The 72,089-nt window shown below is 34.8% G+C and overlaps 4 protein-coding genes and 3 pseudogenes across 11 annotated transcripts; 4 read left to right on the forward strand and 3 right to left on the reverse strand.

Moving 5' to 3' along the window:
• The first annotated feature begins 3,830 nt into the window (after positions 1–3,830).
• On the forward strand, positions 3,831–7,428 carry LOC107615022 (putative disease resistance RPP13-like protein 1; annotated as a pseudogene).
• Positions 7,429–9,674: 2,246 nt separating this feature from the next.
• LOC107636814 (uncharacterized) lies at positions 9,675–20,406 on the forward strand. Of its 8 annotated transcripts, XM_088497877.1 has the most exons (12): positions 9,675–9,701; positions 9,853–9,969; positions 10,065–10,174; positions 10,494–10,689; positions 12,933–13,004; positions 14,054–14,365; positions 15,015–15,159; positions 15,469–15,841; positions 16,011–17,558; positions 17,936–18,099; positions 18,512–18,577; positions 20,213–20,406. In XM_088497877.1, the coding sequence occupies exons 6-7, from the start codon at positions 14,072–14,074 to the stop codon at positions 15,108–15,110; spliced, it is 390 nt and encodes a 129-aa protein (XP_088354003.1). In that variant the 5' UTR covers positions 9,675–9,701; positions 9,853–9,969; positions 10,065–10,174; positions 10,494–10,689; positions 12,933–13,004; positions 14,054–14,071; the 3' UTR covers positions 15,111–15,159; positions 15,469–15,841; positions 16,011–17,558; positions 17,936–18,099; positions 18,512–18,577; positions 20,213–20,406. The 8 variants fall into 8 exon arrangements, with proteins under 8 accessions (XP_088354003.1, XP_088354000.1, XP_088354002.1 ...); XM_088497874.1 differs by lacking the exon at positions 9,675–9,701 and adding an exon at positions 9,715–9,811 and having other exon boundaries at positions 9,926–10,174; XM_088497876.1 differs by lacking the exon at positions 9,675–9,701 and having other exon boundaries at positions 9,720–10,174; positions 16,011–16,467; positions 17,472–17,558.
• A 15,589-nt stretch (positions 20,407–35,995) lies between these two features.
• Positions 35,996–37,697, forward strand: LOC107618500 (mitotic-spindle organizing protein 1A-like). The gene is made up of 3 exons (XM_021111543.2): positions 35,996–36,131; positions 36,254–36,503; positions 37,262–37,697. Exons 2-3 carry the CDS (start codon positions 36,256–36,258, stop codon positions 37,275–37,277), a joined length of 264 nt encoding a protein of 87 aa, XP_020967202.2. The 5' UTR covers positions 35,996–36,131; positions 36,254–36,255; the 3' UTR covers positions 37,278–37,697.
• A 3,336-nt stretch (positions 37,698–41,033) lies between these two features.
• Positions 41,034–42,982, reverse strand: LOC107618739 (protein MOS2). Its single transcript, XM_016320878.2, has one exon. The coding sequence runs from the start codon at positions 42,643–42,645 to the stop codon at positions 41,206–41,208; it is 1,440 nt and encodes a 479-aa protein (XP_016176364.1). The 5' UTR covers positions 42,646–42,982; the 3' UTR covers positions 41,034–41,205.
• Positions 42,983–44,951: 1,969 nt separating this feature from the next.
• LOC107615021 (putative F-box protein At5g55150) lies at positions 44,952–46,037 on the forward strand (annotated as a pseudogene).
• Positions 46,038–48,571: 2,534 nt separating this feature from the next.
• On the reverse strand, positions 48,572–49,648 carry LOC148543792 (protein FAR1-RELATED SEQUENCE 5-like; annotated as a pseudogene).
• A 447-nt stretch (positions 49,649–50,095) lies between these two features.
• On the reverse strand, positions 50,096–51,513 carry LOC148543793 (protein FAR1-RELATED SEQUENCE 5-like). Its single transcript, XM_088498716.1, has 3 exons — positions 51,496–51,513; positions 50,716–50,863; positions 50,096–50,445 (listed from the first exon to the last, which is right to left on the reverse strand). Exons 1-3 carry the CDS (start codon positions 51,511–51,513, stop codon positions 50,096–50,098), a joined length of 516 nt encoding a protein of 171 aa, XP_088354842.1.
• Positions 51,514–72,089: the final 20,576 nt, after the last annotated feature.

Here is a 72,089-nt window from a genome sequence, read left to right on the forward strand (position 1 = left end):
TCGTCATCCTTTTTCTTTATTAGTTATTGTTAGAATTGTTGCTTTTTTCTTTCTGTCGACGTTCTTGTGAAGGCATATTCTTTATAAATTGTTGAGTTGTATGCACTTTCTATTATGATGTTTGTTCCATCTTTGCATGTATGTTTTTTTCCCAAGATGTGTCTTGAATTTGTATGATTTTCTTTCTTCTTAATCTCTTGATGTAGTTTTCCAATGACATCTACAATAAAAAGAACAAAGATGTGTAATTTTTTTAATTAGTTATTTTTAATAAAAATAATTGAAATAATATAAAATAAAATTACCTGTTAGTATTTTTCTTGAGTAATTACCCAAATCAGTCCTTAAGGTTTTACTCTAATATTTTTCTGTAGCCTAAAGTCTAATACTTCAACTCTATTTTATTCGAAAGTGAAAAAAGGAACACTATTGTTGCACCTGAATATTATCTTTAAGATAAATACAGAAATATAGAAATTAAATTCCTTTTGTTGTGAATATAGAGATATACACAAAATTTTTATTTCCCAAAAAAAAAAAAAACTCATACGTTTTGTATTTATTAATAGTGGAGATTAAGTATATATAGCTATCTTGTACTTATGTTTGAGTATCCAAAAGCAACCTATATGAAATAATTCTCAATATAAAACATAAATAGCAGGAATGCACAAAAGCAAAGAACAAATTATATGATTTTCTTTTAATAAAGTTATTGCACAAAGAGTAGTGGTAGTCTTTATGAACACAGCACAAATGTGCATTTTGGGGTTGGATATGAATCACTAATGCTTTGTCAATGATCTGCAGGCATCATCAGAATGGAAGAGTTCTTGGAAACAAATATCCTTACCTTGGAACATACATACAGTATGTTAAAATCAACACAACTCAACAAAGGCTCAATTTGGTCACTCAAAGTTTCAAGCGTGCTTAAGTCTCTTAATTTTCAAATTTACTACTTAATCCCTAAAATTATATTTCCTTAGTCATTTTAGTCTTTGATCGGTTAACAACAACAGTTTTGTTGATGTGCCATACCAACTAACATGTTAGCATTCAATATAGCATCTCACATCATTGGCCAACCACCAAGTTGACTAATAGTTGACTGACTATAAAATAAAACCATTTACGAAATAATTTCAGGTCTTAAACGTTACTTTTAAAATTCTGAGGATTACAGAAGAAACACATTTGCAATTTCAAAAACCAAGTTCAACCAACCTCTAAAAGAAAAAATGGAAGTAACATTTTGTTAACAAATGCAGGCACCAGGCACACAAGAGGAAGCAGCACGAACCTATGACATAACAGCAATTGAGTACAGAGGAAAATGTTGTCACCAACTTTGATTTAAGTAATTACATAACATGGTTGAAGCCTTCACACCAATACTCCCAACATCCTAAACTTGAGACTCAAGTACTACTAAACACTCAAACACTTCTCCATCCAACTATTCTCCATTCATCTGTATTTCTGTAATAATATTTTTTTTCTCTCTCACATTTAGCATTTAAATTGATCCTACTTAAGCTTTTATTCTCAGCGAATACTTGTTTTTTTTTTTTTTAAAAAAAATTGCTTCTCTTTACCTTTTACAAGTTTTCCTGTTTTGGCATAAGCATGAGAGAGAATATGCAAAGGGAAATGGATTATTTAAGCAAAGAACACAATGTATGACTTTTCTTACATCAAAAATAGCAAAACAAAATAGATATATAACAGACTATATTTATCTTTTTCCCTTGCCTACTTTTATTTGGGTATACACATAGCAGACTCTTACATAAAAGGAACACAACAACTTCAAATGCAACACACAAAAATAAAAATAGTCTAAGATTACACACATGAAAAAACCAACATCTAGATTTGTGACTTAAAAGATACTCTTCAGCAACATAATAAACATCTCCAGCAAAAGCATTTCCCAGTGCTAACCCAGCAACAAAGGCGACCCCCATATCCAATTAGAATTACCTTCCAATTAAATTCAAAGAAAGATCCTAACTCAGAGTCTTGATCACCATCAAGTGTTGTTGGTAGTGGAAGCTTAGAACGATCTTCACATTTGTTCAGCAATTGAAACCCGCATAAACCTTTGTTTCCCTCAAATGAATTATCTTGAAAAGTGGAAAGTTGCCCATTTTCTGGTATTGGACCTGAGAGATTGTTGAAAGACACATTGAAGAATTCCAAAAATGTTAACTCTTTGAGTTGTTGGGACAGGCTATTGGCAGAAAGGTCCAACGCTTCAAGATTTGAAAGCTTTCCCAACGAAGATGGGATGCTGCTAGTAAACATGTTATTTGACAAATTAAGCAAGACAAGCCTATTCAGACTTCCCATAATATCGGGAATCTTACCATCAATGGCTACCAAGAAATGAAAGTATTGGCTCTCAAGATAATCCATGACCCTCCCTTTGTTAGTCATTGGAAATACAAACATACTAAGAGTAACTTGAGTGGACACAAGAAAAAAAGTTGAGCAGGTTTTTCCATCAGCAACTTGTCTTCATCAAGTGAACATTGGATGGTAAAATCTTGTGATAGTGAGCTGAAATTTTAACCGGAGATTCTTCACTCACAGTTCTTCAATTTGGAGTAATCTTTTGGGTGACCATTTTCTTATGTAGAATAGTTGTGCATGTGTGGTCAGTGCTTTCGAGTTCTGAAACTTCTCTATTCTGTTCCTTTGATTTGAATAATAACAAAACTTTCTTTATTTTTCTGCCTTCTCTTTAATATTTTGCTGCTATTATCTATTGCCATAGTGTGCCTATGTTATGCCTTGTGGAAAAAATAATTGTACAACGTTAATGTAAATTAAGCATCTTGCCTCTGGAGTTGGACCACAAATATATAACATTATCACAAGAAGGAATCTTTATGATCAAAACAGAATAATTTTTGGTGATTCAACAAAAATGAAGAATCACACACGCTATTGCCATGCATTATAAAGCTTCTACGAAAAAGTTTTAACTGTGCAACAGAATTTTCACAAAGATAACAGTTCCATTGGTCACACATCAAGCTAGTCTTGCAATCACACTGCATAGTAAAGAGTTAGGATTAAAGATAAAATCCAATTGTGCTGTACCTTCCAAAGAACAGTTTTAACAGTTAGCTTGTATATACCACTTTCTTTGGAAAATTCTCTTGGTTTTATCTGTATTTCTCTGACAAGAAGATAACGTTTACATCCAGCAATCCAATAAAAGAATCATCATGAGCGCCTAATTCTGTAATTACATATACTTGTATACATGATTAAATTTGGTCGTGCAACATTTAAAAGCTTCCTCAACTTTCAATTCTATATAAACTATCAGAAATAAAAATACAAAATTTATTAGTCCCAAAGCATCACATATTTAACAGTGTACAGAGTTATTTTTTAAAGCAACCTCATAGATAAGCTAGCTATCATCACGTGAAAGCGTGAAAGCCAATGTCTATTGCCAACAGATTTTAACCTTATATTATTACCATAATACCATGATTGATATGCAGATTCATACTCCTTAGTTTTATATAATTCCCACAAAGACTAGTGTCCATTGGTCACAGTGAAACCACACCACTAATATTTTTGCTATTTAACAATGTGTTGCTTCTTTCAAACAAGAATTTAACTAATGGAACCGAATTTTTTATAGTTACCTTGGAGACTGATACCACGTGATATCATGTAGGACGCCTTCTTTGAAAACTTGATTAAGAAAACCCCTCTATTGAGTTCACTACACCCTGCAACCATTGTTCTCTTACCTTTCTCTGCAAATCCGTTCACTTTTCTGTTGTTGTTGAGATCATATCATGGCTGGTGCACTTGTTGGTGGAGCTTTTCTTTCTGGCTTCATTAACGTTGTCTTTGACCGTTTCCTTACAATGGATGCTATCAACTTGGTCTTGGGCAAGAAACTTGGCTCTGACTTGGTTCAAAGGCTGAAGACTGCTCTGTTGGGTGCTGAAGCTCTTGTTGCTGATGCTGAGATGAAGCAGTTTGGTAATCCATCTGTGAGGAAGTGGCTTGATAGTCTCCGGGACGCTGTTTACTGTGCTGAGGACTTGCTCGACACTGTCCTCACCAAAGCCGTCACTCAAAAGGAGGAAAGTTCTTCCTGGTCCCTTAGCTTCTTCATCAACCGAGATAGAGATGACATGGTAGACAAGATAGAAGGGGTAGTTAGAGGAATTGAAGATCTTGGAAAACAAAAAGATTTCCTTGGTCTTGAAAAGATTCCCACTGGTAGCTCATCATGGAGGACTCCATCCAGTTCTCTCGTAAAAGGGAGTGTGTATGGCAGGGAGGATGACAAGAAGGCCTTAATCAAGATGCTGAATGACAACAATGATCATCACTTGTTTGTGTTTGCTATTGTTGGCATAGGTGGGATTGGTAAAACAACTTTAGCCCAATGGCTGTACAACAATGCAGAGTTGATGGAGGGATTTGATCTGAAAGCATGGGTTTGCGTTTCGGAGAAGTTTGAAGTTGTTGAGACTACAAGGAATGTCATAAAGCAGATCCATGGAGGTACTTGTAGTCTCGATGATTTCAATTCCCTTCACAATGCTTTGAAAGAAGAATTGTCCAATAAGAAGTTCTTTATTGTTCTTGATGATGTTTGGAGTGATGATGGTGACAAATGGAGTAATTTTATGACCCCTTTTCAACAAAATGGGAGAAAGGGAAGTATTGTTCTTCTGACTACTCGGGAGGAAAATGTTGCTTCCGCAGTTCAAAATTGTCAGCCTTATTTTCTCAGGAAGTTGTCGGAGGATTATTGTTGGTCAGTGTTTGCAGAAAATGCATCTTTTCCACAGTCAAATGGGAGAGCAGCACTCGAAGAAATAGGCAGAAAGATTGTCAAAAAGTGTGATGGCTTGCCATTAGCTGCAGAAACACTTGGTCGCTTGTTACGTACTAATCATGATGTTGAGGAATGGAACAAGATACTAATGAGTGATATTTGGGAATTTTCGGTGGAGAAGAGTAAGATTATTCCAGCATTACTGATAAGTTACTTCCATCTTTCTCCATATTTAAAGCGTTGTTTTGTTTATTGTGCTTTGTTTCCCAAGGATTTTGAATTTGTGAAACATGAATTAATATTTTTGTGGATGATAGAGGATCTTTTACCATCACCAAAGAGAGGAGAAAGTTTAGAAGAAGTTGGTTGTGAGTGTTTTGATGAACTAACTTCCAGATTATTTTTCACCAAGAGTGAAGGCTTTGATGATTATTTTGTGATGCATGATCTCTTGCATGACTTAGCAATATTCCTTGCTGGAGATTTCTATTGCAACTCAGAAGAACTTGGTAAAGAGGAGGAGATAAAGATTCAGACTCGGCATTTGTTTGTAGATCTAAGTCATTGTAGCTCAAAACTTTATAATTCTATTTCTAAAGTAGAATCTTTGAGAACGTTATTATTGTTTGGCAATTTCTCGTCTCCCAACTGCAACATTGAAGGGGCAACATGTGAGATATTATCAAAGTGTAAATACTTGAGAGTTTTATCCTTTAGAAAACTTGATGAGGTGCGTAATTTAATAGGAAAATTGATCCATCTGCGCTACTTAAATCTCTCTTGGACTGATGATATTAAGACCTTGCCAGAGTCTTTGTGTAACTTGTGTAATTTGCAAATATTGAAGTTATATCAATGTTCTGAGCTAACTACGCTGCCTAGTGGTTTGCATAACCTTGTGAATCTGCGGCATCTTGATATTAGAGGAACTTCTTTGAAAGAAATGCCCAGAAAAATGAGCAAATTGAATCAGTTGCACGTTTTAAGTTCCTTTGTCGTTGGCAAGCACAAAGACAATGGAGTTCAGGAGTTAGGAGGGATGGTAAATCTTCATGGATCCGTTGAGATTAAGAAGTTGGAGAATATTGTTGATGTGGAAGAGGCAAAGAGGGCAAAGATAATGGATAAGAAGCACATTGATGAATTATGTTTGAAATGGTCTTCAGGTGATGATTTGGTTTCAAGTACACAAAAAGAAAGAGACATCCTCGATAACTTGCAGCCGCAGAATGGGTTGAAAGAGTTGAAAATCAAGGGATACAAGGGTACAATATTTCCAGATTGGTTGGGGAACTGTTCCTACGAAAACATGACACGTGTATCTCTAAAGTCTTGCAACAATTGCTGCATGCTGCCTTCACTTGGACAGCTGCCATCTCTTAAGTCCCTGCGCATTGAAGGTTTCGATCAGCTGAGGAGTATTGGCGAGGAGTTTTACAAGAATGGAGGAGATCATCATTCTTCGCATATTGCACCGTTCCCCTCACTGGAGACTTTGGTATTTCATAACATGGCATGTTGGGAGGTGTGGCACGTATCTGAGTCGGAAAGATTTCCTCAACTTAGGAAGCTTGAAATAAGAAATTGCCCAATGTTGAAGGAAGAGATGCTTAATCAGGTATTCTTCAGAATAGTTTCTTCTTTGTCGGATGTTTCCAAAGTTCGCAAACTACGTATAGGCGATCTCTTTATAAACCGGCAAACCGAGGCCATGTTTCTTAATGGGGGTACTTTATCAATTAGCGGATGTGAATCTGTGATGGAGTCTGCATTGAAGGCAATGATCAGCATCAACCATCTACGTTGCCTCCAAGAAATACACATCTTGTGCTGTAGAAAACTAGAATTACCCCAGCTACGACAGCACAAGTATGATTTGGTAGAGCTAGTAATACATGACAGCTGTGATTCACTGACCTCCTTGTCGTTGGATGTCTTTCCCAATCTCAAGAATCTCCATGTAAAACGGTGTAGGAATCTGGAATCAGTGTTAATGTCAGAGGCACCACACGCTGCTCTTCAACGTCTCTCCATCGGTTTCTGCGACAAATTAGTGTCATTTGCAGGAGAAGGACTGGCTGCACCCAACTTGACTCATCTTGAAGTCACGTGGTGCTCAAAGTTGGAGGCATTACCATGTGACATGAAGAGTCTACTCCCAAGTCTACAGTCTCTCAACATACAACGCTGCCCAAACATTTGCAGGTTGGCAGAGGGTGGTTTGCCGCCTAACTTGAAATCACTTGAAGTGGGAATTTGCGAGGAACAAATGAGGGATCTATCATGGATGACCAACTTGCACGCCCTCACTCATCTTACAATTTCAGGTTATGGGTGTAAGAACATAAAGTCATACCCAGAGGTGGGTTCGCTGCCTTACCTTCCCTCCCTTACTACTCTCAAGATATGCTTCTTCGATAATCTGGAGACATTGGAGTGCAACGAGCTTCTCCGCCTCACCTCTCTCCAACAACTACACATTGATTGGTGTCCCAAGCTGGAGAATATGGAAGGAGAAAAGCTGCCTCCCTCTCTCTTACTACTTCAACTTAGATGGTGCGGTTTGCTGGGAGAACAATGCAAGAACAAGCATCAACTAATCTGGCCCAAAATTTCCAACATCCCAGGCTGTGTTTATTTTTAGAGATCCAAAATGTATAGTAACTAAAGAAAATCAGCCAAAAACAGCCATAACCTTATTTAGTATTCATTAATTGTTGTGACAATTAATTAATGCTAAATAAGGCAAATTTTTGCTGTTTTTTTTTTGTTTACCTAGTATTACCCTTTAGAGATAAGACACTGAGAATACTAATAATGGACACAACTTATTTTTTATTTTTTATTCTTATTAATTTTTTATAATTATATTTTTGTATTATTATATTTTTCGTTTCAAATATTTTGAATGAAAAAAAAATGAGAATAAATTAGATTTTTATAATTTGTTCTAATTTATTACCAAATAGAATACAAGAATACAAAAGTTTGTATCTCTATTCTTTTATGTCTTGTTTTCAATATATTTTCTTATCCTATTCTCAAAAACAAATGTTGCCTAAAGTCGTCTAAACAGAGATTTATGAACAAGTAATTCTCTAATCTTCGTGATTCAAACATGCACAAGTCACACTTATTAACACTCATATTTTTCAATAAAACTAGAATGAGAGTTATAAATTAATGATAGTATATAATAAATATTAAAAATAGTTATGTTTTGTAGAATTAAATTAAATATGTGTAAACTAAAGTTAAATTTAAAAGGTGTTTTGTTTAAAATAATTTATAATACAAAAGATTTGGATGTTGGAATTGTACAAAATGATATTTTTATTTTGTGGTTTAATTTTTGCATTTGTTTTGGTTGATGGACTTAGTCTTCTTATTATGTGGCGCTCGTCCTCCTTTTTCTTTATTGGTTATTGTTAGAGTTGTTGCTTTTTTCTTTATGTCGTAGATTCTTGTGAAGACATGTTCTTTATGAATTGTTGAGTTGTATGCATTTTCTATTGTATTGTTTGTTTCATCTTTGCATGTATGTACTTCTTTCGAAGATGTGTCTTGAATTTGTATGATTTTCTTTCTCTTTTATCTCTTGATGTGCATGCAGCTTTCCAATGACATCTACAATAAGAAGAACAAACATGTGTAGAAATTTTTTTTAAATAAATTATTTTTAATATGATTAATTGAAATAGTATAAAGTGAAATTACCTGTGAATATTTTTTCTTTGACCCACTCTATCAGAAAATGTCTCAAGTGATGCAAATTTAAAATAATGTTAAAAAATGTTCAAAATTGAATTTTTAATTTCTTTCACAACAGTTGTGAGTAAAAAGCTTGCTTTCATTGTACCTTTAATTGGTCTATACAAATCATTTGCATTTTCTATTTTTAAAGTTTTTATAGTATAGAATTTTTCTTCTTGTAACAAATGTTTGAATTTAATTTGTTCATCATATTTCTCCTCACAATTACATGAAGAGATGTTCCATACAGTGTTAGTAAATCATAGTTAATAATTAATTATAAAAAATTAATTATACTTTTTTTAAGTTATTAGAAAAGAAACAATGACTAGCATATTGAAAGAAGTATAATTTTAATGATATTATAAAGTATTATAAAATAACATAAAAAGTATAAAAAATAAAAATAATTAAAGTATTTTTTTCGTAAACTCAATTTAAAAATACAATAAATATGTTTGTTTTGTACATTTTCATTTAATATAATCATTTCTAAGCAAAGAGACTCTTCTTCATTTGTGGGTGTTAATAATTAATTTTAAAGTATTGTTGATTTTTTGTTTTTTTAATATGTTTTTGTTTTGTTGTTTTAATTATTTGAAACTATAAAATTAGGATTAATTGAATTCTAAAATTTGATTAATTTAAAAAGCTATTTTTGTCTAATCAAATAAAGGAAGGATGTTTAAGTCTTTTTATAAAATTAAATAAATAAATATTTTTTATTTTTATTTAATTCAAAGGGTGTTTTAATAAAAGTAGTGATATACTATATATTTAAAAAAGAAAAATTAAATGCTGACGTGGAAAATAAATTCCACATGTCTTATTATTATTTGTCTATATTTTAAACGTATCGGTACGTATGAATTTATCATTGTACCTTAGCAAACACCTAAAAAATAATATGATAAACTTATCCATCTACTTTTATATATTAAGAATAGATACATTGCATCTACAGAGGAACATAAGAATTAATTACCATGAAATAAAAACTGAAAGACAACTAATATCTTTTTTGCGTATCCTGCCCTTAAGAATTTCTTTAGATATATTAAACAATTGGATGAATCAAATGTACTGTTTTTACTATCCTCTGCAGGTAGCTTCTACCGAGGTACAAGTGTCCAAATGGCTAAGATTTCAGCACATAATCTTTATATAAAACAAACCATACTTACATTACCTTCATTCAATCAAAAGAACTGATTTCTGTTTTAGCTTCAGGTACGTATAGTTACTCTATTCCTCTCTGCAATTTACTTCAGGTTGCAGAATATGGCAGGAGAAAAGCTTTCTTTTTCTGTTACTATTTCAAATTCAACACTGTCCTTTGCCCAGCAAACGCTACAAGAAGAAGAGTTGCAGCTAAACTCTTTATGAAGGTAACATAAACTTGATGGATCTAGAGGCATTGATCTTTGAAGCTGCTCTATCTCGTAGCATTTCTTATGAATACCAACTCAAATAGATTTTCCAGGGGAATCAACAAATAGATAACTGCTATGGTCGAGGATCTACTTTTTTATGGATTCAACCTTTAAAATGTGCATTAGGCAGCTTCTGTGGCAATTGCAACTTGGTGAGCATGTAAGTACTTTTGTAAAATTTTGCATTGCGGTATTATTATTTTGTGTTGTCTCAATCTTTTCTCAAGCTGAAATTGTCCCTTTCGGTTCTGTTTTTGAAGCTTAAAAAGAATAAGAGGAATGCTAGGGGCCAGCAACTTTTGTGATTTGTAGCCATCAAATAGCCATCAATGATGGTTTTAATGGTGTGAGATTGGTGTGAGATTTCATCCAATGACTCACTTTTCTTTGTTGGTTACATGCTGGTCAGAATTTAACAAAGTTGCTGGCCCCCTAAACTTTTCCAAAGAATAATACATCATTGTGTATTTATCTAGCAGGTTATGATCATTTTCCTTTGTGTGAGGCCCAAGCCAACACTTTTTGGAGAGTCCCTCTACATCACAATTAGTGTATTAACCTGAACAAATGAATAATGATCGGATGGTTAAATTCTTTTCTGGTTTACTTGGAGTTCTTCACTCATAGTCCTTCAACTTTGAGGTGTGATTGCAATCCGAGCTCTCTAGCCAAAAAGTTCGTAAGCAACAGTCGCCTATTGTATCATTGATTTCACCATTTAGTTTATGCCTTTATGTTCTTGTACAAGAGTTCTGCATGTATGCTTAGGAGTGCTTGTAAGTTTTGAGACTTGTTTGTAGCTTTGATTTGGAAAATAGTGAAAATTTTTACCTTCCCGTGGTTTTTTTTTTTATCTCTCACATTGAGAGGTTTTTTCGCACGAAAATATGGTGTTCTGTTTTTCTGTCTTCTCTTCAATTATTTGCTGGTACTGGTGCTTCCATATTATGCCTTTGACAGGTTTAGTTGATTCCCACCATGAATGATCATTTTACAATGTTAAATATCTTGCCTATGAATTATATTGAGGTGCATTCTATATAACTAGCAGCTTAATGTTTCCAAATTCCAAATGTGCACGCAAGTAGGGGAAATAAAGCCTTGGAGTCTAGCTTGGTTAAATGTATCATGTACCTTTCATTTTGTCTGCATTCTCTCTCTCTCTCCTTTTTTTTTTATAAAAGAAAGAAAAGAATTAAAGAAAACTAAAAGCAATTCAATTTGACTGTACTAAACTCAAGAATATTGAAAATAATGCACCAACTATTAATTATCTTAAAAGGTTTTGATAGGTGTATACAAGAACTACTCTCTTCCTTGAATAAATGAAAGAGAAGAATCATCCTCTTCCAAAAGGAAATTCAGTTCATTAAGAAAAAATCTATTAGGATCATTTTTGTTACTTGTGCTGCATAAGTAATAAAAATGACAAAGCAAGCTAGAAAGACCAAAATAGGAGAAATGAATGGATAAGAGTTAGTCTTCCGAAGTTCCACAATTGATTAAAAAAATGTCAATATTCAACAGAGCTAAAAATATTATTGATAAAAATAAATCGATAGAATTACTCTACTTTGTATGTTAAAAAATATATTATTATAATGTGCTAATTACAGTCGTTTGTGATATTATTTACAAGGCACATTCTAAATTCTTTTATGAATTTGCTGCTATCTGTTTATGTCTCTACCTTTCTAGGAGATAACAAAAAAAATATTTCCTCAAACATTATGAGACATTTGAAGAGACTGGCAATTATGATTTTACTGAGCAAGAAAGTTTTTAAATGGTATTTGATTCAATCCCCTTCTCAATACCATCGATTGCTTTCTAACGCTTTTGTAATTTATCTTAAAGCATTTTTCAAAGAGAAATTATATTAAATGTTTGTTATTTGTGTTGAATGAATATTTTAACTTCCAACTCTTCATAAAAAAAAATAGACATTATGATATTTCTTACAAGGTATGTGTTTGGAAATCTCAGCTGTCAAAAAAGAATTTAGAGTAGGTAATAGGCCTCTAAAAAAAATTTAGAAGCAAGAATACTATCAAGCATCAGCAAGAATTTTAGCATTATTGAATCTGAAGCATTTCTAACATATCATTTTTTTTTCTGAATTGAACCACTAATACCATCAAAATAATATTTTTGCCCTCACAGTGAAGATGCAGCAGCAATGCACACAACAATATGTCGCTTAGAAAAAAGAGAAAGCTGTGATAACAATACGTTAAAAAATAGAATAGCACTTGATATACTATAGGCATTATTCTCTTAAGCATTTGACATTATGGAGGATTATATAAATTTCTACAAATAATTATGTGTTATTTTCCTATGAACTTGTCAAATACCTTTGTTTTGACAAAGCTATATTTATTGTTGCTATTACAACCTCAAGTCAATGTCAGGCCCCAACTTACATTGGAAGTTACAGATACACACATTCCTTGGCCTGCTTGTGGTAGAGATCAAGATATAAGAGCCTTTGAAGATGGCTGGATCAACTATTCAATTAAACTAACCTGACATTTTACCAATGGACCTCTAGACCTTAAGTAGTTATCAGAAATTGTAAAGAAAGTGGAACTGATCATAATAACTATTTAGTTGCTTAGTTGATACTCCTTAGCAGATAGCAACATAAGTAATTTAAAACAGAAAAAAGTAAGGAATCCGAACTCGAAAATATATAACATTGCAGAACTCTTGTCAAGTGAGAACATAATCAATTCAGTGGTATGGGGAAAATTTATTATTGAGGAATAGACTAACATGAATATTTTTTTGTTAATTGTCCTTCTGCCAAGAAATTATGAGAACTACAAAGCCTACAAAGTAAAAACATCTTTGTAAAAGATTATCAGGGATTGATGGCTTATTTATTTCTTCCTTTTCTTTTTTTTGACATGAAGATACGAAGGTGGCTGCCATGCTTGTGGATTCTGCTGGATTGTCAAGCTTCCCAGATCGACTTTGAATATCATGTGATTTCTTAAACTTCGCACCTAGTCTAATGACTTAGAAATATAGTGAGAAAAATATCTTATAAGAAAGATGAAACCTTCCTCAACTTACAACTTTTGTTACTTTTTTCAAGGAATCAAAAACACTATTATGAGTGCCAAACAAATTAGCATTAAGCATCCATTGCCAACATTTTAATCACCAATAATTAACTCCATTACAAAATTCATTTCATTGCATACATTATTTTATTTTATTAAAAATAATAATTTTATGCGTATTTTGTTATTTTATGTTTCTAGCATCCTTGTATGTTATCTACTAAAAAAATTGAAAATTTGTGTCTTTGTTTATGTATATAATAGAGGAAAAAAAGAAAGAAAACTCTGCCACCAAATACATGACTCTGCTTAATAACTACTTGTAATAATTCGAATACCGTAACTCTTCATATAATACTGAGTAGTAACTAATATGTTATATACCATAACTACTTTTTATTGAAGCATTAGAGAGAAACTAGTATAGTAGTACTTTTGAACCAACTCCAATAACATAACTGAAAGTTTTCACAAGATGCAATTATGTTGCATCCATCAATCAAATAAAGCGGAATTTTTTTGCAACAAAAAACAATAGCCAAAACTTGCCTTTTACATTCATTAATTGTTGTTAGAATTACTGAATCCTAAATAAAGTAAGTTTGAACTGTTTTTTCGTCTCCTTAACATTAACGCAAATAAAGTAGAATCAAGGATAAAGTTAGTGTGAGCCAGCTGGGAGGACTTGAAGTGAATCTTCTATTAATATATAATAAGAATGTAGTTGTGGTCTTTACTTGACAAGTGTAAAAGTGTATAAGCGAAATGTTTGACAAGTGTTAAAACAACAAAAATTAATAAAATAATAAAAATTAAATTAAAAATTCTGTAATATAAAAGAGTATTAGGCGGGAGTTCAATGAAGTTCAAATTCAAAACCATTTTGTTCCACTTCCAGCTGTCTATCACTTTAAAAATCATTGTTTCTTTCTCATCCTCATATATATGTTTGTTTCTTCAATGAGAAGAGATGGTCAGAGACAGAAATGCAGTATTTGGCATGGAATAGGTGGCGTTGGCAGAATAAAGACTTCCTCCGGCGACGAAGAAGGGTTAAGGGTGAGAGAGAGAAAGACAAAACGAAGCAGAGAAGAGGAGAAAACACGATGGAGGGAGAAGGAGAAGAGGGTGCCGACGAACCCGCGTCCAATGTAGAACCGCGTTGCAACTGCTCCTTTGCAGGCAGGCAGCAGGTGCTGCGAATGTCATCGTTACAATGTTGTTGTACAGATTTGGACCTTGAGGTTGACGAGAGTGGTTTCGGTTCAACTAGAAATGAGGTATTTAAAATCTTTCATGTTTCTTTACTATCTTTTTCTTTTTGGTTTCCTGGAATTTTTGTTTGTGCTGCAAAAAGTTTGCAACTTCTCCAATTGAAATTTAGATTATAAGTGTGTAATGAATTTTTGTGCAATTTTTGGTCTATCTACCAAAAAGGAACAACAGGGGAAAAAATAAATTTGTGTGGTATGAACGGCTTCTGTGGGGTTGAAGCCTGAGTTCAGGAATCAGGATCTCTCTTATTTGCCTCTGAGTTCCTTTTATTGTCTCTAATTTGGTTCAATAGTTAGTATTATGCAGTGTTGTTTTAAAATCCTAAGCTGTGTAGTTGTGTTATCTTTAATCTTTGCTGGATCCTTAATTGCAGTTTCTTTGATATAAATCTCTTTTATTAACAAGTTAAACAGAGTGCGCATTTTTAGTTTTGATAAATTTACTCATAGTAGTTACTTTCGTTTTTTGTTTTTTGTGCTAATATTTATGTGAAGTTGTATGAAGAAGCTTTTAATAATGAACTGATAATGAACCTAAAATAAAGTGTTATAAGAACACTATAATCAGTTGTTATGATTCGGAGATGGTTGATAAGGAGAAGTATGTTCTTTTATTTGATCACTTTATCATTAATTGTTTTGAGAAATTATCCAGGCACCTGTCCACTCAATTGCATCAAATGCTGGAGCCAAGGGTGCTGTAGTTGTTGTAAAACTATTGGAACAACTGAACAAGACAATCCTGATCTAAGAAAACTATGGAACAAATTCACTGGAGTTTCAATGGAGCAATTATAAGAGTGATTATGATTGTCTCACTTTTTTAACTGGAGTTTCTTTTTTTTTTTCATTATCATTGTCTCTTTTTTAATTAAATTGGATGACTTACTATTGATTTCTGTGTTTTGTTGTTCATCAGTCATAATTTGATCTTCGCCATTAAAAAATATTTATATTAATCACAGCAAACTTTTGTTGCGAACATTAGCTTATAAGGGTTGTTTGCTTCATAATAAAGTTAAAGCTATTAATTATTTTCTTCTATACACCAGTGCCTCAGTTTTTGAAGGAAGTAATTTTTGTTTTTACTCCATTGTTGTAATGTATAGTCTGCTGTGATGGAACTGATGGCAAAGTAACATGCTCAAATACCTGCTGGAAGACAGGGAAAGCTGTTTGGGATACGATGATAAAGAAGACTGCTACATATCAAGACAGTGTCAAGCTTTACAAGGAAGAATTTGAAAAAACAAAATTAGCCCTGATTATAAGTGTATGATAATGATACTAATGAAAGTGAGTATTTTGGTTTGGTTGTGAAGAAGAAGAAATCACGACGGCGAAAAAAGGAAGTATGACGGAAGAAGGAGAAGAGGGCGGCGACAATGGAAACTGATGGAAACTCAGCTTATTCTGTCCAGTCAGATGCAATTGAATATGAATCATATAAAAAGCTCCCCATAGGACTGTACCCAGACAGAGGTATTATTCTATCATTTCATTTTTGGGTTTTCATTAAATTTTGTTATGCTTTTTGCTATCCTCTTTAGTACTCTTGATTATTCTATTTATTTGGGTTTGTTGATTACAGCCCTTATTCTATAACATATAGAGAAGAAAGAATAATTTGGTTTTGGATATTCTATAACAGATAAGTTTGGAGCAATGAAGATCATCAAGTAATGCAAAAAAATTTCTGTAAGATCATTTTTTCACGGTTGTGTTTGTGTTGATCAGTTTTTCATCTATTAAATTTGTTCTTCATTTGGTCAAAATTTGTTCTCCTGCAGATCGCGCATACCCTTCCAGTTTCACTTAATAACATTGGAGGTGTATTAATGGGAGCCTGTTCTGTATTAATGGGAAACTTTTGGGATACGCATACTACTGACAGGGGCGGAGCTAGATAAAATATTAGAGGGGGGTCAAAAATATTTATACAATAAACTAAGACTAAAATAAAATTTTAGGGGGGGCTAAACTGAAATTTACATATAATTTACATGTAAAAAATTAAAATTAGGGGGGGCCATCGCCCCCCTTTCCTACCACCTGGCTCCGCCCCTGACTACTGAAACTCTGTTTGAGTCTGGGTAGCAGATATATCGGTAGGATTATCTTTTGCCAATCTGTTATTTTCAGCGGCAATTTAATTTTTTTGAGTTTAAGCCATCATTGACTTACTTCTTGGTGTCATATATGTATTAGGTAGGTAGCATTGTGGTCTTTTACAATTTTGGTTAGCTGAGCTAAATTGTTCATTATGCTATGTTTGGATCTTGGTGATGACTAATGCAGATACAGTTAGTTTACGGTGTTCTCCAACTATTGTGCAGAAAAAAAAATGGCCCCTTATAAATTTATGCTGAAAGAAGAGAAGAGAAGAAAAAAATACTTACTGCACAGATGGATGCACTTGGTTTAGGCACTTAGAAAAAATGCTGAAAGAAGAGAAATACAAACCTTTCTTAAAAAAGTTTCAGTATATGTTACTCTATCATAGTTGTACCAATAAGATATGGGTTGGGAGGATGATTTTCTTTTCTTTTATCTGAAACAGTATGTTGAGCTTTTTTATTATCATCCTATGTTTCCTGGATTACAGCATTAGCGTACTCTTTGAAAAATTGAAACTCTTCAACAATGAATATGATTCTTAAACTGGGTGAAATTCTAAATGCTTATATGAAGACAAATGACAAGCTAATGCTAACAATGTTAAGGTAAACTTAGGTAAACATAAATAGTAAAATTCAACTCAAATTCGATTCAGTGAGTAAACATGTAAACTTTAGAATTTGATACCCTATCAGTATCCACTACATCATTGTAGTGCCAAGTTGTGGCTGTTTGTATAGGTTTCTTAATCAGAACCAACGAATGATCCAATTTGTGTTGCTGTTTATGTTCCAATACTGATTATTTGAAGAGGATCTGAAGTGTGTGACTGTCGAAAACAAAAAATTGGCTGAAATGCTCTTTATGCTTTGTGAGAACTAAAACTGTTATGCAGTGCTCAAAATTCAGATTATTAATCACTTTTGTTACCATTGAGATGTTATTCATAAGGAACCTTATTTGAATGATTTCCACTCATTACAATGTTGTGTAGTTAGTTGGAGATGATCTCTTGATATCTAATGCAAAACGCATTGAGAAAGCAGTACTAGGGTATGTGTGTAATGCTCTTCTTCTTAAGGTAAGTGATTAAAATTCAAATGGACTTTAAAGGAGTTCCTTTGTTCTCGCGTTTTCTTCATAAAATTAACTGTATTTCATTAATAGAGGTGTTTATATCCAAAGTTTGCAAAAAGTTGCTTCTGTGTGCAAATACATTAGAAAATATTGTTCACAAATTTTTTAGTCATATTAAATAACTGTTGCCTGAACTATTTTTGATAAATTTATTTTTCTTAATTGCTATCTTGCTATTCTTTTCTTGCTGTTCTTCCTCTACTATGGATTTCTATAGTATTTTATTTATGCATTTTGTTTTTGTCTATACATTTGTCTTTTACTTTTCTCTTTAAACGTGTAAAAAATTAATTTTAATTTTTACCGTAATTATAAATACAGATAAAAATTCAAAAACAACCAATTAGGCAGGACCTAGAAGCTACTCTTTGTTGTGATGTACACTGTAAGGATGTAGGAAGAAGTGAAGAACCCAATTCTCAGCTAACCAATGAACAAACCACTGCGGCTGCAACGCTTTCCTTCATTCAAACTTCAATTTTGTGGTAATGGCTACTAGACAGAAGCGCAACTATGAACTTATTGTTTTGTTAAATTTATATATAACCTTTGATGCAATTTCTTTTCCTCCTGTAAGTTTGTGACTTAAAAAAAATATTTATTAAAAGGAGATTGGAACATGAAATTAAGAAAGAAAATAAAGCTCAAACAGATTGACCTTTGTTGTTTTTTTTTTTTCTTTTCTTTATTCTCCATTGTCTAAAATGTCAATTGCTGACATTTTTGTATCATCCAATAAACTTGAAAAATATATATTTCATCATTTAATAGCATTGGGAAGAACTAGAAAAGATTTTGGTTTAATTAAATTGAATTTTGATGAATAGGAGCAGTTTATTTTTTGTTTGCAGCTTAAACATATGATGCTTTGATGAGATGGTTTCATTGTGATTTTAGGGATTAGGGAGGGAATTCCAGTGCAGCTTGCTCATGATGGCTTGAGAGTCCTGGCAAACTTATAAGGTAATAATGCTTTTGGATCTCAATTTTCATTTTGCTCATCTAGGTCAGTACTTATCGAACTAGGATATGAGATGTTCACTATGATCAATGCAATGCTTCTATCTCTGACATATCACCACTTTGGGGATGTATGTGCCTGTCAAAATGATTTCATCGCTGGGTTTATTATTGCATTTTAATTTTCTAAAATTTTCCCTTATAAATTCTAAAAGTAGATGACATCTAGGTTGTGTTTGCTGAAGAAGATAGAATGGGAGTGGGTAGAAAATGTGGTGAAATCTTTATATTGGTTAATCGAAAGTCACTTTGGAATACTTCCAACCTTTAAAAGCAAATACATACGCGAGGTAAAATTTAAATGCATACATTCCATTTCCTTCACTAGAAATATATTTTGGTGTTCCTAAGAAGTATCTATCAAGTAATTTTCAATGAAAATTTGCTTTGCCTCCTAAAACAAGAAAATCTGTATTTGAACAATAGCTATTATTAGGATTTTGAAGAAAATCTGGTGCAACTTCCCGACTAAATATGCCACAAGCTCCAATGGTTTAAAGAAACATTATGCTTTTCCTGGGAATTTTTTTTTTTTCTCATTTTTCTTTTGGTTAGATATCTACCTTATGTCGATTTATTCTCAAGGTGCTTGCTTACATGGTGTTGATGAGCATTGATCTTTTGTTTTTGTACTTTTTTTATATTCTGATGTGTCCTCAATTTTTTTATTCAATTGTAAAAAAATATAAAGTCGAAGATTATTTTCAAACTGAGGATGAACTTCAAGAATGTGATATATCTCCATTATACCATAAAGAAATCAGCTCATTGTCCAAAATTATGTATAAATGGTCCTTTTGGTTCCGCTTCTCAAGACCATGTAAAGTATGACATTGTGGTACTGTCTACTGATTGGCTTTGGTGTTGCACCCACCACTTCCATTAGCATTCGAAAATATGTAGCTACTACACATTGATCATGTTGGGGCTTTTATATATGTAGTCTGCTTTCTATTTTTTTTTTATGTTATACTGCATAGTACTAAAATTCAATTTGAAGACCATCTTTTCCATTAAGTAAACACCAAAATTTTGATATTTTACATTTGTAATAAAGCAGTTTCAGATTATACAATAGCTTAACAGAGGATCCACTTGAAGCATATATTTGATTAGAAGAGAGCAAAACTGCTTTGATTGGTTTAGAGATATAATGAATGAATTTTACAACTTCAAACATCAATAAGGAATGGCTTAACTTGACTGCACAACCTTATTGTCTCATTCAACACTTAAGTAATACCGTTGAGATAAGTAATATCATGTCAAACAATTGATACAGGGACAACATCAGTTATGTCATGATATGATATACTCAAATTTTTTAATTTCTAACTATTTTTTAAGATGTTATCACTCTTCAGGTTGCATTAGATTTTTTATTTTGACCAGTAAAATAGTACCTATTATGATCAACCATTTTAAGCTGTTTATATGTATGCTTTTGCCTATAATTAGAGTCATTAAAACGAGTTAAAACTCACGAGATAATTTATTAACTTGCCAGAAAAAGGTGAGTTGAACCAGCAAAACATGTATACATATGTGATGATTAATATATCTTTTTTATTTTAACAGTGAGGGATGCATTTGTGCAGCGGAAATCGAGGACAAGATTAGGTGCTTAAACTTTTGTTTTTTTTTTTAAATAAGATTTGGCAAAGGCATGTAAAATATGTACTTTAGTTTGGAGATTCTTGGATTGTTCAAAACCAGTGGAGTTTCTGTTGCATCTCTTTGCTTGCACTAACAATGTTGTTAATTGTGATGTTTGTCTGTTTCTGGTATTATATCTTCACCTTCACCTTCCTTTTATCTTCTAAGATAATGCCACAATCTTCAAGCTAACACCCATCAGCTAAAAAATTGAGGACATGGAGAAAATACCCTTTTTAAATACACATATGGAAGAGGGAATCAAAATAACTACATGAGTGATGAGAGCACTTTGACTTTAGGAGTTCGTTACAAAAAAGAGAGATAAATAAAAAATAAGTAGCATGAGTGGGATAGGTTCACTCAAGAATACATTGAGTTAGAAATTGAAAAGATCAAAGTTTCTCTTGAATTTAGTGTTTTTTTCTTTCTTTTTTTTTTTTTTAAATAAATGGGAGGCAGAAGGATCTTTCTTAAACAATTTGATAAGAGAATAATACTAGAAAGAAGAGAAAAATTCTGATGAAAAGTGAAATTTATTTTTTGACCAAAAAAATTGACAAAATATATATAATGTGTAATGCATATTTTTAGTCTGAATTTAATAAAAAATTTCTTCACCTAATTTTATTTTTTACAAAAAATTCCTCTCAAAGGAGAGAAGGCTCTTCGAAATCTTTATGCTAAGAAAAAATTCACGAAAACTATCTTGCCGTATATATTTTATATTTATTCTTGCATATAAAAATTTGGGTTGATTATAGTTGGATACTTATATAGTAATGCGATCAATGATTTAGTCAGGAAATTAAGTTATTGGATGATTGATTTAAATAGTAGAGCACTTCTTCCAATTATTTATTTATGCTTAATATAATTCAAATGTAAATATGTGGATGCTTCGATAAAAATAATGCAATGATGTAAATAATGATTAATAATTTAATACAAAAATAAAAATAAAATGATAAAGATGCATCTAATCATAATTTTTTTTATTTTATTTACTATTAACTATATTAATAAAGGAAGTGAGGGAAAACAATTTTAATTGATTATATTTTACTATTTTAATTACAGTAAAAATAAATGAGTACTCTGCCATAAATAAATCTACTGAATTTTGCATTGACTCATAGTAATGATACAAAAAATTAATTGGGTGGTTTTTCATATTTAAAAGTGAATTTGTATATTTATATTAATAATATTTTTAAATATAAATTTTTGTCAACTATAGTAATAATAAATCTTGACATTTTTGACTGTTTAAAAAAAATATTTGCTTCCATAATAAGTTTTTAGAATTTTAGAATCATTAAAACAATCAATAAAAAAAGAATTAGTATTTATTTATATGATTAAATAAATATAATTATATAACCCAATCATATATAAGTTATTTTGTACATAGATTAGAAAAACGAAAAATAAAATAAATTTATGAAACAAATGAGACGAAGGATGAGAAATATACTAAAAAAACATTTTAAATAGTTAATTTCACATTTACATAATAATTAATTAATCTAATTTTTTTAATTTAATTAAAATATTTTTTTAAAGATTATCATTTTTAATCAAATTAAACATCAACATAACAAAAGAGATTAATCACTTAATCTTTTTGTATAATAAATAAATTAATTTTTTCAATAAATATATACTAATCTTTTTATAGACAAACTATATATAAATACAATAAAATAGATTAAGTATATGACTTACGCTATCATAGGCTATACACTAGGATCTAATAATATAACTAAAGGTCACTTAATTAGTATTCGTTGTTTGTGTATTAAAAAAGAATAATAAATAGCATATTAAAAGAAGTATAATTTTAACAATATTAAAATATAATTATATATAAAGTATTATAAAATAATACAAAAATATAAAAACAAAAATAATTAAAGTATTTTTTTGTAAATTTAATTTAAAAATATAATAAATATATTTGTTTTGTATTTTTCATTTAATATAATCATTTCTAAGCAAAGAAACTCTTTTTCATTTATGGATATTAATGTTTTTCATAGATGAACCACACGAACTTTGATAAACTAATTGTCTTTTTGTTTGGTGATATTGTGTAAAGAATGATGCTCCATTGAGTAAGTTTGAGATGTTGTGTAGTTCGAAAATAATTTTTTTTGTGCTAAATTTGATGTTATTTGAAGGAATAGTGATAAGAGACTTATATAAGTAGTTCAAATAGTATGGAATTTGAATATTTGTAATATAAAATTTATTATGATTAATAATATTATTATTACATTTATAATATGAATGTTTATTATATTTAATGAGTTATTTATAGAAATTAATAAATTAATTATTGGAGTTATAAATTTATTGTATTGTTTATAACGGTGAGATATAATAAATATATGAATTTGGATTCAATGTTTTTGTAGGTTATAAATTTGATTACAAATTCTTGTATTTTTTTTTTGCTGATTTAGAAATAATAATTGATTTAGCAAAAATTGAGTGGTTGATTCTAATATTTTGTCAAGTAAGCGATGTTGCTGACATGGCATTAGTAGAAATAAAAAGATGTTTTAAAAGTAATGTAGATAAACTTATGAATCAACTTTTATATATTAAGAATAAATAGATAGATAGTTCAGTATTTTAGTGATTCATATATATTAAATTGAGTATGTCATTTCCCGTGGGTATCCACCGCCGCAGATTTTTAATGGGGGCGGATTTTTGGACAGGGCGGAGTGAAGCGGAATCAGATTTACATTAAATCCGCCCCGATATATATATATATATTTTAATATATAATATATGTAATATATATAAAATAATTAGTAGAAAGATTAATAATGTTATATCATATTTAAATTTTTACTTTAATTTATGTTATGTATATAATGATGGTTATATAAATTTTAAAATTTAATTTTATTTGTAAAATTTTAATAATTATAGAGGCAGATAGCGATAGGGCGGATTAGGGTGTAATTTTTTACTGGATTTGGCTCCTCTGAAGTTGTTCATTTACTTTAGAGAGAAAAGTAACACAATCTAAGCCATTGATAATATAAATAATTCTGATCATCTTAAATAAATAAATACATTAAAAGAACCTTGAAAAATTGTACTAGCAGTAGCTTTCGAGACCGCGTGATTTCTTTTAATTTCATCTTCTTTCTATTTTATTTAGTTTTTTCTTTCTTTTTCTTCAACAAAAAAAATTATTTTCGGTTCTATTTTTTACAATATTTAATTCTCTTTTTATTTATTATCATGTTCTTTCATGATATTGTTGTTATTTTGGTTATCTTCTTCTTTTTTATTTTTGTCTTCTATAACCTACATTTAAAGTTTTGTCATGAAAGAGATTAATAGTGATCTCTAGTAATCTTTTATCTTTTTTGAATCCTGAATAATTTCTTGAAAAATCTGATAAAAAAATAAAATTAATTAATTTAAATTGGGTCAAGAATTTTTTTTATTTTTATTTTAATATAAAAAAATACTCATGTAAATGTACTAAATCTTTTTTAGATAAATGTCCTCAATTTTTTTTGTTTATACTTAAAATAAGAATCTAATTGAGAACAAACTAAAGAGCATTTAGAATAACTAATGATGTGATATTAATTTAATAGATCTCTAATAAATTTATATTGATATACATTAAATTAATTTATTTATATTTTTATGTATTTTTATTTATATTTTCATGTCTAATTTTGTAGTTTAAATTTAAATGTATGACTGGTTAAAAAAATATATTATCATTAGGATAGACAAATAATAAAAAATATAAACAAAATAATCATCTCAAATTTCTTAAAGTCATTCGTTATAAATTCAAAAAAAAAATTACAAAGTTTAAATAAATAATTTTTAATTCTATCATTTAGCTATCTAAATTTGGTGTTGTAACTTCACTCCATTTGGTGTTATAATTTGATTCCATGATTGAAGTGGTAAAATAACTTGATTTTCAATTTGCAATATAAATACTATTATAAGAAAAATAATAATACAGAAAAAAACTTCAATGAGTTTTAAAAATGTTAAAGAAATGATAATAAGGAATGAAAAATATTACAACCGGACAATTTTGGGTGGAATTTTTTTTGTTGACCACCATTCTCTTGTTTGATTGTTTTTCAACTCAACTCTTGAGTCTTTTTCTACTTTTTCATCCTTCCTTTTTTTTAACCTTTTCACATTTTCAAATAATCTTTCTAACGCATCTCCATCTGAACAACTATTAACGATTTTTTTTACATTCAAAATATTTGAAACATCATCATCTTGATTGTGTCTATAAAAAGAATCTACCTTCTTAAATGATCCCGTTTATCTGGCCTTCGTTGGTCTTTTTTTGCACAAATAAATCTAAAATTACTTATAAAATTATCAACCTTGCATTTATTTGCATACAATTGTCGAACATCAAAACCCATCATTCCACCATAATTTTTCCAGAAGTCTTAGCTTCTAGTAGTCTAGTACTGTGTCAAATTCCATGCCCAATTTTGGTTTTTTTTTTTTTGGTTATAATGGGCCTGAACAAAATAAATAATAAAATTCTAAATATAATTGTTATAAACATACAAAAATAAGAGCATTAAAATAAGAGTACAAATATAATTGTTATAAACATACCTGAAAAAAATAATTAATGTAGAATTGTGTTGTGCAATTTAGATCTTTTCCATGTTTTGAGAATTCAATTGACAATCTTCTGCAAATATAAAAAAAAGTAATATATTGAGTAAAATATTATCAAATATATTGCAGTGAAATTTAAAATTATTCAATAAAAAAATTACCTTTCTATGGTGGTATCATTGTGATCGTCAACTCATTTGTTTCTTTTGATAAATCTACCGTTTTAGTTTTAGAAAGTAACACCTCCATGTTTAGCTTGCTCGTCTGGAACACCATCATCGTAGTGTCCATAGATGAAACCAGCATGCTCGTTTCACTTAATAATTTCGTCATCTATGTAATTACCATTTTTTTGTTCAGTATCTACTAGCGTCTTCAATGTTTGTATCCTCTTCATCATTTTTTACTCAATATAAAATTTATTGTTTAGGTATTTAGTTTTGCAGAAAATTAATTTTGCGAGCTATCTTTGTAAAGTGGGCGCGTTTTTTTCTTTTTAGTGTTTTAATAGTTAATGTTTTGATTTTTTTAATGCATTTATTTATTTAAAATTATCAAAATTATTTATATTATCAATAATTTAGATGGCGTTACTTTTTTTTTTCTAAAATAAATGAACAATTTTAGAGGAGTCAATTGGAAGGGTTGTCAGTGGAGGGACACAGACAGACCAGACAACAACTGGACAAGGACAAGCAAGGCTCAGGGGGATATGATGGTGGATCTTCATTATCTCGTTAGGGACTTCAGCTGAGGTTGGTCCTTTTGACAATACAAATTGTTTTATGGATTATTTAGATTTAAGCTTTCTATTTTGGAATATTAGAGGTGCCTCTAATAAATTGGCCCGGGTTCATAGTAAGGAGTTAGCGAATAAATTTCATCCTACTTTTTTCATTCTGTTTGAAACCCATATTGCTTTCGAGAGGATGAAATCTTTTTGGAATAATCTAGGTTACCAGGGTGTTGGTATTGTTGAGGCTAATGGTCATAGTGGGGGTATCTGGGTTCTATGTTCTAATTCAAATATTTCTGTGAGAGTATTGGATGTAGTTGATCAATGTATCAGTTTTGAAATCACTATGGGCAATACATCTAGTTACTGCAGTACGGTGTATGCTAATCCGCATATACATCGGCGTAAAGAACTGTGGGGTGACTTGACAAGGATTGCTAATATGATCCACGGACCTTGGATTGTGTTAGGGGACTTTAATGATGTTTTGTTGCAGAGTGAAGTTAGAGGGGGGCAATTTAGACTTGCCAGAGCAGAACAATTTGCGGAAACATTGGAGGATTGTGGGCTGTTTGATATGGGGGCTATTGGGAGAAGATTCACTTGGTACAGGAAGGTGAAAGGTGGGGTGCAGGTGGCCAAGAAGCTTGATAGAGCAGTCATCAACCAGGACTGGCGACTAATGTTTCCAGAGGCTTATACTGAGGTGCTGGCGCGCCTTCACTCTGATCATTGCCCATTATTCACTAGGTGCAAGATGGCAAAGAGGGCTACCAAGGGCCATCGTCCGTTCAGATTCCAGGCTGCGTGGATGACTCATCCTCTTTTTAGGAATGTTGTTGATACAGCTTGGAATAGAGGAGCTCCGGATGTAGTTAAATGTTTGTTGGAGGTTCAAAAAGATGCAACTAGCTTCAATAAAAAGGTTTTTGGCAATATTTTTGTTAAGAAAAGGGAGTTGGAGAGGCTTTTGAATGACGTTCAGATTACTCTGGAAAGTCGGGAGGATCAACAGCTTAGGATCAAAGAGCAAGTTTTGCATCAGGAACTGAATGCTGTCCTTCTTCAAGAAGAGTTGTTGTGGTATCAAAAATCTAGAGAACAATGGGTGAGATGTGGAGACAGAAATACAAAATTTTTTCATCTGCAGACAGTTATCAGGAGAAAGAGGAACAAAATTCATGGGTTATTTTTGGAGGATGGGTCTTGGACCACGGAGACTACGACTCTAGAACTGGCGGCAAATTCTTTCTTTCAAAAGCTCTTTTCTATAAGGGAGGATATTGACCTGGACGCCATGGGGTCTTTTCCTTGCCCGTCTCTTAGTACTGAGGCTTGTCAAAAATTAGTGGAACCGGTGACGTCTGAAGAGGTTAAAAGAGCTGTGATGACCATGAGTTCATTTAAAGCCCCAGGGCCAGATGGATTTCAAGCAATTTTCTACAAAGAGTTCTGGGACTCTCTTAGCAACGATGTGTGTAGACTGGTCAAGCGAGCCTTTGAGGGTGAGCCATTGAATGCGGCTATTTTCGATACTCTCATTGTTCTAATTCCTAAAGTGGAAGTTCCCTCTTCCTTACGGGAGTTTCGGCCTATTAGCTTATGTAATGTAATTTATAAAATTGTCACAAAGGTTCTAGTTAACAGGTTCAGACCTTTCCTGTCGGAGATCATTGGTCCTTTGCAAGGAGGGTTCATTCCAGGAAGAGGAACCACAGAGAATATTATCATTGCTCAAGAGATTATGCACTTCATGAGGAACACCAAGTCTCGAAAAGGGACCATGGCATTCAAGATTGATTTGGAAAAAGCTTATGACAGGGTAGACTGGCATTTTCTGGAAGCTACTTTGGTCCGGTTTGGGTTTCCAAAGGCTACCATTAATCTTATATTGAATTGTGTGACTTCCTCTTCGTTGGCAGTTTTGTGAAATGGGAACAGGCTCCAAAATTTCAATCCGAAGAGAGGGTTGAGGCAAGGAGATCCTATGTCTCCTTATCTATTTGTACTCTGTATGGAAATGCTTGCCTGCTTTATCTCTCATAGAGTTTCCCAAGGTTTGTGGAACCCAGTTGCGGTTTCTAGGAATGGACCACGACTCTCTCATTTGATGTTTGCAGATGATCTTTTGCTTTTCTGTAAGGCATCAAAAGCTCAAGTAATAGAGGTCATGCATTGTTTGGACTTGTTTTCTAGAGCGTCAGGTTTAAAGGTAAATCTTCATAAGTCAAAGGCCCAGTGTTCCAAGAGGGTGTCGGAGAGGAGAAAAGAGGTTCTCTCAGGGGTCTCTAACATCCGGTTCTGCAATGATTTGGGTAAATACCTGGGAATTAACATCGGTCATGCCAGAGCTTCCAGGAAGACGACTCAGGAGATTATTGAAAAAATTTCGAGAAAGCTCTCCAGTTGGAAAGGACGCCTACTGAATAAGGCAGGGAGGCTTTGTCTTGTTAAATCGGTTATGGCCTCTATCCCAGTTTATGAAAAGCAAATTTCTCTTCTCCCGAAGTATGCATGTAATAAAATTGATTCCTTGATGAGACAATTCTTGTGGAAAGGCCAAGCGACTGGAAAAGGGCTGCCTCTGGTCAGATGGGAGGTCGCCATAACTCCTAAAAAGGCAGGAAGATTGGGTATTAGGGATACTTCCTGTGCTAACATGGCGCTTCTAGGAAAGTTGGTATGGGATTGTCTAAATAATAGTGAGAAGTTATGGGTGCAGGCTTTGAAGCATAAATATCTCAGGAATCAATCTGGTATGAACGGAAATAGTAGAAATTCTTCATCGGCTACCTGGAAGAACATTGTTAGTGCCTATGAGCATCTCAAGGAAGGGCTTCATTGGAATATTGGAGATGTCCACAAATCAGTTTGGTATGATGAGTGGACTCCTTTTGGTAAGCTTTGCAACCTTGTTCCTTATGTACATATTTCTGAATCAGATTTCATGGTGGCTAACTTGTGGAAAGGGGTGTCTTGGGAGGTTGATAGTCTTACCACGCCTATTCCGCATGAGATTAAGCAGTTTATTTGTGGTCTGAGATATCCTAGTTTGACTGAGTTGGAGCCACAGTGGGAGTGGTGGCCTGCAGCAACAAAAAAGTATAGTGCAAGGGAGGGTTACAGATGGTTATTAAAGAAAATATTAAATTGGAATGCCAACAGTAATTGGAACTGGTTGTGAAACACAAACATTCCAGAGAAGTTCAAATTTACTATGTGGCTTAGCTTACATGATGCTCTACCAACTGAGACCTTTCGATTCAAGCGGCATTTAGCTTCTTCAGATATGTGTAAGAGATGTAACAAGGCGCAGGAGACTATGGAGCATTGCCTTAGAGACTGTGAACGATCAAAGGCAATCTGGTATATGTTGGATCCTAGTATCCTGGACTCGACGGCTGGTACTGCTCTTGAAGAGTGGTTTCGGAAGGCCTTGGCTAACAATGAGGCGTCCTTTGGTGCAGGGCTTTGGTGGGTATGGAGACATAGGTGCAATGACATATTCAACACTGACAACCCTTGGACAGACCATAAGGTTGTTGCCTTGGCCAGAATTACCGCCAAGGACTTACAGGTTTACAGGAATCGAAGCAATGCCTTTAGGTCTCTCCGAAATTGCCTGTGTTGGGAACCACCGATAGGCAATAGTTTTAAAGTTAATTGTGATGCAAGCTTGTATATGGATTCAAATTTAGCGGGATTTGGGTGTATTATTAGAGATTCTAAGGGAGATTGGATCTCGGGCTGCTCTGGAAGCATTCCCCCTTGGTCTATAATCAGATGTGAATTATTTGCTGCTTGGAGGGGGCGGGATTGCGGTTTGAGGGATATTATATGTGAAACAGATTGCCTTGACATTCTGCCCATCATGCATGAGCTTACAAGTGGGTATCCATCTGAAGTAACAGATTTGGTTCACAAGATTCAGGAGCTTTTATCTCGTCCTTGGCTTGTTCACGTTGAATGGGTGTCCCGAGAAGCAAATAGAGCTGCGGATTGGATGGCTAAATATGGTGCCAAGAGTAACTCTAATCATGTTATTTGGTCTGAGCCTAGTATTGATCTCCAACGAATCATCCGCTCGGATTTAGAATAGTTTTTGCTTTGTTTCTTTCCTTGTTTAGTCACAAAAAAAAAAATCCTTTTTTACTACCTACAGTAAGTAATAGATTGGATGCAATTTATTGTAAGACAAAACGGAGTCAAATAGGACAAAAATACGCCCCACATGTTCTACTGTCACCCCTACTTCTTTTTCTATAAATAACTAATATTGAATTGGTTTAAAAAATAATAAACCCGAAGAAATAGGTAAATCGGTTGAATTGTTGTGATAAGGATTCTATCACACCTTACGTGGATGCCCATTTTCCATGAGGTGTAGTTTCTCAAGGATGACTTAGAAGACCACATTTAATATGAACTTGAAAAGCTTTCTCATGTACGTGTATAAATAGAGGCTTAAGCCTCTGAATGGAAATACACTACAAGCAATAACAAAATACTATTCTCCCTTCCTTTTCATATAAATAAATCAATCTTATTTTATGCTACAATCAAATACTCTTCTTCTTATATTTCTACTACAATTCTTTCTCTTCTTTTATTTTATAAGTATTTTAAATTCTATTTTCTATTACTCTTTACATATAATATTAATAGCAATATTAACCATCTTTATTATATTGAGATTGCAACAATAAACAGATGCGATTCTCTCTCTCTTTATTTTTAATACTTCTTTCTATCTTTGTATATATATACACATTACAACATATAATATTATTATATATATATAAATTATTATTGGGCTAATTATTTTAATACTAGAGTCTTCTATTTGTACATCTCTATTATATATATATCTTTTATTTCACAACACGTTATCAGCACGAAGCTCTAAGAAATTTTAGGAAGACTCCAGGTAACAAATTTTCATTATGTCGAAGCTCTTTCATCTTGAATTTAATGCTCTTAATATATCTGGAAACAATTATTTATCATGAATATTAGACGCTGAAATCCATCTTGATTCAATGGATCTTGAAGATACCATTAAGGCTGAAAATAATACATCCCAGAAGGATAAAGCCAAATCCATGATTTTCCTTCGTCATCATCCTGAAGTATGATTGAAAAATGAATATCCCACATTAAAAGATCCTGCAGATCTGTGGAAAGACCCTGAAAAAAGGTATAATCATGAAAAGACGGTGATACTTCCTCATGCCCGATATATTAGAAAAAAAAATTTTCTTGACCTTCCATGCCTCGAATGTGCTCCTGCAGCAGCAGTATCGAGAAAAAGAATTTAAAATTTTTTGAGCTCTTGCTTTCTTGTTGCTGAACGCAACAATGAGTTGCTCTTAAGAAATTATGAAGCGCGCCCAGCTGGCGCCGCCCCATTTTCTGAAGTAAATGCGGCAAATTATAACCCCAGAAGAGGTAAATGGCAAGATTTTGGTAACAAAAAAAAATTATGGAAGAAAAAGAAATTATGTTCATAAGAAAAGATCTCACCAGAAGTGGGATAAAGAAAGAAACAATGGGCAAAGTAAATCAATTAAGGATAAATGCTTCCGTTGTGGTGGAAAGGGCCATTGGTCACGTACCTGTCGTACCCCAAGGCACCTAGTTGATCTTTTTCAAGCATTCTTGAAAAAGGCTGACAAAGAAAAGGAAACAAATTTTGTTTCAAATGATGAAAATTCCACCACTCATTATGATGTATCTAATTTCTTTGAGGATCTTGAAGGAAATATTGGCCATTTGATTAATGATGGAATAGTTTAATATATGTGTTTGTTAAGTATTCATGTGAATAATTTTACTGTGCATGTACTTCTACTTATTTTATCATTATTATCATTTGTTCTTTGAAGAAAAATGGCAAGGACATATTCTGAAGATATTTGCCTTGCAGATAGTGCAAGTTCGCACACAATTCTTAAAAGTAATATATATTTTACCCATATTGTGCCAAAAGAGGAATATGTTAATACTATCATTGGCTCAGGCAATGTGATAAAAGGCTCCGGAAGAGCTATAATTTTGTTTCCTGGAGGAACAAAATTTATAATAAATAATGCACTATTATCTACCAAGTCCCTGAGAAACTTGTTGAGTTTCAAAGATATTCGCCGAAATGGATATCATATTGAAACGATGAATGAGGAAAATCATGAGTATTTATGTATCACAACTCATGATTTAAATAAAAAGATTATATTAGAAAAATTACCCTCACTTTCATCCGGGTTATATTATACCAAGATTAGTGCAATTGAATCACATGCCATTATAAACCAGAAGTTTACTAGCCCAAATGAATTCATAACTTGGCATGATAGATTGGGTCATCCGGGGAACAACCATGATGAGGAGAATTATTGAAAACTCTCATGGACATTCACTAAAGAACCAGAAGATTCTTAAATCTAGTGAATTTTGTTGTGCTGCATGTTCTCAAGGGAAGTTAATTTTAAGGCCATCACCAGTAAAGATTGGATTTGAGTCCCCTGAATTTCTAGAAAGGATTTAAGGTGATATATGTGGACCTATTCATCCACCATGTGGATCTTTTAGATATTTTATGGTCCTAATAGACGCATCTTTAAGATGGTCACATGTGTGCTTATTATCTTCTCGCAACCTGGCGTTTGCGAGATTATTGGCTCAAATTATTCGATTAAAAGCACAATTTCCAGATAATCCAGTTAAAGCAATTCGTCTTGATAATGCTGGTGAATTTACTTCCCAAACTTTTGATGCTTATTGTATGGCTAATGGAATAAGTGTTGAACATCCAGTAGCTTATGTTCACACGCAAAATGGGTTAGCAGAATCGCTTATTAGACGGCTCCAATTAATTGCTAGACCCTTGCTTATGAGAACAAATCTCCCAACCTCGGTTTGGGGGCATGCTATTTTACATGCCGCAGCACTTATTCATTTGAGCCCAACGAGTTACCATCAGTTCTCTCCTATGCAATTAGCTTTTGGCCAGCAGCCAAATGTCTCCCATTTAAGAATATTTGGGTGTGCAATATATGTTCCCATTGCACCACCTAATCGTACCAAAATGGGACCCCAAAGAAAATTGGGGATATATGTTGGATATGATTCTCCCTCTATAGTGAGGTATCTTGAGATACAAACGGGAGATGAATTTAAAGCCCGGTTTGCGGATTGTCATTTTGATGAATCAAAATTTCCAACATTAGGGGGAGAGAATAAGCTTCTTGGAAAGGAACTTAATTGGAATGCATCATCGTTGATGCATTTAGATCCTCGATCAGGGCAATGTGAACTAGAAGTTCAAAAGATTATACATTTGCAAAGAATAGCAAATGAATTGCCTGATGCATTTTCTGATACAAAGAGGATAACTAAATCTTATATACCAGCGGAAAATGCCCCAATTCGAATTGATGTCCCAGTAGGACAAGTAGCCACTGAAGCAAATTCACGCCAGAAGCGTGGCAGGGCGGAAAATGCCTCAATTCGAATTGGTGTCCCAGTAGGACAAATAGCCACTGAAGCAAATTTATGCCAGAAGCGTGGCAGGCCTGTCGGTTCCAAAGACAAAAATTCTCGAAAGAGAAAAGAGGTAAATAATATTCCTGTTGGAAAAGACATAGTAGAGACACCTGTAGTTGTCCAAAATTCTGATATAACGCCAGAAGACGTTCAGGTACCTGAAAATTGTGAAAATGATGAGATCTCGATAAATTATGTCTTTACAGGAGAGAAATGGGACCGAAATAAGATAATTATCAATGAAATATTTGCATATAATGTGGCATTAAATATCATGCATGAGAGTAAGGATCTTGAGCCAAGATCAGTTGAAGAATGTCGACAAAGGAATGATTGGCAAAAATGAAAAGAAGCCATGAAGGCTGAATTAGACTCACTTGCAAAACGTGAAGTCTTTGGACCTGTAGTCCGTACACCAGAAGATGAAAAACCTGTTGGATATAGGTGGGTATTTGTGAGAAAACGAAATGAGAAAAATGAAGTTGTGCACTATAAAGCCCGACTTATGGCACAAGGTTTCTCACAAAGGCCCGGTATAGATTATGAAGAAACGTATTCCCCTGTAGTGGATGCGATAACATTGCGTTATTTGGTCAGTTTATCTGCATATCATAAACTGCATATGCATTTAATGGATGTGGTAACAGCCTATTTATATGGCTCATTAGATCGAGATATCTATATGAAAGTCCCTGAAGGACTAAAGATATCTAAACCATCCAATGAATATTCGCAAGGGTTATACTCAGTCAAATTACAAAGATCTTTATATGGTCTAAAACAATCTGGACGAATGTGATATAATCGTCTTACTGAGTATCTGGCCAAAAACGGATTCAAGAATGATGATATCTGCCCATGTGTTTTCATAAAGAAAACTACATCTGGGTTCATTATAATTGCTGTGTACGTTGATGATTTAAATATCATTAGAACTCCTGAAGAGATTCCAACAATTATAAAAACTCTAAAAGAAGAGTTTGAGATGAAAGATCTTGGAAGAACTAAATTTTGTCTCGGCCTGCAGATCGAGCATATAAAAAGTGGGATCTTTATTCATCAAACAACATACACAGAAAAGATCTTGAAGAGATTTTATATGGAAAAGTCACATCCCTTGAGTACCCCAATGATCGTAAGATCTTTGGATGTGGAGAAGGATCAATTCCGTCCTAAGGAAGAAAATGAAGATATCCTTGGTCCTGAAGTACCATATCTTAGTGCCATTGGAGCGCTAATGTATCTTGCTAATAATACACGACCTGATATATCATTTGCTGTGAACTTACTAGCAAGGTATAGTTCCTCTCCAACCAGAAGACATTGGAGCGGAATCAAGCAAATCTTTCGATATCTTCATGGGACGATTGATATGGGATTGTTTTATCCCTATGGATCCAAGTCACAACTAGTTGGCTATGCAGATGCTGGCTACTTGTCTGATCCACACAAATGGAGATCCACGAAACAGACGATTGCTGCAACATCCTCTAATCATGCTGAAATACTAGCGATTCATGAAGCAAGTCGCGAGTGTTTTTGGCTCTGGAGTTTGATCCAATATATTCTGTCATCATGTGGACTGATTGATCATAAGATAGCTCCAAATGTCCTGTTTGAGGATAATACAGCATGCATTGCTCAACTTAAAGGCGGATATATCAAAGGTGATAAAACAAAGCATATTTCTCCCAAATTCTTCTTCACTCATGATCTTCAAAATGAGGGGACAATTGATGTCCAACAGATCCGCTCAAGTGACAATCTGGCAGATTTGTTCACAAAGTCACTCCCAAAATCCTCCTTTGAAAGAGTGGTACATGAGATTGGGATGCGCCGATTTTGAGACATTAAATGATGTCGGCAAGAGGGGGAGACTGTACTCTTTTTTTCTTGGTCAGGTTTTTTTCCCATTGGGTTTTTCTTGACAAGGTTTTTAATGAGGCAGTCCCCATCACTAAAGGATATTGTACTCTTTTTCCTTTACTAAGGTTTTTTCCCACTGGATTTTTCTTTAGTAAGGTTTTAACGAGGCAATAATCCTAAATGGTCATCCAAGGGGAGTGTTGTGATAAGGATTCTATCACACCTTACGTGGATGCCCATTTTCCATGAGGTGTAGTTTCTCAAGGATGACTTAGAAGACCACATTTAATATGAACTTGAAAAGTTTTCTCATGTACGTGTATAAATAGAGGCTTAAGCCTCTGAATGGAAATACACTACAAGCAATAACAAAATACTATTCTCCCTTCCTTTTCATACAAATAAATCAATCTTATTTTATGCTGCAATCAAATACTCTTCTTCTTATATTTCTACTACAATTCTTTCTCTTCTTTTATTTTATAAGTATTTTAAATTCTATTTTCTATTACTCTTTACATATAATATTAATAGCAATATTAACCATCTTTATTATATTGAGATTGCAACAATAAACAGATGCGATTCTCTCTCTCTTTATTTTTAATACTTCTTTCTATCTTTGTATATATATACACATTACAACATATAATATTATTATATATATATAAATTATTATTGGACTAATTATTTTAATACTAAAGTCTTCTATTTGTACATCTCTATTATATTATATATATCTTTTATTTCACAACAGAATGAACCAATAATGATCCGGCTGCTTAGGAAAAAAAAAAACTTAAAATTCTAAATCATTGGAAACCCAACTCCCCTAACCTTGGTGGCGGCTGTTCTGCTACTTTCTACCGGTGCAAACGTCCTTCTTTCCTGTCCGACACTCCGTCAGAGTCGCTGCCTCCGGCCTTGTTGCTCTCCTTGCGCATCGCTACTCCGTTCAACACTTCGTTGCCACCTACCCGCATCGCTGCCGCCAGCAACTCTGCGACACGCTTTCCTCTCCGCCGTGGTTGTTGCCTTCCCTTGTCCCTGGTAAGACTTACTACTCTGTCAATTGCTGCATTGAGTTTGCTTCATGCTTCATGAAGTTGATTAGTAATTTACCATAATTTCATGATTTACTGACCGGTTCGGTTCTCGTAACCTTGTTTCAGGCATGGATCCGGAAGCTTCACGAACTGCACGAGAATCTCTTGATCTGGCATTTCAAATGTCGAATATACTCGACACTGGCCTTGACCGTCACACGCTCTCTGTTCTTATTGCTCTCTGTGATCTTGGGGTTAACCCAGAATCACTTGCTGCTCTTGTTAAGGAATTGAGGAATGAAAAGCCTTCCTTGTCTTCTGCAACAGCGCCGTCTTCTTCGTCCTTTTCTTTTGATGTCATTCTTTTCTTGCTCAGGTACTTCTAATTTTGAACCATTTTAGCTGTTGCTCCTAAGGTTTTGGTTATTTTTTGTATTATCTTGTGATATATGCACGGTCATTGTTTGAGTTCAAAAATGATGTGGATTGTGGATGAAATCTCACAAATTTAGCCTCTGAATAAAGAAATACACACATAATCCTCCAAATATGAACATTTGGCAAAATGTCCCAAAATGTCCAATTTGCTGCTTTGACTTTGGGGTATTTTGTTAGACATTGTCTATCTTAGGTATGTTTAATTTATTTGTATTTAGGAGCTAAATTGTAAGTGTCATAATCTTTCGGGTACTAAATTAGTGGGTTATCCTTATTTTTTTATTATCTAGCATTTGACCATCGAAATATTAGTTTGCTAGCAAAATGGTCTTCATTTTGTGTGGAAAAGTCAAGCAGAACCAATCTTTTGGAGACTAAGGTGTAATTCTCAATCTTTGAAGGATCAATTTTTGTCAACAAACTAATTTTTGTAATGGTTTACTCATTTGTTGTGTGTATTGAAATATATAAGCAATCAAAATAGCTTTTATTTGAAGACAACCTTTCATTCACACAAGTACTTATTTCATATGCAGTTTCTGGAGTATTTGATTACTAAGCATTTGATTGATAGTCATTTTCCATTTATAATAAGCTCAGAAGTCTATAAAAGCATTAGTCTTGTTTGTTCATGAGATTTTTATTCCTTACGGGACTTAGTTAAACTTAATAAATATAGCATGTTTATTTGGTTAGGTATATAGATGATTGAAGACAAAAGGCTGAGTCATGAGTTACAGAAATTTATTGGTTGGGATTTCTGCTGGAGGCCATTGAAAAGTTCATGAGGTGATGGTTTTGAACGGTGGAGATTTTGCATCAACAATTATGAGTTGGAAACACTCACATTGGATTGATGGATTGGACTCAGTCATGTAATTTCCAATTTAATTATATCAATGCTGTTTAATTAGTTTACTGTTAATTGTGTTGAATTGATAACATTATTTTGTATTTGCACGTCAAGTGTAATATACCCCAGGCACACGGAAAAAAAGAAAATGTCGTCTATGTTTCATCACATTAAATTGCTGCTGCCTTGTGCATTATCCTTGTATCGAATTGTTCTGATAAGATTATAAGAAAAGTAATAAATAGTAACTGTCGGTTAGACAGTTGTAAATTCCAAAAATCAATGTATTTAAAAGTAATTCGACATTTTAGCCAACTATGCCTATGTCAAGCTTGTTGCAAAAGTTACATAACCGGTTCCAAGTCCCGATAAAAGAAGAGGGTATTAGGTTTCCGATTGCCAATATAAAACTTTGTTGAATCTCTGTGATATGGATCAAACCGTCATTTTTGCCCTATAAATATCTGACAAAATAGTCCTCTCATTTTGTGGATGGTTTTTCAGGTACCATGAAATGATTATCAATTGTTAACACGAACAAGTTGTTCACCAGCATGCATTCATTAACAGAACTAGTTAACCAATGGATGAAAAGAAATAAAGTAAAATTTCTTTGAGAGGCCCCTTTCTTGAGTAAACTCATAGCAGACATATTGCCATGTTTATGGAAGCAACTTAGGACAAAATTTCTTTGAACCTTCAATAAGTGAATTTTCAGGAACACATAGTTTTGAACCAGCATGCCCAATATGGTAAATTTATAATCCCCAAATTCTTGACTTCTATTATCAGACAGCAGTTTAGACATGATAGTTGGAAGATGAACAAAACCTATCAATCCTTCAACAATTTCTTTGATAAACTGGCTTAGCAGTTTTCTCATAATATGACCATTATGAGACTTTGAGATTTTCCATCTGCTCTTATAGCTTTCATTATCCAGTGGTGAATTTTCTGATCCATCTAGCATCCCAAAATAATCTTTTCTTTCATATGGTCTCTCTTCAACATTTGAATCCATCAATGGCTCACAATCTGAATGATAACCAAAAGGTAGTTAATATCAAATAATACAACTTTTCACTTCTATTATGCACTTTGTAACTAAGCTAAAAATCAACTAATAAATAAAAACACGAGCAAGAAAGGAAAAGCATATTGATATTAATCTTATGAGTCAAGTAGTTTAAAAACCAATGAGCTTCTGCCTCCTCAGGATTTAGTCGGGGGGTGTTCTGCGGACGAAGACCAATACAGGCACGTAGTAAATTGAGCATCTCATTTACCGGTCGGATTAATGACCATAAAACATGTTCGAATACTTAACCTTACAAATATATAAGCAAAATCATCAAAACACAGTTGCATCTTTAAAATCTCAGAAACAGGTATACAAACATCTTTCATTCTTAAGACACTGTTGAAAACTTCTGTATAGGAAGAACCACGCAAGGAACACTTTAAGACTACAGCTTCCACAGCAGCATCACCTTCAACAAACTTATCATTCAAATCGGAGTGTAAGTACAAGAGCTTCTACCCACATCACCAACCCTTTCTGGTAAGAATGCAGCAGTATCTATAATTCCATATTGTTGGCATAGGTGTAAACAATGTTCCACACAATAGCTATCAAACTTTTCAAGAAACTTGAGAACTGAACCACCTTTATACTGGCATAGTAACTTCAAAATCAAACCAAGAAAACAATAAACTAAGTTCCCGCCACAACTAATCATTATAAGATAAGAAAAATTCAATTTATCTTGTCAAAGCAAAAACATTGGTACAAGAATTCACCTCTAGGTAACGCTCAATAAGATCATCAGGTACACAAATGTATTTGAGGAAATTAGATATATTCTCTATATAATCACTTAATTAGACAAGTCTAGGGTGCCAAACAAGTGAAGCTCAATGAGTGTCTTTTAATAAAGGAAACTTCTTGGATGAGAGTGAAGTTCAGTGATGATTTGAGAATTTTCATCATTAAAATGACTGAACCATATGAAATGTGCTCTCCCTGGTTGCAAATAAATGTAAACAAGGAATATTTAGGCAACATAAATAGAAATAAACAAACCACAAATGTAGCATAAAGAAGGATCACCTGCTTAGTTCAACCAACTCAGGAATTCGAGATACAATGGCTGATCGAATAGTAGCATGGTCATTGTTAGTCAACCGTGAGAGCAATGTTGATAAAGGAGAAAGCATGAACAGGCTCATCAACATGTTTCTGGTAACTATTCAGTGCAACCACATACTCATGTCCAATGGAATTAATAAGTCCGCAAACCTAAAACCCAACAAGAATAAAACGATTAAATACTTAACCAGATAAAAGTTAATATATGGTACCCGTAAATTTTTGGGGCACCAATAGGTTAATATGATCAAAAGGGTCCATGTACTCACTTGGTGATATGAAGATGAATCAAATCTCCATAAACTATCCACAAAAACAGAAATCAGATAAGGTAAAAACCGGTATAGTTATCCATCTATAGCATCGTCATCCATCTCCAAACTAGTCTACAATGATTGCCAAACTTTTAAAAGCTCAAGTATCAGGTAACCAGTTCTTGTATTGTATTATCTTTAACAGAGTTACACAGAAACCCTCCTCTTCATAAAAAAATAGAAAAGAAGAAGAACCCTCACAGGAACCAAGATAGAATACCTCTACTAAACTAGAAAAAAAAAAAAAAAAAAACAAAGTACTGAATTTCAATTATACACCAATATAGAATAAGTAAAATAACTCTACTATCATGTGCATATTTGGGAGAAAAACTCTAAGAAACCATGAAGGAACAATAAATTGAAGCCAAAAAGTACAACTGTATCCCTTAGAATATCAATTGAAAATGAAGCATTTTTCAGAAAAATAATTACCAAGTCACGTCACAAATTAAGACAACATATAGCTGACATGCCAACAATATTTTATTTTAAAGGAAAAAAAAAAGCATTTTTTCCTGTTATAATAAATTAACTAAGAGGCAAAGATTCTAAATCAAGTTTTTGCATTCTTGGAAGCTATAAATTAATGCAACTTCAAACTTACTTATTCATGAAGTGTCCATGTACCATCTTTTTGCCAAATGGAATCATTTTGACAATAGAAGAGCTGTTTTTGTCATAAAGGACCATCTGAATGCTAACAAGTGACTGTCAAAATTTTACTCTCTAGAAGGAAATAGAGTGCTTCAATCAACCATTACTTCATCTTCAGGTTTTCCTCCTGGTGAAGCTTCAAGAATGAACTCAGCTAGCTGATGAAGATCATCAAAAGGATCCTCTATGATGTATGTGTTCTTGATTCTGTTCAACTAATTCAAGAAGAGTAAGGTTATCAAACTCGTGAACTCTTAGAGCTACGAGTTTACCTATTATCAGAAATTTTTTTTAAAAATATTATCTAATATATCCAGCATCAATCTAAGCATTCCAACCCCAATTGCAAAGTTCAAATTATAAAGTACAACTAAAGTTTAATATATGACATTGTTTTTTTATATAAAAAGTTCGACACACAAATACACAATCAAACATACTAACTCTTCAGTTAAGCACGTAAAAAGATACAATAAAAGAGCACACAAGCTTCCATATCATAAAACTTAACCAAGAAAAGCTCGCCATTTTGATAATCATGATGATGAAGAGTACATTGCTTTCTTATTCAACAATGTATGCAAAATAAGAAAATAGAATTTTGGAACTGTATATGGTCTGTTGTTCTAATCAATGTTTATTATACACTGCAATTGATACAACAAAATCAATGCCCTAATAAGCTAGGGTCCCCTATATACTCTGCAATCTGTTCAAGCTTCACATTGAGCAGCTCATGAGTATCAGCATCCTGAACAACACCAACTTCCCGATCCAAATCCCTCTCAACCAGGCTCCCAAAGGCGCCCTTATATTTACCAGATAGCACAAGAACTGGTCCCCCACGTCGAGGAAGCGCAGTCTCCAGCATATCTTGGGACACTCCTTGAACAATCTCTTTGCTCTCATCCATAGATATATCACAAGTCAAAGGCCCAACAACATCCAAAACCTGTGCCTTTTTCAAATACAACCGCCCTCCTTTAATGTTCTGGCTAATAACCCGTACTCGAATGTGACTTGTGAGCCAAGAAACCTGTTTCCTTCCTCGCTGCTGATCTTCCTTCCTATGATCACCCCCATTAGCTTTCACTCGAGTTGTCTTCTCAACTCCGCCTCGCTCTCTCTCACGCTTATGCCTTGAAGCCTTGTCACCCCTACCATTCTCCCTGTTACCATCATCTTCACCCTTGTGCCGAATCCTCAGTTCCTTCAATTTCCTCAAGCACCTCTCTTCCTCAGCAGATCCCAGTTCAGCAACATCATCCACACTCACTCTAGCCTCCACTTCTTCCCCACTCCTTGAAACCTTCAAAACAATCCAATCCTCCCCAATTCTCCTCACAACAATACCCTTCAATCCAGCATCTTTCCCCCCAATAATCCTCACAATCTTCTTCTCACTAACAAAATCTGCATCATTTCTCCCACTGTCTTCCCTGCTTTTCTTCTTCTCCTCCTTCTTCTGGCTCCGAACGGAACCGCGATCATCGCCAACAAATCCTAACCCTTCCTTGGCAGTCCTCCTCTTGTACTCCACAATCTTAACGTCCTCCTTGGCATTCCGCCCTATTCCCATTCCTTCTGACCACCCATATCCGGCCAGCAAGGCCTTGCCGAAACCCTCAACAGGGACATCATTAAACTCCTCGAGCCCCTGGTGATCAGGCAGCCGCTTCAAATCGTCCTTAAACTTCTGCAGCAACGCCACCTCCGGCCGTTGCCGCGGAACCCTATCATCCTCATCATCAGCGAGTTCACCGGTTTTTCCATTTTTCTCGGCGGCTTGTCGCAGGTTGAGACCGTAGGACATGTCGGTGCAGGGTTCTGCATCCGCGGCATTGGAATCGTGCTCGAATTCGAGGGATTGATGGTCAGCGTTGGGGTCGGTAATGGGAAGCTCGAGGTTCTTCATCTTCTTGGTGGGGCGCCATTCGTTCTGGATCGGGGGTATAACGGTGGCGGTTTGTTCAGTTGGGGGTTTGGAAGGGTCGAATTCGGTGACGAAGTGCTTGGAGGGTGGGGCGTCGTTTTTGGAGGAGTGGTCGAGTTTGATGGGATTGGAGGAGGAAGAGGACTTCGAGGGGATCGAGAAGGAGAGCTTCATGGCTTATCCTTCTTCGATTAGAATTGATTGGGATTTGAGATTCAGAGGGTTAGGGTTATGGTTAGATTAGGGTTTTGGTTTTTCCCGGTTTATCACACTGAATTGGGATTCAGGACAGAGCAGACGAGGAGTAGAGGACAGATGACTATACCTAGCGTGAAGGCAACGACGACGGCAAGAAGCGACGGCGACGGAGGAGACGAACGGAGAGTGGCTGGGACGAGAAGGCGCGAAGGCGACGGCGTGAAGTATTGAAGACAAAGAGAACTGGAGAAGGACTAACCCCTTCGTGATGCATCTATCTATCTATCTATAGTCTATGGTAATATCTTAAAACCCAGCATTTGACTGCTGATGTGGCATCCTCTCCTTTATTCTTGTATTTTTTATTCTCTTCCTTGGCTGCTTTTCTCAATTCTTTTTAAATTCTTTGTATTCATATTTTCAATTTTCAATATATGTGTTATTGACTATCAATCAATACTTTGAATTGAACTTCAATCTGATCTGCTGCTCAGAACTTCAATTCATGCTTGGTTCTCTACTCTGTTGTTCTTGGTATGTTTCAAGTTTTTTCACCTATTGTTGTTAAGGTGCCATAAAATTGAAGAATGATGATGGTAGAATATTTGTTAGATTGCATGCTAATATTTTACTGTGGGAGTTATTAGCTTGTAGACTCCTTATGTAAAGTTACAACATGCTTCTGTAATACTTATTTCTCTGAATTTTGTGTGTTTATGATGGTAAGAATTGCTGAGCTGCTTCCTTAATACATTCTTGCATTTCGATAGCTTCCAATGGAGAAGGTTGTACTTGTTCACTGAATTGTTCGTCAGCTAAAACTGGGGTGGAAATAAATGATGAGAGCAAAGGATCAAGCTCACAAATGGAGGGAGTTATGCATGAAAAATCTCTTAATAGGTGGTTCCATGTTTCTTCATCCAGTTCTTTTCTCAATGTAGGATTCGAGCCTCCAGTCCTGAACCTTCATCCCATTTACTATCATATTCCAATCAGAAGCTTCATCCCATTTACTATCATGTTCCAATCAGAAGACTGATCTTAGTTTCAAATTAGCTTTCCAATGCACAATAAAATGTTGGAACATTATCTTTACTGATTTTGTCAGAAGTGAGACTTCAAAACCACATTTGAGATGCTTAAGTGACATTTGATAACTTGCAGAGGTAACAAAGCATTTTGCAGCTTTAACTGTGGATCCGAGGAATAAGTGGAGAAAACTTGTTCTAACTCAACAGACAGCTCTCCTGGCTCAAGTTACCATCATCTCTTCTTCAAGGGTCTGCTTTGTTGGTTGTCATGATCCAATTTTCATGGTTTTATGATAGCTTTGGTAGAGTTCTATTCCTTCTGAATCTTGGTAACTTCTAGAAAGATAAATGCATTATAATGTTCACTAGATGAGACAGAAAGAGGCCACTGGTTTCATTTTATGTTTTGTCATTACTATGAACTCTTTGATTTGATCAATGCACACAGCATATTGGCCATTGAGATTTTGAATATTTCATTGAACTATTCTTATTCTAGAATGAATATGGTTAAATTTCAAATGGATAAACATTCTATCAGTTCACTACTTTTTAGCTATGGAAATTTTGAAATGGAACCTATTTATTATTTGAGGCCTAATTATGTGAAGAGAAGAAAGCTTACATTGAGATTAAATTACATAAGCGGTTTATCTCACAACAATATGCGCCAAAAATTGATGTCAATGTCTATTTTTATCATTATCAATTTGTTATAATTCATTTAAAAAATAAAACAAAAAATAAAAATATATTATCTATTTTGTCATTACCAATTTATTATACTTCTTTCTAAAAATAAAAATATTAAATGATTAACATTTTTTTTTTTTTTATCATATATTTGAACTAGCGCTAGCAACACCAACTACCAACACAAGAATGAGGCGATGATGAGGGTAGTAGTCTAGTAGAGTACGAGGAGACTGGAAAGACAAAGGCATTGCTGCACCACAAAACAGGGTAGCAGAGAAGGAGACTCCAAAACTCTCCCAGACAACAACAACTGTCCCTTGCTATAATGTGACCATGTTAGTTAAGATTCATATATTTTTTTATCGGATCTTTTTTAATCTTTTTCAACAATATTTTATCTCATTAATGATATTTTAAGATTTAATCAGATTTTAGTTTCCTATTTTAATGTAGATATCTTAGTCTATTTAAAGTCTTAATCCTCAAAGTTCTCTTCCATCAAATTAAACAGTGTCAAAAAAGAAGGGTACGGTGAAAAACAGTACTCACACTTCAATGGCTTCTCCTTCTCTCTCCGTTCCCTACGCTATTCTTCCAAGCATTCAACAAACACACCTCATTGATGATGATGATGATCCTTTAACTGTTGACCGAAGCATCTTCAGTTTATTAGAGAAAAAGCTTTATGAATGGAAAAACATATTGAAGGGTCATGTTGGAGCATGGTGTGTTGGTTCTTCTCATGGTTGGATTATACTTTTGGATCAGAATGGAGTTCCACTTCTTCTAAACTCTTCTTCTTCCACTACCATTAACGTACCACCTCTTCCCCTTTCATTCTTGCACCCCGTCACATATTCTTACTTCGCTGAATACTTAAGGAAAACCTTCATAGTCAAAGCAATCATGATGTGTTCTTCCTCTCCTTCAAGCTACATTCTTGCCATCATATATGGTTCCAACTACAAGATTGCTTATTGCAATTCTGCAACTTGGGTTGAGCTCTCGGATGATAAGCAATCTTATTGTGACATTGTGTTCAGCAACAACTATCTTTATGCCTTGACCCAAGATGGTTCTGTTGAAGTTTGGAATATTTGTGGACAAATTCCTAAAAGATTGATTCTTTTAACACCAACTGTGGAGGCGAATTATAAAGAGGAGAAACCATATTTAGGAGATAACTTCTCAAGAAATTTGTACTTGGTGGTATCTGAAAAAGAAATCTTGCTGGTGACAAGGTTTATTGGGAATTTTGTGAATGATGACGGGTTGGTAGTAGAAGAAGGAGATCTTTTATCATCTGAGGATACACAACCATTAATTTGTCCTTATAGAACAAAGTATTTTACTGTTTATAAACTTGATATTGAAGACAAGAAGTGGAAAAAGATGAGATCTTTACATGATAAAGTTCTGTTCTTGGGTGCTAATGAGTCTGTATGAATGGATTGTAAAGCTTGCTTGGGATGTGAAGCAAACTCAATCTACTTCACAGATGATAGGTGGGAAGAGATTACTTTAGACTACATGTATGGTGGACATGATTGGGGTGTTTTCAATCTTCAAGAGAAATGTGTTAAGAGTCTCATGCAATGTGCAAATAGGATTGATCCTCCACCAATTTGGGTAGTTCCATAGTAATTTAGGGTTTGCCATTTAGACGGTTCTTTTGTAATGGATTTTTTTTTGTTTCTTCTATATTTGACAATTCAAAAATCATGTAAAGAGCTTAAGATTGACTAACATTTTTTGAAGTACATATGACACATTACAATATATCTTTTTCTTTCTTGCTAGTAATCTATTCTGGTCTCTTTTTGGTAGAAAGCAGTGTATTATGTGGTACAGTAATCACCTTTTCTTTTTTACTTCTAATTTAAAGAACATCGTAAGCAAATTGAATTGAACAGTGTTAAGCATTATGTGTCTCTTATTTTTCATGCGTACAATAAATGATGTTTGGTTCTCTACTCTGTTGTTTCTTGGTATGTTTAAGTTTTTTCACCTATTGTTGTTATGTCTTTATTGCCCCGTTTCAGTAATTTGTTTTCTCTACTTTTTATATGGGATATTTTTTGTTGCATCAGGGTCTGTTATTTAGCCATTGTTTTTTTTATCTTTGTTTTGGGTTGTTTTATGTGGATTCAGCTGTTGTTGTAGCTGAGCTTATGGAGATTTTATCTGAATATGTCAAAGCTTCCTGAATCCGGTGAGTCATTCATACCGTGAACGGTATTTCACGATTCATCCATTGTTTTTTTTTTTTTTTTTTATATTTGGTTATAATTGTGAACTGCCTTTTTAATTTGGATTTGGATTTGATTTCTTCCAAGTTCTAATTTTGGTATTTCCCCTTTTTGCCCTGTTTAAGTAAAGAGGGCAATTCGGTCAATTCCCGAATTTCAAGTTCCAATCTTTCAATGCTTCATATTTTTTTTCCTTGTGTGTATTGTTTGCGCAGCTGAGTGTTAAAGTCGTTATCTTTCTTCTCAATTTTGATTTTTGAATGCATGGTTCATTGCAGAGGTTCCTCTTTGTTTGATTTGATATTCCTCTTTTGCATTCTCTGCTTCTGAGAGGTGAGTTTTTGAATAACTGTTTCTCTTTTTTATTAATCTCAAACGGGTTTTCAAATTCAGATTGTTTCTGGCAGCTGGTTTCATTGGATTCTCTCTGTCTGTCTCTTAATCCCAATTCAACCATTTTATTCAATTTCAAAAAGATTGTAACTTTGTTTCTGTGTTTCTCATGGTGCATGTGGGTTCTTATACCAGCTAATTTAGCTCTGAACTTCTTCGTATTAGGTGAACTTCTGAAAGCTGAATTTTATATTTTTCGACATTACGCAGTGCGAATTTCACATTAGATCATCAATTCTTTTTCAAAATTAAAAGGTTGTGTGCAGCATTGCTCTGAAAGTTTGTGGGTTTCTCAAAACTGGGTGATGTTTTGTCTTTTCCTTTTTTTCCCCCTCAATGGTCTTTGTGGTGCATGCATAGAAAGAAGTTAGTTATTTGTTTTGATTTCCTCCGTTTTTGATTCAGACAAATCTCTGGTATCGATTGAATTCCTCCGTTTTCCCCTCTTTGGTTTGTGTTGTTCTTTCTCAGATGGAGGTTGTGGATGGTTGCCGCGAAGAAGACGTTGGCTGATAAGGTGTTCCAAAGCAATAAGAGTTTGAACAATGAGATTTCTTCGTCCCATCACGATGATCATGGAGCTGATGGTGGAATGTTACTCATGGACATTTGAGCTGAAAAGACCAAAACGTCTTCATCCTCATGTGTCACACCGGTGGTGCCCACACACCTTCCACCGAGGCCATCCTTAATGCCTTCCAAATTGAATTCCAAAACATGATTAATGTGGTTTTGTCCTTCTCATCACAAGGACGGACTTTTAAATTACACATGATTCTATATAATAATAATAAAAAAAATAAAAAGATTTGAATATAGTATTAAAAATTCATGTTTTAGATTTAAAATTTTCAATCTAAAACAAACTTTTAGATAGATTTGAGAAATTTTAGTTTGCATATTAGAAATCTGACATATGGGGATATATATAGCAAATTTGGAAGCATAAAAGTGTTAAAACTGCATAGTTACTCCACATTTCTAAATGCGGATAGACTGACTCCACGAATCTAGAAGCAAATAGACTAACTCCACATTTCTAAGCGCGAATAGACTGACTCCACATTTCTAGAAGTGTATTCAAGAGACTGAGTCCACAAAGACTGATTCCACATTTCTAGAAGCGAATAGACTGACTTCACATTTCTAGAAGCGTATTAAATAGCCACAATAAACTGAATCCACATTTTTAATTAATTCGGCTAGCTAATTGAACTGTATAGTAATCAAGGTTCTGAAAACCAATTAGAACCAGCCGGTAGAATCAGTTAAATTGTGAATCGACGCAAAAAACGAATCAGTCAGATGTCAAAACCGCAAATTTTAAAAACCGTCATTGAACCGTTGAACCGGTCAGAAACCGATCAGTCAAACCGAACCGTGATCTGGCCGGTTTTTTTAGTTTTGCTAAAACACCGTCGTTTGGTTGTGTAGAGGAACCCCGAACCCTAACTCCAGCACTAACCAAAACGCGCCTCTGGCTCTTTCACACTCAGCCACTGTCCAGAGCTCCTCTAAGCTCCTGCTCCTCCCTCACTCCCTCACTTCCGTCCACCCACAACTTGCGACCATCGCCGTCGCAACTTCTAATTTCGAACAGCCACCGCTTGCTCCCTCAGTATTTTCCTCAGCGTCATCATCAAATTGGGGAGTCCTTTCATCCATTTTCCTCATGGAACACGTAGCAATGTTATGACCCCCTTGTGACAGTAGCTGCAACGCTTAGGCTTCCTTGTGGTCTCTATCTCAGTACTTCCATTCTTTGCAAGGTCTTCATACATGTATTCCGCATGCTCCTCCATCATGTTATTGTCCCCACTATGAGCCCTAATACATGAAAGTATATTTACCAATGCATCCCGTGATTCATTAAAAAGATCTCCTTTTAGGCACCCTTCGTTCATAATTTGTTTACACCAATGTGCCAAACATGCATGCCGACTGATAGTCAAGGAATCCTCCATCAAGCCGCCCATGCCATCATACCCACTAATGCCTTCCTTCGCTTTTCTAGTCTATCTTCGAAGCACTAATGATTTTGGCAGCTCTGCAATGTCTAGAAAACTCAAAACAGCAAGTATATCACTACATGGAATACCTATGGAGTCCATTCTCATGCATGAGCATTTAAATTCATCTTGCTCTCCATGAAAAGACACATGCCATATCATGTTAGGCTTGTAAAATTTTGACACCTGATAAATTTTGCAAGAACTCGTTTCCTTTTTATATATTACCTTCAATGTGCTGGCCTTGTGGAGCATTGAACGGAACAACATAAAAATTTGCCGGGTATAAATGGTAGTTGCTGACCTTTCTAATTGTTGAAAGTGTGTCTGCATCACAGGTTGTCCAGTTGATGATTAAAGTATGTCAAATCCTCTCTGTGCTGCATGTAGCTCAAATAATGCTGGAAGTGGTGAACAAATTCTGTCAAATTATGGCGTGATTTAACACATTTTTTGACGACAGCATGTAGACTTTCACACCTCGAAGTCGTTCTAAACCTAGCAAAGAATTTTCCTCGGATATGAGCGGTAGCCCACATGTTTCTTTTCCCATACATATCTACATCCATTCCTGATCTTCCACTCCAAAGAATCCAACCATTTCCTCCCATTTTTGTTCGAACACACCAAGTTCGTAATCACCTAGCATTAACTTTGTAAACATTTTCGTAATCTGAGGTTTGTGAATATTGCTTGTTGCATTACGCATCAAGTGCCATGCACATAACCTATGATGTGCATTCAGAAACACTTCCTGAATAGCGATAGCCATCGATGGATGACCATCCGTAATTACTGAAGTCGGTGTCTTTCCCTTCATTGCTATGAGAAGTTGTTTTAGTAACCACACATAGGTGCTTTTCCTCTCATTCGAAACTATCGCAGCACCAAATACAACGATTTGATTATGGTGGTTAACTCCCGAGAATATTACCACCGACAATCTGTATCTATTTTTCTTATATGTGGCATCAAATGCTAGCACATCCCCGAACAGATCGTAATCCAACTGACACCGGCCATCACACCAAAAAATTTGCCGAAACACTCATTCTCTACCCTTTTCAACACTATAGAACAAGTTTTGATCCCTTGCTGCTAGCGTTTTCAGGTAAGCCATTGCAGAGGTTAAATCATCAGGTAATTGTCTTCTTTGCTTCGCAACTTGATTGTGCATATCCTTAATTGAAAAATTAACGTTCTCGTACCCACCACACTGGCTAGCTAATGACCCAAATATGTTTGGTATGCTGATCCCCACCTCTTTCATATGGTTCATTTGACTAATGTCAGGCTCAGTCATTTTCTTGTGAGATCTTAACATTCTTGCTAACTTTGGAACAACAAGCTCATAGTTGTGTTCATCACAAAAATCTCTCACTACCCAACTCTCAGTTACTGCATCAAAGAAAACATGAAGTTTACTCATACAACCACATCTTGTCTCTGGTTTTGGCTCCCTAACTCGATTTTTCATATGGTTCCATTTTTCTAATCTATACCCTTCACAAGAACAAACATATGCTTTTTCTCTAACTTTTTCATTAACTATTCTACTCCTACTCTTTCGCACACTGAAATCCCTCGTCTTGGCATATGAATTATAAAATTCGAATGCCAAGCCAAGATCAGCAAAGTGCAATTGACAAATATTTTTCATAGATAGACCTGAGAAATCAATCTTACCAATATCTTCCCAAGATTTTATGCGATATTGATCCATATCCACCGCATCAGAAGTTGCGTCTTCATCCACATGATCACTAACATTATGCACATTTTGATCACTTCTGTGTCTTTGACTATTTGATGCTTCCTGCAATTTATAGTGACTAACATTAATTACCCAAAAAATAGCATTAATTAGGTACAATTTATAATCAAATAAGCAAAACTAACCAATAACCATTGAATTTTCAAAAAGAATCACAATACTAATTTTTGAATTTACAAACACACTAAAAAAAAGCAAACAACAATAACAAATAAAAAATAGAACAAATACTAAATTTGAATAGAAACATAAACTCAGAAATTAAAATTATGAACAGAAATTAAACAGCAATAATAAATAAAAAATAGAACAGCATGACTAGAAGCATAAACCCAGAAATTGAAATCAGAATCATAGAAACAAATACCAGATTTGAGTAGAAACATAAACCCAGAAATTGAAATCATGATCAGAAATAAAACAGCAATAGCAAATAAAAAATAGAACATCATGAAAAGAGACATAAACCCAGAAATTGAAATCAGAATCATAAAAATAAATACCAAAATTTTTTAACCCTAACTTAGAAATTTTAAGAACCAAGTAAATCGAACAAAACCACTAATTGAATGAAATAAGAAGAACAAAACTCAATTGAATGACTTCAACGAAACAAATTCATGCAGCAGAACATAGAAGGATAAAAAAATGAGCTAAATGAAATAACTTCATACTTGAGGCTGAGGCTCCATTGAAACCCTTAAAGTGTAGCGATGAAGGGGGAGACGGCGCTGAGGACGACGGGAAGACGTGGTGCACGATGAAGGCAGAAAGAACGACGGCACTCTGAAGCTGAAAAGGGAATTCTCAAATAAATTGGAAGTAGAAGTGGGTTCTGTGAAAAGGGAAGACAAAGAGAGGCTGACGGCAGTGGGTAGGGATTATTGTTGATGGCAGTGGGTTCTGTGAAAAGGGAAGAGAAAGAGAAGCTGATGGCAGTGGATATGGATTATTGTTGTGGCTGATGGCTGATAGTAGGGAAGAGAACGAGAGTTGTGGCTGATGACTGTTGGTAGGGAAGAGAACGGCTGATGGCTGATGGCTGATAGTAGAGAGTGTGTTAGTGGATGAAGGTAGCAAATTTAGGGTGAAGGTAGCTAAATGAATTTTAAAAATATTTGTGGTAAAATAAAAAATTTAACAATTATTATTAAACCCCCATTTGGGTTATATTTATAAATTCTTTATTGTGCTTATCACAAAAGCTCAAAACACTTGAGCTTACTAAAGACAGACCCAAATAAATATATAGATATGGATTGAATGTCTTTGTAGGTTATAAATGTTATTACAAATTTTTGTATATTTTATTTTTTTTTTTGCTGATTTGGAAATAATAGTTGATTTGGCAAAAATTGAGTGGTTGATTCTAATATTTTGCCAAGTAAGCGATGTTGCTGACATGGCATTAGTAGAAAGAAAAAGATGTTTTAAAAGTAATGTGGGTAAACTTATGTATCTACTTTTATATATTAAGAATAGATAGATTCTATTGTATTCCAAGAGTGAGGAAGAATATGAGCATCATCTAAGAGTTATTTTGCAAACTCTAAGAAATCACAAACTGTATGTAAAATTTTCTATGTGTGAGTTTTAGTTGGACCAAGTAGCATTCTTAGGCCACGTTGTATCGAAAGATGAAATCAAAGTGGATCCAAAGAAAGTGAAAGCCGTCCAACAGTGGACAAGACCTACATCAGTAGAAGAGATTCGTAGCTTTTTAGGGTTGGCAGGCTACTATAGACGTTTTGTCAAAGATTTCTCAAAAATATCAGCTACTTTAACTAAGTTGACTCAGAAGAATGTAAAATTTCAATGGACTGATGAATGTGAACAAAGCTTTCAAAAGCTTAAGAAGTGTTTGACTACTGCCCTAGTTCTAGTTTTACCTTCAGGATCTGGAGGATATTCGGTATATTGTGATACATCTCGGGTAGGACTTGGATGTGTTCTTATACAGCATGGTGGAGTCATCGCCTATGCATCTAGACAACTTAAGAAGCACGAGCAGAATTACCCAACTCATGATTTAGAAATGGCAGCAATAATTTTTGCCTTAAAGATTTGGAGACACTATCTTTATGGTGAAACATGTGAAGTTCATACAGATCACAAGAGCTTAAAGTACATCTTTCAACAAAAAGATCTTAACCTCAGACAATGTAGATGGATGGAGTTGCTTAAGAATTACGATGTACCATCTTATACCATCCAAGTAAGGCTAATGTTGTTGCTGATGCATTGAGTAGAAAGTTCATGTGTAGTTTAAATCACATTGCTTTATCAAGAAGACCTTTAGTGCAAGAGATTCACAAGTTAGAATCTGAGAGTGTATACTTTAAGCTTGAAGGGTCAGGGCCATTCCTAGCTTATGTACGATCTCAGTCCTCTCTAATAAAACAAATCAAGTCTGCACAAGGTGATGACCCAAAGTTAAGAAAGCTAATGGAAGATGTTCACAATGGATAGTACTCAGATTTTTCTCTTGATCAAGGTGTTTTATGTTGTGGTAACCGTTTATGTGTGCCAAATAATAATGACTTAAAGAAAGCTATTATGGAGGAGGCTCACATTTCTAAATACACCGTTTATCCAGGCACTAATAAGATATACCAAGATTTGAAGCAATTATTTTGGTGGGAAGGCATGAAAAAAGATGTAAGTACTTTTGTTTCTCACTGCTTGACTTGTTCACAAGTTAAAGCTGAACATAAAAAATCTGCATGATTGCTACAACATATTGAGATACATGAATGGAAATGGGAGAGAATTACCATGGATTTTGTAACAGGTTTACCTCGTAGTTTTAAGGGCTACAATTCAGTCTGAGTGATAGTAGATAGAATGACGAAGTCAACTCACTTTTTTCCTATGAAAACTACTTATACTGCAACCCGATATGCTAAGCTTTATGTTGATGAGATATTCAAGCTTCATAGAGCCCCCTGTGTCTATTATCTCAGATCGTGGGCCACAATTTAACTCTTATTTCTGGAAATCCTTTCAAAATGCGCTTGGAACAAGAGTAGATCTTAGTACAACTTTTCATCCACAGACGGACGGACAATCTGAGAGAACAATTTAAATTTTGGAAGAAATGTTGAGATGTTGTATTTTAGATTTTGGTGAAAATTGGGACAGCTACTTACCTTTGATTGAGTTTTCTTATAATAATAACTACCAAGCCAGTATTCAAATGGCACCATTTGAAACTCTTTATGGAAGGCGATATAGATCACCAGTTGGATGGTTTGAGGTTGGTTAGGCCAAACTATTGGGACCCAATTTGGTACAAGATGCGATTGAGAAAATTCGCGTGATTAAGGAACGTTTGTTAGCAGCTCAAAGTAGACAAAAGACCTACGCTGATCATAGGAGACGTAACTTAGAATTCTTAGTGGGTGATCAAGTTTTTCTTCGAATGTCACCTATGAAGAGTGTGATGAGGTTTGGCAAAAAAGGTAAGCTTAGTCCTCGCTATATTGGTGCTTTTGAGATCTTGGAACGAGTAGGCACAATAGCGTATCGCTTGGCATTACCACCTGATTTGTCTATGATTCATCCAGTATTTCACGTTTCTATGTTACGTAAATATCTTCATGATCCATCTCATGTACTAACTCCCGAATCAGTGGAATTGAAAGAGGATCTATCATTTGAAGAAGAACCTATTACTATAATTGATCGACAAGTAAGAGAGTTACGCTCTAAAGAAGTAGCTTCTATAAAAGTGGTCTGGAAGAACCATTCAGAAGAAGAGGCAACTTGGGAACCTGAGAATATAATGCATGACAAATATCCGTATTTATTCGAAACTTAAGGTATTTTTATGTTTGAAATTCGGGGACTGAATTTTTTTAAAGATGGGGAGGTTGTAGAGCCTTAAAAAAAATGATGGGCCAAGCCCATAACTTTTTCTTATTTTCCTTCCCTTGCAACGGCATACACACACACTCTCTGAAAGCATATACACACACATGCCATGACAAAACTAATCAACACAGAAAAGTTTGAATGGTGTAGATCCTCATACGGCCTGTGGAATACATGAGCAACAAGAATTTTGAAAATTTATCAAAATAAGCTTTAAGTGGGAGATTGTAAAAATTAGTAAAGCTAATTTTAGAAAATAAATAAATAAAATAATAACTAATAAAATGAAAGGTAATAAACAATCCTAGTTTATAACCTTAGAATTTTAATGCTTGAAAAAGAGAATAATTATATACCTCTAATTGACGGATAGTTCATATTGAAGAGACTCACCTATAAATTGAGTTTTCTTTAATTCATTTCAATCAAGTCATCCAGATAGAATAACATAATATTTCTTTGAGTAGTTTTCTCCTATATATGTAGACAGAAGTGTGTTCTCCTTTTGTCAAGAGAGAGTGTTATTATAGTCTCCTTATGATAGAGAGAAGTTGTAATTCTCAAAGAAAATTATTCAATTGTTTCTATATTTTATATAAATTTCTAATTTTTCATCTCTATATTTTGTTGTGTCATTTGTCTGGTACCTAACAGTGGTATCAGAGTCAAAGGTTGCTGATTGATCATTTTTTTTCTTCCGCTACAAGTTACTACATAAAAAAAATGGCAGCAAAGTATGAAATTCCAAAATTCAGTGGGAGTAATTTTTCTATATGGAAATTGAAGATAAAAGTCATTATGAGAAAAGACAATTGCGTGGTAGCAATTGAAGGTAGACCCACTGAAATTACAGATGAAAAATGGAAGGAGATGGATAACAATGCTGTTGCAAACTTACACTTGGTACTAGCTGACTCAGTTTTATCAAGTGTAGCAGAGAAAAAGGCAACAAAAGAAATTTGGGATGCTCTCACCAAATTATATGAAGTCAAGTCACTTCACAACAAGATATTCTTGAAGAGAAGACTTTATACTCTTCGAATGAGTGAGTCCACATCGGCAACGGATCACATCAACAATATAAATATGATATTTTCCCAACTCTCATCATTTGAATATATCATAGCAGAAATCGAACGTGCAGAGCTCTTACTTCAAAGTCTACTAGATTTATATGATCAGCTTATCATTAACTTAACTAATAATGTTTTGACTGATTATCTTTCTTTTGATGACATGGCTACTGCGGTTCTTGAAGAAGAATCTAGGCGCAAGAATAAGGAAGATAGATTAGAGAGCTCAAAATAAGTAGAGGCTTTGTTGATGATAAGAAGGAGATCAATGGAGCGTGGTTCCAGTGAAAGTCAAAGTAGACCAAAGTCACAAAGTAAGAAGCAGATCAACTGCTACAATTGTGGAAAGAGAGGGCACTTCAAGAAATATTGTTGGAATAAGAAGAGTAAAGAGAAGATTCCAGAAGGATCAAGTTCTCAAGGATGTGTTGCGAGCACCTCTGATGATGGAGAAATCCTGTATGGCAAAGCAACAATTGGTTATAAAGGCAGCAAACAACTCACTGATGTTTGGATTGTTGATTCAGGAGCAATATGGCACATGACTCCTCATCGTGACTGGTTTTGTACATATGAACCTGCCTTGGAAGGATCGGTGTTTATGGGAAATGATCATGCCTTAGAAATTATTGGAATGGGTACTGTCAAAATAAAAATGTTTCATGGTTCTATTCGTTCACTCAAGGGGTAAGACACGTGAAAGGCTTGAAGAAGAATTTGTTATCGATTGGACAACTGGATGAACTTGGTTGCAAGACCCATATTGAATGTGGGATCTTAAAAGTTGTTAAAGGAGCTCTTGTGGTAATAAAAGCATAAAAGATTGCAGCAAATCTATACATGCTTGTGGGAGATACTTTACAAGAGGCAGAGGCATCAGTTGCTTCAGCAAGCCAAGAAGAAATGACGATCACATGGCATCGCAAACTGGGCCACATGTCAGAACGAGGCTTGAAGATTCTTGTAGAACGTAATCTCATTCCCGGGCTCAAATCGGCAAACTTACCATTTTGTAAGCATTGTGTTACAAGCAAGCAACATAGATTGAAGTTTGGTAGATCAACTTCTCAAAGCAAGCACATATTGGAGTTGATTCACTCTGATGTATGGGAGTCACCAGAGATGTCCCTAGGAGGAGCAAAATTTCTTGTATCGTTTATTGATGATTACTCTAGGAGGCTATGGGTGTACCTAATCAAGAAGAAGTCAGACGTGTTTACGATGTTCAAAGAGTTCAAAGCAAAGTTAGAACTTGAATCTGGAAAGAAGATCAAGTGTTTAAGGACAGATAATGGAGGAGAATATGTCGATGGTGATTTTCTAACATTTTGCAAGCAAGCAGGTATTCAACGACAATTCACAGTTGCATATACGCCTCAGCAAAATGGTGTAGCAAAGCGAATGAATAGGACTCTCCTAGAAAGAGCACTAGCTATGTTGCAAACTACAGGTTTAGCCAAGTCTTTTTAGGCAGAAGCTGTTAAAACCGCCTGTTATTTGATAAATCGGTCACCATCAACTGCAATTGGGTTGAAGACACCAATAGAGATGTGGCAAGGTAAGCCACCTAATTATTCTTCTTTACATATATTTGGTTGTCCTGTGTACATGATGTACAATTCCCAAGAAAGAACAAAGTTGGACCCAAAGTCTAGAAAATATATATTCTTAGATTATCTTTACGGAGTTAAAGGGTGATGGTTTCAGTGGCTAAGAGAAGGGGGGGTTGAATCTTAGCCCCCTTTTTATGTTGCTAACACTTGCTGAACTCAGAGGAGACTTTTCTGTTTTAGCTCGTCTCTGGACACGAGACTTGTTGTTTTTGCTCGTCACTTGCCACGAGACATTTTAATTTTTGCTCCTGTGCAGTATAAAACAGAAATGGAGTTGGAGAGAGGAAAGATTACACCCAGATATATCCTGGTTCAGCTGCTAAGTGCAGTGCAGCCTACATCCAGTCTCCATCACAAACATGATGGAATTTCACTATAATCAATCTGATTACAACTTGTAAAGTGCTAACCCAACTTACAAGGGGATTCCCACAGAATCATGAAACACAACATAGATGAACAAAGGAACTCTAAGACATCTATGGCTTTTTCTTTTAATTTTGCACTCTCTGCCTTTTTTCGCTCTATGGCTTTTTCATTACAAACCTCACTGTTTGCCTTTTACCATGAGACTCAAGACATGACAAAATTAAACAGAAAAATACAAAACTGAATACATTGAAGGAGAAGAGAAAACTGTTAGCTCAGGTAGCTCTGAGAACTCTGTGCCTTACACTCTCAAATTTTCTCCTTGCTTCAAACAGTGGCTGTCCACCCTTAATATAGAAGAGGGGAGCCTCCACTTATTGAAGCCAAAACCGAACCAACTTCTTCCTCCCTCAACAAACTGGTTCGGCCACATAGAGAGAGAAGAGATAACCATGCATTAACCAACATGCAATTACCTCTAGTCCTTTCTTGATCATCACCCTTCATCAATCCGAGCTCTCCATCCTTGGCTTGCTCTCCAAGATGGAATTCTGGCCCTTGATGCTTCATGATGATGATGACTTCATCTGCTTCAATCTCTGCCTTCAACCATCACTTCGCCACTCTAGCTACTCCCTGTGGTGGTTGAGCAGAATCAAAGACAAGCCATGCTTCAAGAATCTCCCTTGCTGGCCGAGATCTTCTTCTTCCTTTTTGAGCATGGAAAGCTCAAGATAACCTCACCAAATCTGACCACATTTGGTAAGTATCTTAGCCACAGCTCATTTTTATTTTAGTATGTTTTCTTGCCATCATTAGCTTGATGGTCTTGATGCATGCAGCTTCTTCCTTTTCTTGGTTGAAGAACACTTCTTCCATTGTTTCCTGGACAAGGACCGAAGAAAGAAGAAGAAAGAGATGAGAGAGAATAAGATATTCAATGGTTTTTGATCAAATAATTAATGTAGCAAAGAGAAAGAATAAAAGTGCACTCATGTTTCCTACTCCCCTTTGCTGAGAGGCGTGCATTGTCATAATAGCCATCAAATCAATCTCCTCTCTCTTTCTTATGTTTCCAATGCATTAAATTAACTTTGAATTCCATCCAAAGTGAGAAGTGGAATCCGTTGGAGGCAAGTAGTAATACTTGGTTTCGGACCAAGCTTGGAAACATTTACCAACAATAAGATTGTGCTTTGTAACATTGGATTTTAATCTGGCCCAACTTTGTAATATTTGCTTTCCTGATGGATATTTTTCGGATCAAGCATAGAGCGCACAAGGAAGCATTTGTTTGGGCTTGTAGTAATAATATTTATTCTGGCCCAAATAAAAATTCAGCCTCATGGTACAAGAAACATGTAGCAAGGCTTATTGTTGGGCTTAAACCAGGATTTCATCTTTCGGCCCAACTAAATTCTGCACCACAAAATTATTAATTAACATATGTTAAGTGAAATCAAATTAATAATTTTGTAATTAAATATTTAAATAATGTTTGTTCATCATCAAAATTAAATAAGAGTTTTCCAAACTCATCAATCTCCCCCTTGATGACAAATATTATTAAAATTGAAATGGAAAGAATTTAGAGATTGAGTAAAGAATACTCCCTTTAAATTTGAATTTCTCCCCCTTTCTAAATGTCACATTGCTCCCCCTTGATGTATGTTTATTTTACCATGGGAAGCACTAACCTGTAACATTTTAAATCAAGCTTCAAGTAACAATGTTATTTAGCATGTTTTATGATGCTAAATGCTTGATTTATGAGCAGTTTTAATTGATAATCAAAACTCATTTGATATCATAAACTGATTTACTGCTCAAACTATTTCATACAAAAAATATCAAAATGTTTTTCAAATCCTTTCCTGTTAAAGATATCAGAGCAAAACAACATGATGGAAAAGTATTTGAGCAAACAAACAGGGCAGTTTTATTACATAGTTTAAAGGAACTGCCAAAAATAAGTTTTCAATATAACAGGTTTATCAATGATTAATCAACAGCTGGGCATCTAACATAATTATAAACCAAATACCAAATGACAATTAACTAATCATGATAGACTAAGAACAGTTTGAGCAACAAATGCAATATCAACATGCATTCTTTGATCAAGGGTGATCATGAATTTTCAATTTGAAAATTTCAACCCCTGTTCCCCTGTTTTTCAGCAGCCCCTGTTTCGTTCCAATTTCAATTTTGGAACCTTAAATTCCTCCCCCTTTTGTCATCATGGGGGCACCTGCACAAAACATTGTTATAGAAAACAGAATATGCCATATAACAGTCCAAAACATAACCAAATGGTGTCATCAAAGTATCACCTAGGTAGCTATTGTCAATTACAACCCTAACAAAAAACAAAAGAGCTAATTGAGCCAAATTGTGCCAATATCAAATAGTAACCAGAGAGTTAATCATCGAAAAGATTAAAGTAAGGTTCCTCCTCGGCGCCATCACTGCCAGCTTCTTTTTCAAGACTTTCCAACATTAGACTGACCCTCTCTTGACATTTCTTCCATGCCAATTCATTCTCATAAGCAAGTTTGCGGGCAGACTTGTGAAATTGAACCATGAGATCGGACATATTGGTGAATTCTGTGAGAATTTCTCTGAGGGAACCAGTCGTCTTTGAGGATTCTGGGCGGCCTTCAAAGTCATCATCAGATTTCTTTCCTCTTTTTGCAACTCCGCCTGCTCTGATCATGAAAACACGGTTCTCTACATCCTCATTGGTTAAATCTACCTTAAAGTACTCAAAAATGCATGTAAGAAACATTCCATAAGATAGATTGGCCTTTTTTGTACTTTTCACAGACTCCCACATGTGACGAATCATAATATAGCTAAATGAAATAGGAGTTGAAGTAACTAAAGCAAATATTATGAGACAATCAGATACAATTACCCTATTGTAAGAACCACTTTGAGGAGTGAGAATGTGAGTTATGATGCGGTGCAGCAGAGAGTTAGTTGGACCCAAAGCCTTATGAGTCGGAACAGTTCCATCTAGGCCAGACAGATTTTCACAGATTTGATGAATCACTTGCTTGTATGTAACTCCTACATGTGAGTCCCATTTATCACTCATATAAGCCTTTGGTCCTTCATCAATGTATCCAAGGGCAGAAGAGATTGTTTCAGAATCCAATATGATTTGAACCCGTTTCACATAAGAGTGAAGGCTGCCATCAATAAACCTTAGATTTGCATAGAACTGCCTAACCAGCCCTGGGTACACCATTTTATGAATATGAAGCAGAGGTGACCATTTAAGACCTTCAAACATGGGCTGTAAATCGAGTCCTTTGGATGCCAGAGATTTTAGATTCACTAGATAAGAGAGACACAAATGCCGTTTCTCCAGGACTTCATTGTGGAATTCAAAAGCAGCACACGTAGAGAACCTGGAAGGATCGAAATGTGAGTGTTGTTTGTGAAACTTGTTCTTGAACTCCATTGACCCAAGGTTTGCGGGTTCTCTGGTCTCATGGAACTCGAAACCCTTCGTCTTTTTGGAACTCTTTCCGGATGCATGTGGAGAGGTTCTTTTCGGCGATGATGGAGAAGGTGAGGTATGAGACTCCTCTACTTCCTCTTCAATGCTGGGCTCCTTCGCCTTCTCGCTCTTCCTTCTTCCAGAAGATTTTTGAGCGATAACTTTGCGCCTCATAGTCTCGGTCCGCTTGGAGGGGGTGAAAGAGAAGAGGAAGAGGTGGAATGGATGTGAATGTGGGTATGTGATTGGGGTGTAGAAGGTTTTTGAGATTGGCGAATTCTCTCACTCTTCCTTGGGGCTGTTTTCTTTTTCATAATGAAAGAGATCAATAGAGATGGAAGTTGGAGATGAAAAGGTGGCCGAATAGTGAGGTGAGTGATGGGAGGTTAGAGAAGCATTAAATGCTTAATTGGAGAGAGAATGAGAGAAGTTATTACCCATTAAGAGAGCGGTTATTATCCATGGGGGTTTCAAAGACTGAAAAAAGGTTTCCCTAAATAAAGGGATTAGTTGGAGGGAAAGATTTGATTTGACAACATGCTTCTTCCAACAAGATTTGATGAGACAACCAAGGGATTTTGTTGATTTAATTTTTTTTTTTTAAAAGAAATGAAACTAACAAAACTGTCATGGTGGGGTCAAGGAATTTTTGGTGGGGCCCATAAAATTTGAATTCTGCGTTGCCTCCCCCTTGACCACAGCTCTTCCATTCTGCCATTTATTGTTTCTCGTCCAAACCTACGAGCAAAAACTGAGCAGAGTCAAATATTCACAAATTTTTAATGAAACTTAAATCAAACATTCCCAAGCTTTTTCTCAAGGTACAGAATCTGTCTTCACAGAGGGGTTTTGTAAAAATATCAGCAATTTGGTCTTCTGATTTTACAAATTGAATATCAATAGTACCCTTTTGCACATGTTCCCTAATAAAATGATACTTTATCTCAATGTGCTTGGTTCTTGAGTGCAAAACAGGATTTTTTGAAATATTTATTGCACTCATATTATCACAAAATAGGGGTATACTATTGATTTTTAATTTGTAATCTTCCAATTGTATTTTCAACCAAATTAATTGAGTGCAACATGCAGATGCGGAAATATATTCTGCTTCAGCGGTGGATAAAGCCACTGTGGCTTGTTTCTTGCTTGACCACATGTTGAGTGAGCTTCCAAGGAAGCAACACATGCCGGACGTGCTTCTTCTATCCACTCTATCTCCCGCATAATCTGCATCACAAAATCCTACTGCACAAAATTCATCAGATTTAGGATACCACAAGCCATAATCACAAGTTCCCTTAATGTATCTAATGATGCGTTTAACAGCCGTAAGATGGGATTCTTTTGGGTGAGATTGAAATCTTGAACATACACCCACACTTTGAACAATATCCGGTCTAGAGGAGGTAAGGTACATGAGTGAACCTATCATTCCTCCATACCTTGTTTCATCCACATCTTGGCCATCATCATCTTTTTCAAGTTTTGTATTAGGATGCATTGGAGTGCCCATTGCTTTGGAATTTTCTAGGCCAAACTTTTTAATAAGTTCTTTTGCATATTTTCCTTGGTAAATAAAAGTACCACTAGGAGTTTGTTTAATTTGGAGGCCAAGAAAGAAAGTAAGCTCTCCCATTAAGCTCATTTCAAACTCACTAGTCATGAGTTTTCCAAACTCTTCACACAAGGAAATATTGGCCGAACCAAATACAATGTCATCAACATAAACTTGAACGAGAAGTATATCATCATTAGATGCTTTAATGAATAAAGTAGTGTCGGTGGTACCCCTTTGAAATTCATTTTCCAACAAGAAGGCACTAGGCCTTTCATACCAAGCTCTTGGAGCTTGTCTAAGCCCATAAAGAGCCTTAGATAATTTAAAAACATGATTTGGAAACTCTTTATGTTCAAAACCGGGGGGTTGTGCCACATACACTTCTCTATCAATAAAGCCATTAAGGAAAGCACACTTAACATCCATTTGAAACATTTTGAAACCTTTATGGGCGGCATAGGCAAGAAGCAACCGAATTGCTTCCATTCTAGCTACCGGAGCAAAAGACTCATCAAAATCTATACCCTCTTCTTGATCGTAACCTTGGGCCACTAATCTAGCCTTGTTACGAACAACTTGTCCATCCTCACCAAGTTTATTTTTAAAGACCTACTTAGTACCCGTTACCTTCATACCATCCGAATAAGGTACTAATGTCCAAACCTTATTCTTGTCAAATTGAGCTAGTTCCTCTTGCATGGCCTTGACCCATGATGGATCTTCAAGAGCTTGTTTGACATTGTTGGGCTCCATTTGTGACAAGAGAGCAAAGTTGCTAGGTTCGGTTTGCCTTTTGGTGGAGGATCTTGTTGTTACACCATGAGAGGGATCACCAATGATGAAGTCATGAGGATAACCCCTCATAGACTTCCATTCTCTAGGTTTTCGGCCAGATGTTGAACTTTGATGAGCTTCTGGTGGTCTTGCTGTTTCATTTTCTCGTGTCTGCTCAGGAGATAAAATGGAGGTTTCTCCTTCAATCTGACGAGACAGAATCGGGCTGACAGATTCTTCATTCTGGACAGATTTGGGATTTTCTTTGCTTGTTCCATCCTCTTCACAATCTGAATCAATATCCTTCACAATACTGGGAATTAAGTTAGAATCACAAAAAGTAACATGTATGGATTCCTCTATTGTCCTATGTTCCTTGAGATAAACTCTATAGGCCTTGCTTGTGGTGGAATATCCAACAAACATTCCTTCATATGATTTTGGATCAAATTTTCCAAGATTTTCCTTATTGTTAAGCACAAAACATTTGCATCCAAAAACATGAAAGTACTTAAGATTTGGAGGGGTTCCTTTCCATAGCTCATAAGGCGTTTTCTTTAACCCTTTTCTAATGATTGTTCTATTCAAAATATAACATGCTGTGTTCACAGCCTCAGCCCATAAGAATTTAGAAATTTCACTCTCACATAACATAGCCCTAGTCATTTCTTGAAGGCTTCTATTCCTTCTTTCAACCACCCCATTTTGTTGGGGGGTTCTAGGACACGAAAAGTTATGAGAAATCCCTAAGTCATCACAGAATTTTTCAAAATCTTGATTTTCAAATTCTCTTCCATGATCACTTCTCAAATGGGCAATTTTTAAATCCTTTTCATTTTGAATTTTCTTACAAAGGGTTGAAAAAGCATGAAAGGAATCATTCTTATGAGTAAGGAAAAGTACCCAACCAAATCTAGAGTAATCATCTACCACCACAAGACCATAATGTTTACCTCCTAAACTTTGAGTTCTAGTAGGACCAAAAAGATCAATATGTAACATTTCCAATGGCCTTTTGGTTGAGATTCCATCTTTTGATTTAAAAGAGGATTTTACTTGTGCCTAATTGACAAGCGTCACAAGTAAGATCCTTATCAAACTTGATGTTTGGGATTCCTCTAACCAAATTTCTTTTGACTAGCTTAGAAATTTGATACATGCTAGCATGTCCCAACTTTCTATGCCAAAGCCATTTTTCAGATTCAAAAGATGTGAAGCATGTTACATTTTGTTCTTTTAAATCCTCAAGAGTTAATCCATACACATTGTTACATCTTTTAGCTTCAAGAAGAACATTCCCAATTTTTTCACACACAACTAAACAAACAAATTTCTTAAAGATAACTTCAAAACCCAAATCACAAAGTTGACTAACACTAAGCAAGTTATGTTTCAAGCCATGTACAAGGAGAACATCATTTATACAAGAAGAAAAGTTTTTACCAACTTTCCCAACAGCCACAATTTTTCCTTTTGCATCATCACCGAAAGTGACAAGTCCTCCATCATAGTCATCAAGCTTTATGAAGAAGGTTGCCTTTCCGGTCATATGCCTAGAGCATCCGCTGTCCATATACCACACATTTTCCTTCCTTTTAGATGCTAGGCACACCTACAAAACAATGCTTAAGTAACCTTAGGTATCCAAATCTTTTTGGATCCTTTTACGTTAAACCATCTTCTATGTCCTAAGCCATTGTAATCAAAAACAATTTTATAAACCTTGTCACCAACCATTCTTTCACCGAAAAAGCATTGAATGGGAAAGTGTCCATTCCGATTGCATAGTCTACAAAACCTTGGAGTTGCATTTTTGTTAAAGTAGGTGGGATCTTGAAATCTTGTGTCATTAGAAGATGAAGCAATATTTTCAAAATGTGAATTTTCAGATTTATAAAACCCCAACCCAGCCTTATCATAAAGAGGTTTTTGACTAGCCAAGATGTGATTTAAACTTTCGGAACTTTGTGTAAACTTGGCCAAGTCTTCCTTAAGTCTTTTAACCTCTTTAAGCAACTCTTCATTTTGCTTAAAACAGTCCACATATGCAAGAACACAATGGTTACTTTCACAGCTCCTAACTTGGGCTCTTAACTGCTTATTTTCTTCAACAAGATCACAAGCAGTTTCAGCCTCTCTCACTTTTTCTTTTAGAAAACTGTTTTTGGCCTTAAGAATGGTAATTTGCTGTTCAAGTTCTTGATTTTCCAGCAGAAAACATCTTATTTTTTCAGAAAGGTGGTCTATCATAAGATGGAGATCTTCAGTGTTAGGGTTATGAAAGACTACCTGATCTATGTGGTCTGCCATGAGACATGTCTGTGACTTGGTCTCGGTTTCTTCATCATCATCATTAGAGTCATTCTCCAGGTCTTCCCATGTGGCCATCAGTCCTTTCTTCTTTCCTCTTTTTGGTTTTTCTTCCTTCTTCAGCTTGGGACAATCAGATTTGAAATGCCCCATTTCCTTGCAATTATAGCAAGTTACCTTGCTAAGGTCTTTCTTTACTCTCCTTGTGCTGCTGCCTTTGCCTTTGAGCTTAGCCATTTTCCTGAATTTTTTTGCAAATAAAACAAACTCATTTTCAGAAGAGTTATCACTGGATTCATCATCCAGAGGGTTAGTCACAGAAAAAAATGTAATTCCTTTCTTTTTTGTATCTTTTTTCAAATAGGTATTTTCAAAAGCAAGAAGATTTTCTCTCAAATCATCAAGAGTTATGGAGTCTAAGCTACTGCTCTCAGAAATAATTAAAGCTTTAGTTTCCCACTCTTTTGTGAGACATCTCAACACTCTTCTCACTAGCACAGAATCAGAATGTGTAATTCCCAGAGCATCTAAGCCAACAATGATAGCATTGAACCGTTCGAACAGTTCATCAATGGACTCTCCTTCCTTCATTGCAAACATTTCATATTCTCTATTTAGCATATCTGTCCGAGTCTTCTTGACAATGGTGGTTCCTTCATGGGTGATTTGCAATTTGTCCCAGATTTCCTTTGCCGTTGTGCATCTTGATACCTGTCGGTACTCCTCGAAGCTGATAGCACAATTGAGCAGATTTATTGCCTTGGCATTTAACTCCACCTTCTTCCTATCTTCCTCGGTCCATCTTGCTTCTGGTTTGAGAGAAACAACTCCTTCTGCACTTGTGATAGTTGGAAATTGAGGCCCTTCGAGAATAATCTTCCAAAGTCTGTAATCCACTGCTTGTACGAATATCTTCATCCTCTCCTTCCAATAGGTATAGTTTTTCCCATTGAAAAGAGGAGGTCTGTTGCTTGATTGACCTTCAGTTAGATTATAGGACACCACATTTGCGCCACTGTTTTCTGCCATGAGGATCTTTACTCCAAGCTGCAAAGCTTGATCTCTTTGAGACCAAGCTCTGATACCAATTGATGGTTTCAGTGGCTAAGAGAAGGGGGGGTTGAATCTTAGCCCCCTTTTTATGTTGCTAACACTTGCTGAACTCAGAGGAGACTTTTCTGTTTTAGCTCGTCTCTGGACACGAGACTTTTTGTTTTTGCTCGTCACTTGCCACGAGACATTTTGATTTTTGCTCCTATGCAGTATAAAACAGAAATGGAGTTGGAGAGAGGAAAGATTACACCCAGATATATCCTGGTTCAGCTGCTAAGTGCAATGCAGCCTACATCCAGTCTCCATCACAAACATGATGGAATTTCACTATAATCAATCTGATTACAACTTGTAAAATGCTAACCCAACTTACAAGGGGATTCTCACAGAATCATGAAACACAACATAGATGAACAAAGGAACTCTAAGACATCTATGGCTTTTTCTTTTAATTTTGCACTCTCTGCCTTTTTCCGCTCTATGGCTTTTTCATTACAAACCTCACTGTTTGCCTTTTACCATGAGACTCAAGACATGACAAAATTAAACAGAAAAATACAAAACTGAATACATTTAAGGAAAAGCGAAAACTGTTAGCTCAGGTAGCTCTGAGAACTCTGTGCCTTGCACTCTCAAATTTTCTCCTTGCTTCAAACAGTGGCTGTCCACCCTTAATATAGAAGAGGGGAGCCTCCACTTATTGAAGCCAAAACCGAACCAACTTCTTCCTCCTTCAACAAACCGGTTCGACCACATAGAGAGAGAAGAGATAACCATGCATTAACCAACATGCAATTACCTCTAGTCCTTTCTTGATCATCACCCTTCATCAATCCGAGCTCTCCATCCTTGGCTTGCTCTCCAAGATGGAATTCTGGCCCTTGATGCTTCATGATGATGATGACTTCATCTGCTTTAATCTCTGCCTTCAACCATCACTTCGCCACTCTAGCTACTCCCTGTGGTGGTTGAGCAGAATCAAAGACAAGCCATGCTTCAAGAATCTCCCTTGCTGGCCGAGATCTTCTTCTTCCTTTTTGAGCATGGAAAGCTCAAGATAACCTCACCAAATCTGACCACATTTGGTAAGTATCTTAGCCACAGCTCATTTTTATTTTAGTATATTTTCTTGCCATCATTAGCTTGATGGTCTTGATGCATGCAGCTTCTTCCTTTTCTTGGTTGAAGAACACTTTTTCCATTGTTTCCTGGACAAGGACTGAAGAAAGAAGAAGAAAGAGATGAGAGAGAATAAGATATTCAATGGTTTTTGATCAAATAATTAATGTAGCAAAGAGAAAGAATAAAAGTGCACTCATGTTTCCTACTCCCCTTTGCTGAGAGGCGTGCATTGTCATAATAGCCATCAAATCAATCTCCTCTCTCTTTCTTATGTTTCCAATGCATTAAATTAACTTTGAATTCCATCCAAAGTGAGAAGTGGAATCCGTTGGAGGCAAGTAGTAATACTTGGTTTCGGACCAAGCTTGGAAACATTTACCAACAATAAGATTGTGCTTTGTAACATTGGATTTTAATCTGGCCCAACTTTGTAACATTTGCTTTCCTGATGGATATTTTTCGGATCAAGCATAGAGCGCACAAGGAAGTATTTGTTTGGGCTTGCAGTAATAATATTTATTCTGGCCCAAATAAAAATTCAGCCTCATGGTACAAGAAACATGTAGCAAGGCTTATTGTTGGGCTTAAACCAGGATTTCATCTTTCGGCCCAACTAAATTCTGCATCACAAAATTATTAATTAACATATGTTAAGTGAAATCAAATTAATAATTTTGTAATTAAATATTTAAATAATATTTGTTCATCATCAAAATTAAATAAGAGTTTTCCAAACTCATCAAAGGGTATCGCCTGTGGGATCCCACTGCCCGCAAGGTAGTTGTCAGTAGAGATGTGATATTTGTAGAAGATGAATTGCAAAAAGAACAAGAAAATGACAGCACTGTTAAAGAGATAACCACTGTTCAAATAGATGAAAAATATAGAGAAGGTGATCTTTCTGAAGCAGAACCACAGCACGAAGAACAAGAAGCAGAGGCTAATAACATAGAAGTTTGTCAATCCACTTGACAAAGAAGAACACCATCATGGCACTCAAATTATGTTTTAACAAACCATGATGCATAATGTCTTTTGACAGAAGATGGAGAGCCAACAACTTTTATGGAGGCTATGCGCAATCCAGACGCTTCTATGTGGATGACAGCAATGCAAGAAGAAATTGAGGCATTACATAGGAACCATACCTGGAAATTTGTTGAACTTCCAGCAGGTCAGAAAGCCATTGGTAACAAATGGGTTTACAAGATCAAACGAGATAGTAATGATCAGGTGGAACGATATCGTGCAAGATTGGTTGTCAAGGGATATGCTCAGAAAGAAGGTGTTGACTTCAATGAAATATTTTCTCTAGTGGTGAGACTAACTACTATTAGAGTAGTTTTGGCTATGTGTACTATATTTGATTTACATCTAGAGCAGCAATTAGATGTAAAGACTACTTTTCTTCATGGAGAACTTGAAGAAGAGATATATATGCTCCAACCAGAAGGTTTTAAAGAACAAGAAAAAGAAAACTTGGTTTGCAGGTTACTAAATCTCTGTACAGTCTAAAGCAGGCGCCAAGGTGTTGGTACAAGAGATTTGATTCTTTCATTATTAGCCTTGGATACAACAGACTTAGTTCAGATCATTGTACCTATTACAGGAGGTCTGGTGATAATGATTTCATCATTCTGCTGTTGTATGTGGATGACATATTGGTGGTAGGTCCCAACAAAGATCAAATCCAAGAATTGAAGGCACAGTTGGCTAGGGAGTTTGATATGAAAGACTTGGGACCAGCAAAAAAGATTTTAGGGATGCAAATTCACCGAGACAAAAAAGATAGAAAGATTTGACTATCACGAAAGAATTATTTGAAGAAGATCTTGCAACGCTTCAACATGCAAGAATGTAAGCCAATTTCAACCCCACTTTCTATGAATTTTAAATTATCCTCAAGTATGTGCCCTAGTAGTGAAGCAGAGAGGATGGAAATGTCTCGAGTACCGTATGCATCAGCGGTGGAAAGCCTTATGTATGCCATGATCTGTACAAGGCCAGATATTGCTCAAGCAGTTGCGGTGGTAAGTCGATTTATAGCAGATCCGGGTAAAGAGCATTGAAATATTGTTAAGAGGATCCTGAGATACATCAAAGGGACCTCGAATGTTGCATTATGTTTTGGAGGATCGGAATTTATTGTCAATGGATATGTCGACTCAGACTTTGCAGGTGATCTTGATAAACAAAAATCTACTACAGGCTATGTGTTTACACTTGCAGGAGGAGCTGTGAGCTGGCTATCTAAATTACAGACTATTATAACTTTATCTACTACAGAAGCTGAATATATGGCAGCTACACAAGCATGCAAGGAAGCTATTTGGATCCAAAGGTTAATAGAAGAACTCGGGTACAAACAACAGAAGATTTCTGTGTATTGTGACAGTCAGAGTGCCTTGCACATTGCAAGGAATCCTGCCTTTCATTCAAGAACAAAATACATTGGAGTACAATATCACTTTGTTCAGAAAGTAGTAGAAGAAGGAAGTGTTGATATGCAGAAGATTCACATTAAAAATAACCTAGCAGATGCCATGATAAAACTAATCAACACAGAAAAGTTTGAATGGTGTAGATCCTCATACGGCCTATAGAATACATGAGCAATATGAATTTTGAAAATTTATCAAAAGGAAAAGTCTAGGGGGCCAGCAATTTTATCAAATTCTGGCCAGCATGTAACCATCAAAGAAGAGTGAGCCATTGGATGAAATCTCACATTAATCTCACACCATTAAAAACCTCATTGATGACTATTTGATGGCTATAAATCCCAAAAGTTGCTGACCCCCTAGCATTCCTCATATCAAAATTAGCTTTAAGTGGGAGATTGTGAAAATTAGCAAAGCTAATTTTAGAAAATAAATGAATAAATAATAACTAAATAAAATAAAAGGTAGTTTATAACCTTAGAATTTTAATGCTTGAAAAAGAGAAAAATTATATACCTCTAATTGACGAATGGTTCATATTGAAGAGACTCACCTATAAATTTAGTTTTTCTTTAATTCATTTCAATCAAATCATCCAGATAGAATAACATAATATTTCTTTGAGTAGTTTTCTCCTATATATGTAGAGAGAAGTGTGTTCTCCTTTTGTCAAGAAAGAGTATTATTGTAGTCTCCTTATGATAGAGAGAAGTTGTAATTCTCAAAGAAAGTTATTCAATTGTTTCCATATTTTATATAAATTTCTAATTTTTCATCACTATATTTTGCTGTGTCATTTGTTTGGTACCTAACATGCTACACCCTTCCTCACTGCCATAATAGGTCTCCCTCCCCTCCCTCATGTCACTTCTTCAACAATAATTTCATACACTTTTATTTCAATTAATTTCACTACTCTTCTTCTACTCCAACTCTATTATACCCTATCAAGTGTGCTCTCTTATGTTGGTATTATTCCAAAATTCCATTAAAGTAGCCTAAATTTGAAGAAGAGGGAAGTAACCTTCAATTCAAGTATTACCAATTATTAAGACATTAAGGTGATTCTTTAGTTTGATAATTATTTATATCTTTAATTTTTGTCATGTTTATAATTATGGGTATTAATAAATCCGAAAATTTAGTGTTACGGTAAGATAGAATTTGAAATTTTTTAGTATATAGGTTCTATTAGATCAATTGATGTTAAGATTAACTTATTAGAATTATTATTATTATATTTGTGGTATTAGAAACTCAAAGGAACCACTCTCCTTGCTTGTTGGAATCTGTGGAGTAGAAGTCCTTCTTTTAGATTTTAGTATGTGAGTAAACTTTGGAATTTTTTTCTATAATAAAATAAAAAATTTATTATTTCTCCAAACATGATTTTTGCACTTTAATTCTCCAAATACGATTTTTTTTTTGTATTTGGGCAAGTTCGTTGGACCCGGCGAACTCTATAAAAATTGGCAAGTTCGCCTTAACCCGGCGAACGCCACTCAAATTTTTTAACACACGCATTTTTAATCCATATCATCGTCTAGAAAATAGTATATAGATCTTGCCAA

Source organism: Arachis ipaensis, chromosome B9 (assembly GCF_059453495.1).
Source record: "Arachis ipaensis isolate K30076 ecotype BB chromosome B9, ASM5945349v1, whole genome shotgun sequence".
In the NCBI taxonomy this organism is placed as follows: domain Eukaryota; kingdom Viridiplantae; phylum Streptophyta; class Magnoliopsida; order Fabales; family Fabaceae; genus Arachis; species Arachis ipaensis.

What these genes read in the sequence shown, in the direction of transcription:
- LOC107636814 (XM_088497877.1), top strand. Translation starts at nt 14,072, where the DNA reads ATGCAGTATTTGGCATGGAATAGGTGGCGTTGGCAGAATAAAGACTTC. An exon ending in TCGGTTCAACTAGAAATGAG is followed by an intron (nt 14,366 to 15,014) that starts GTATTTAAAATC and finishes GAAATTATCCAG; the next exon opens with GCACCTGTCCACTCAATTGC.
- LOC107618739 (XM_016320878.2), bottom strand. Translation starts at nt 42,645, where the DNA reads ATGAAGCTCTCCTTCTCGATCCCCTCGAAGTCCTCTTCCTCCTCCAAT.
- LOC107618500 (XM_021111543.2), top strand. Translation starts at nt 36,256, where the DNA reads ATGGATCCGGAAGCTTCACGAACTGCACGAGAATCTCTTGATCTGGCA.
- LOC148543793 (XM_088498716.1), bottom strand. An exon ending in TGGTAAGATTGATTTCTCAG is followed by an intron (nt 50,446 to 50,715) that starts GTCTATCTATGA and finishes TCTTTGATGCAG; the next exon opens with TAACTGAGAGTTGGGTAGTG.